Raw genomic sequence first — 72,089 nt, 5'->3', positions numbered from 1 at the left:
CACCTTCCAGAAAGGCACTCTGTCAAATAAAATTGAAATTTTTTTGTGGCAAATTTAAGAATGTAAAAATAGTAGTGATTGTTAGAAGTACAAGTATTAGCTCTTTGAAAAATAAACAAGAACACCATTAGTCATTAAATACTGTAACTCTTTTGTATGTGTTTTACTACCCTAGAATGACAGCAACAAGAACATAAAAATACAATAATAAGACTACATTCTATGACAAGTTTAGGAGACAAACAAGCATGAACTTGAAAAAGAAGATCTCACTGATGTTAGCTCCAGTGCCCCTGATGGAGAACCAGTGGCTAACACACCTGGTATGAGGTAAAAAAGTAAGTAAAGCTGGTATCTTCTGTGGAGATCTTGGATGTACTCTAACAGATGAAGACAACTGAAAAGTGCAAAGAAGCAAAAAACACCCTAAATCCAACCCACAGAGGAAATGGTGAGGCATATCTCAATGGCTTTCACTTCATTTTGCTCTGTTCACCTAGGTTTGTTGCATACACATTAATTGTTATTGTATTGCATACTAAGTTCTTTGTCCTGTGTTATGGTTTGGATGTGAGGTGTCCCCCAAAAGCTCATATGTAAGACAATGCAAGGTTCAGAAGGGAAATTATTGGGTTGTAGGAGCCTTGACCTAATCAGGGCATTAACCCCCTGATAAGATTAACTGGACGGTAACTAGAGGTAAGTAGGTGTGGAGGAGGTGGGTCATTGGGGGTGTGCCTTTGGGATATATATTTTGTATCTGGTGGGTGGAGTCTCTTTCTCTCTGCTTTCTGATCATCCTATGAGCTGCTTCCCCCTGCCACACTCTTCCACCATGATGTTCAGCCTTACCTCAAGCCCTGATGATTGGAGCCTGCTGTTTACGGATTAAGACCTCTGAATCCATGAGTCTCCAAATAAACGTTTCCTCTTCTACATTTGTGCTGGTTGGGTCTTTTAGTCAGAGCAGCAAGAAAACCAACTAATACATTCTGTTTCATATACTAAAATTATTCCATAACAATTTTCTCATGTCATTAAAAACTGTTCATAAATATAGTTTATCTGACAGTTACAAAATGATCCATACCATTCATTATATAGCATAACATTTGTAATAATTTCTTTATTAGTAAGCTTTGGGTTGTCTAATTTTCCTTATCATAAATAACAATGTGAGGAGTCATCTCTACATTAATATACAGAAGTATACATATATTAGATACTCCACATTTCTGATCACACTGTCATGATAGATTCCTAGAAATAGAATACCTGAACAGGGCTATTACTTTAAGTCTCTTAGACTTAGTGCTTTTGAAGTGGGAAAAATTCTCATTTTAATTTTAATTTCCTTCACTATACATGAGTTTGTATTTTTCCCATATGTTCATTAGGTTGCCCTTTTAAAAGTATTCTATGTTTAGTAATATTTTTAGGTGTGGTAAAATACATAAGTTTTAATGCCTTTACACTGTATGTATAGACAATTCTTTTGCCTATCCACTAATCTGTTGATGTTGCTTAGATTGCTTCCAACTTTGGCTAATAATGCTGTTTTGACCATGTGTATACAAATTCCTCTTAGAGACTGTGCTTTCAGTTCTTTGGAATTGGAGATATATATGCGGAAGAAGTTGAATTGTTGGGTCATGTAATATTTCCATTTTTAATTTTTTGATGTACCTACATTCTGTTCTCTATAAAGAGTGCACCACTTTACATCTGCACCAACAATACATAAGGGTTTCAATTTCTGTACAGCCTTGCTAACATGTTTTTTGTTTTCAGTTCTTTTAGTAGTAACTATTCTATGAGGTAATACCTCATAATATGAATATGAGGTAATATCTCCTTGTGGTTTTGATTCGCATTTCTTGAGTACCTTTTCATATGTCAATCATTTATATATCTTCTTTGGAGAATTTTCAGTTCAAGTCCTTTGCCCTTTTTTATGTTGTCCAGGCTTGTCTTGAACATCTCAGCCTCTTGAATGCTGGAACTTCAGTCATGTGCTACCATACCTGGTTTCTTGCCCGTATTTAAATTAGGTTATTTATTTTTGTTTTTGTTGTTGTTCATTATAGAAATTCCTTAAATTTTCTGGCTATCAACCCCTTATTAGATATGTGATTTGTAAATATTTTCTCCTGTTCTGTTCTGTAGGTTGCCTCTTCATTTTGTTGACTGTTTCCTTTGATATATGGGAGAGTTTAAGTTTGCCAAAGTCCCATTTGTCTACTTTTGCTTTTGTTGCCTATGCTTTGGGTGTCACATCCAAGAAACCATGGCCAAGTCCAATGTTATAAAACTTTTCCCTTATTTCTTTTATAGAAGTATATAGTTTTAGGTGCTAGTTTCAGGTGTTGAATCTAGTTTGAATTGATATTTAATATAGTGTAAGGTAAGGATCCAGTTTTTTTTTCTCACATGGATAACTAGTTTCCCCAACACTACTTGTTGAAAGGATAATCCTTTCCCTAGTAAACAACACCCTTGTCAAAATCCTTCGTTGGCGAATGTGAGGGTTTATTTCTGGGTACTCTTTTCTATTCCCTGGTCTTTATATCTATCATTATATTGGGTATTACACTCTTTTGATGACTGTAGCTTTGTAATTAAATTTTGAGATCAGAAAGTGGGGAGCTTTCAACTTTATTTTTCAAGATGATTTTAGATATTTGGGGTCCCTTGAGATTTCATGTGTAGTTCAAGATACGTCTTTCTGCTTGTTTCTGAAAACATGTCATTGGGATTTTGGTAGGGATTACATTAAATCTATAGATTTCTTTGAGAGGTAATGACATCTTAGCAATATTAAGTCTTCTAATCCATGAACATGAGAAATCTGTCCAGTTATTACCTATTTTATGAATAGTTTTTTTCATATCTTTGCTTTTTCTAGGCAGCTTTACTATCTTTAATTTTCAATGTTTATGAACTTTTTACCCACTATGGATATTAAACTTTTGTTATATTGTATTAAATATTTTTTCAAGCTAGTTATTCATTTTTAATTTTTTTTCTCGCTTTCTCTTTTTTTTTTTTTAAGTAGGAAAATACCAAGGCTTTAATTTTTTATTATAAAGATAGTTCTGCTTGTTGGGTAAGTGGAAAATTGTACACAGTTCTTATGAACAAGATTTACCTGCTTTGGGCTGCATACCATAATGCCAAAGAAGTGACATGAAAGGGGTTAAGGTGTAATGCTTTTATCTTGACAGCAATAAAATGCTAAATACAAATTAAATGGACTCAATTAATGCTGGGCATTCCCACAGGGAAAAAGCAAAAGGATTTCAAATCTATCAGTAGCAGTATTGTATACAATAAACAAACCCATTATGATGAGCCCCTGCTCCTCCCTGGCTCTGTTCCATGTGAGGTATACCAGTACAAAACCCACAGAGCTGGTAGTTGGCAACATGTACTCTAATCCACTGAAATGAGCAGCGGGCAAAGTCCTGGAAGGCCAGATAACCTGGCTGTGGTCACGCACCTATGTGCAGCAGTGTCGCATATGGAAGTTGACAACATACTCAGCATTAGTCCTCTGCACAGAAATAGCAAAAGGCTCAAAAGGGTGAAAGGTGAAGGCAATGAGGCGTCTCACTGTGTGGTTGATGGGGCGGCCCAGTAAGCCTGCCTGGATCTCAAACTTAAGCAGGCCAGAGTCCCGGGCATAGAACCTGATGGGGTGATCTCCACAAGTCTTGGGTCGCTCCATGACTGACACCCATTTGTCATCGTAGCTGAAGACAGACAAATCCAGGTAGGGGCTGCCACTGTAGGACTGTGCACTGATGGGGAGCTGACCCAGCAGCCGGCGCACAGCCTCTGTGTGCCCTCCGTACTGGGCATTTATAATCGTGTCTTTGAACCGGCACTGGATCTGCCTTGCAAAATTGTTGCTGGAGGCTGAGCAGGGAAATTGGACTTCACTGTGCAAGGTAGCCTTACGGAAGAGAGCACAGAAGTTCTCAAAGAGTTCCAAAAGCTCATCCGATGTATTCTCAAACACAGCAATCACTTCAGTTGTCACCATATTGTACACTACAAAGAAAGATGCCTTGCCTGAACTGATCCGCCGCCGTTCCAATCGGTGAATGACATTTTGGTTTTGGATTCTTCGAGGTTTAATAGTGGAAACATGATGATCCATTATCACATCTCTGTTGGCTTCTGGTTCAAGGGGCCGGGGCAAGGAACGCCACAGCCAGATCCGTGCGCACCTCCCCCGGCCCCGCCCCCGCCATGCCTATGGGTCCCCCCCCCCCCCCAGGCCACCCGCTTTCTCTTTTTTTTTTCCCATTATTTAAGACAGGTCTCAGTAAATTTCCTAAGCTGTTCTCAGACTTGCAATTTTTCTGCCTTAGCCTCCCCAAAGTTTGTGTGTGACCAAGCCCAGTCAGTCATCTTTCCATTTTCTTGGTGATGTTTTGCTATAAATTTTGTATCAAGTTAAAATTCATAGTCATCTGCTGATCTTTTTCTCATCTAAATTTTTAAAACTCCACTCAGCTAGAATAGCTAACATTTGTTAAGTCCTTCCTATTCTATAGATACTACCATAAGTATTTGATATGTACTAGTTCTCCCAACCTCACAAGTTTTCTAATCCATGAACATGGGATGTCTGTCCAATCTTTCCCTTTTTTAGAATTAGTGCCTAACTCAATGAGATAGGCACTATAATTTTCATTCCACTTTATGTAAGAGAAAACTGAAGTATAAAAATTTACAAACTGGGCTGGGGACTTAGCTCAGTGGTAGAGAATTTCCTAATATACATGAGGCCCTGTGTTCAATCCCCAGTACTGCAAGAAAAGAAGGGTGGGGGGGTGGGAAAGAAGTTCTATACCTTTCCCAAGGTCACAAAGTTAAAGCCAATCAGTCAAATGTCAGAGACTCCATTCTTTGATCTCTCTGTTCTTGTTGCCTCCTCCCCTTGCTTATGCCTTTTTCTGTCCCTTCATGATCAGTCAAACTTCTTGTCAAATTATCAACAAAAATGCACAAGATGCAAGGACTCTTTGCAAGCTGCAGGTAGGATCTCTGCCAACCAGGAAAGATTGTATCAGGTATCATGAAGACAAGGCCACCCTTATATTAGGGGAGCAAGGCCAGGGAGTTTGATAAAACTAAGCCTGTCAATAGCGCAACAGCCTCTTGAAGCTCAGTAACCAAGAGGGAAAAACATATTGGGAAAAATAAGAACATTAAGCTATTTATTTAAGATTTGGTGTGGAACTGTTTCAATAACTACCAGGTCAATGACTTCTTAGGATGGGTATGTTCAGAAGTGCTCAAGACATCTTGAAATTCACATGAGACACTGTTCGTGAGTAATGTTGATAATAGCAAACATTCACGTTGCTAATAGCAACTTTTTCTTACAAGTGGCTTTTTTGAGACAGAAAAGGAGGTGTTTTTCCTGAGTTTTGATTTTGTTTTTGTTTTTAAGTTTAGCAGTGTGCTAAACTTGTTTCTTCTCCACTCATCAAAGAGAATGTACCGGAGGCTCCCTAGACCAAACTCAGACATGCTATATTCAAAGGAGAAAACAGTTAAAAGACTTTGAATACCACCATGGTAACCACAGTTACCAAAACAAACCTGGATCTTATCTCATATCTTGCTTATTTTTCAGAAAGAATCTTATTTACACATAGTCCTTTAGTTTTGAAAAAAGGCGGCTCCTCTTTGTTCTTTGATTGTGTAAGGGATGCCTTTTTAGCCTTTACCTCATAGCGAATCCCTGTAATACTTGGGTATGTTCCCTGTGGCTGTTTCGCATACTCACAAGCAAGTCTGTCACCTTTCACATTTGTCTGTCTTTGGCAGCCAAACTGTAGAGCCCAAGGAAGAATTTACCTGAAAAGTGACAGTGATGGCAATTGGATCCGGAACCCTTAAAGGGGAAAGCTAGTTGAGATTCAGCTTCAAATGGATAAGATCATCCTTTACTAGTGGGTTTCCTTTTAAAAAAGTAATAGAGATACTGGTGCCCCCCTATTCTAAAGGGCTTGGAGGAAAGAGCTCTCCTACATTCTCCATAGAACTTGGACATGAATTCAGGGGGATTGGACTGTGAAAGACATTTGAGTTATAAGCTCTTTAGGACATTTGGTGGATACTCACAAGAATGCAGAATTTAGAAAAAAGTTTTTTTTTTTTTTTTTGGTTGTTCTTAAAAAATAATGCAGCAGTTGAAAAACCTGGAGGATAATACTCTCCTTCCCTAGACGAGGGAGCTGAAAACCTGTACCACCTCATAGCCACTTCAATATCCTTCACAAGACAGCAGACAAAGACAATTACCAGGATGTTTATGAAACAATGCCCAGGGCTGCTGCAGTCTCTGCCACCACATTCTTTCTCAGCTAGACCTGATCTTCTCCACACCCCTCGGTGTAGATTGCCTTCAGATGGAAATCAGTTGTCCATAGTGTTGTACAGCAGGAGTCAGGAACTCCACCCATGGCTAAGGTAGGACTGTTCTCTATTCTATGGAGTTAGCCATCCACAGCAGTTAAAATCTTCCTGCATCCTCTCCAATAGTGGCAGTATCTCCACTCGCATGATAAGAGACAGGAAGATGGAAAACATGATCATAAGAGTAGTTATTCTTGCAGGTCCCACAGCAGCCCATGAAGGCCACCAGAAAGTGGAAAGTACCCACTGCAGTGACAACCATAGATAACAGGGGACTCAGAGTTGCCCTGTGGATTATGGTCTGACTCAGGACAATCTGGGCCCTTGTACTCATGCTGATCAGTACCACTGCACAGGCACCAAAGGCCAACAGAAGAATGCAGAACAAGAACCTGACACATTTTATTTCTCTTTCTACTGTCATTGCGGCTAGGCCTGAGACAGCGAAAAGGGTGGCCAATTAGAATGGGCCAAGGAGGATTTTATTTCTGGGCTCTAGGCTGGCCCAGATATAGAATAATTGAGTGCAGAAAGTGTCTTGGTCACCCTGCATTTGCAGTTCAACGTCCTTGGAAATGAGTGGACTCTCAGGAGACATTTGTTTGCTACCAGATACAACATGTCATTACCTTGTCTATGCTTTCTCAGTACTAGGGCAGTGAGGACTTCAGTAGCCTCCCAACATTTCCAAGGAAGCTTCTCTAAGTCAGAGCAGGCAGTTTAATGCCCCATTTATAATGAGGTGATTTAGACACTCCAAAGGCCACTCTAAAAAAAAAAAAATGCTCACTTTGGGTGGATAGAACTCCATGAACAGAGCTTTTTTTTTTTTTTTTTCTTTCTGTCAATCATCCTGAATTCTTTGAAAATGCTGAGAGAAGGAGTATCCACAGAGGGCCCTCATGCCCTTTATGACTTTGAGTGGATCTGTGAATATTTTCTCCACAAGTAAGACCACTAAGGGGAGGGGACAGCTGACCAGTTATTGCTGCCCTGCCCCAATATTTCCAAGAAAGCGGGCTCAATGGTCCCTGTAAACTTTCCCACTAAACCCTCACCACTGCCTTAAAATATAGGGGTTGCATTCCTTCTTTGAGGAAATGGGCCTTGGTCTTGTAGTTCACAAGCCTGTTCTCTAGGAGCAGTGATCCACAGTATCCCATCACCCCCATAGGCTCCAAACAGAACTCATTCCCTTCTAAAGAGCCATTATTATTATGGCTGTCTCTTTTTCTTTACAGTAATGATGTATCTTCTGTTTTGAAAGATTCCCACGATCTCTATATGACTTATATTTGAGAGCAGCCAAAGAGCCTGCTCATAAGGCATTGCGGAAGCTGACGTTTATTGAGTATCTGCCATGCTCTGGGCACCCCGCCAGATGGACACTTCCTGTTCGAAGTGACTTCGTTAGGCAGATGTTATCATTTCCATGTTTACCGAGAACAAAGCTGAGGCTCTGAGAGGAAAAATAAGAACGTTCATGGGGTCACAAACCTGGACCGAATTCCAGGGATCCTGTTCTCTTCCTATTGCAAGGAAGATTCTATGGGTGGTGGGAACAGTCAAAAACTTTTTTTTTATACCTCTACTGAACTTTTAACAGGAGCCTGAAGTCTGTGACATGAAATGCATGTAACAGAATGGGCACAAAATAAGCTTAAACAAAAATGTGATTTTGCGGGGAGGGATACTGGTCCTCCCCCACCGTATGAGAAAAGGTGAACCATCAAGTCCCAGCAGGAGGAGTCTGCAGGCTTTCTCTCTAGGGCTCTACCCTCGCCTGAACACAGTGGCCTGCATGCACTCTGTCTCGTAGTTGGAGTCCTGGAGGGAGAGAACCTCACTGGCTTCCAGTTGGCCAATGGATGGATTACCTCCTTCCATATGAGGTGTTCACTTCTAGTCCAATCAGCTGCGACCAAGAATCAAGAGGTTACAACCAGACCCCTGTAGGCTAATTCTGTGGGTGGATTGGACAGTTCTCCATATGAATAAACAAACAAACCAATCCGGTGCTGGGTGTCTATTGTACTTGGACCAAAGGTATTTACTACAGTTGGATGTAGCTCAAGAAGTGCTTATGGCCTGGTGTTTTTATTAGTTTCCACCAAGCTCTTGAGAACATGGTTGAATCATCTGTTTTTCATTCCGTTCCTAGGCAGGGGTTCATAAGGCCATAAGTGTTCAAGGAAAATATGTGATATTTCTTTATGCCAGTTGTCCCTTTGTTTACCCCCATTGGAGCAAGTCAAGAAAAGAGAAATGAACTGTTTATTCTCAAATGCCTGGTTTCAAGGGGACAGAGGAAATGGCAAAAACACTAGTGGATAGGGCTATTGTGTTTGCGCTGGACGACTACCAAGGACAGTTAGTAGATGGGTGGGCAGCAACAAGTAGGTGCTTTGTTTTCCCCTGTAGGAAGTTGTTTCCTCTGTTTTGCAAGTTTGTTGAATTTCTTTTGTTCCTGGGCTCAGTGAACTAAATGCCCAACTCTTGTTCTCCCTTCAGAGTTCCCTCATTTTTCATTTTACCTAACTCCAGAGCTGACTGAAAGCTGATTCCTTGAGAAGCTTGCTGCTTGCAGGTTAGCTGGTTGGCTCTGAGGACTGCAAGGACATGGATTAGTCTTACATCGCCACCATGAGGAGGCTGCTGGAATTCCAAGGTGCTTTTAGCTAAATGGCTTGTTATGTCAATTTTCAGAAAAGGGAGTGAACAAGTTAACTTCATACTATTTTACTTTAGATTAAATTATTATTTTTATAAATTTATAAAAACTTATAACAGAAAGTCCACCTCCTAAAATGTGACCTTCTAGAAGGCTTAAATGGATAGACAACATTGCCAGGTTTCTGAGTCAGATAGTAAAGCTTTTGAGACCTGCCTCCACCTATGACTACTAGGGATTATCTTTGACTCAGTGTTTAAGTCTGCTAAGCCACAAGTATAAAGAACATCTGACAGAACCCATGTCATAGGGTTTTGTATTGATTAATGAAGGGTCTGTGTCACTCATTAACACTTAGAAAACATTCAATAAATGACTATAATGGCTATTACCTGAAATTGGCCTTGCCTGAAGACCTTAGAGGAGTCTTCTGGTGAGGGTCTGGGGGTGGGGGAAGAAGGCACCAGTCACCTAATGAAACGGAGCACCAAGTCCACTACTGGAGTGGATGCTCAGTGAACACCTGAATGGTTCAGGAAAAGGATGATGTCATCAGAGATAGCTCTTCCAAGATGGAGATGAAAAACATTCTTTTTTTCACTGATCATTTTAGAGATAAGGAATCATAAAAGTATAAGTGGTATGGATTCTAGAAATGTAGTCCATTCTCTTTTTAACTGGAGCAACCAAGTGATTGAATCACTTCTCAAGTGAAAATGGAAATTAGTAGTAGAGTGGGGCTAGAACATAAAACTTTTGATAAATAATCTGGTGTTTTTTATACAGTACTGGAATATCACTCAAGATAGGCCAAATCAGGATTACCCTAGATTTAAAAAAAAAAAAAAAAACAACCCTGGGAATGTGGCTTAGTGGTAGAGCGCTTGCCTAGCATGACCAAGGTCCTGGGTTCAATCCCCAGCACTAGAAGAGGGGAAAAAAAAAGACAGGTGATTTATTTAACTTGATTATCTTGATTGTGCTTGTTTTTTCACTGGCAAAATGACAATGATAATAATGTCCTCCTGCAGAGGGTTATAGTAAAGATCAAATGAGATGTTATGTGTACAGCATTTAGAATTGTGTTATGCATGTTAACTAGTGTGATTATATAACAATACAGTTCATCTGTTATCTGTTAAACTGTTTCCTGGATGTGATCAGTGGGCTTTGCTGTCTCTAAAGCCAGACTTCTGTCTCCATGATATAAGCTCTTTAATGATGGGAAATTTGTCACTTCTTTATTCCTTCTGGCATCTGTACAATTACATTTTTTTTAAACTTAAATTTTGAGGCAATTAGAGATTCATACAAAGTTATAAGAAATAATACAGTGAAAATCCCATGTACCATTTACCCAGTTTTCTTTCAGGAAACAGTTTTCAGAACTATAATACAGTATCACAACCCCAATCTACCAATCCTGTTCAGATTTCCCCAGTTTTACCCTTACTCAAGTGAGTTTGTGTGCTTAGTACAGGTTCAAGTCTCTACTATCACAATCAAGACACTAAACAGTTCCATCATCCTCTAGGATCCCCTACACTGACAGGTCTTAACCACAGTAACCTCCTCCTTCTGCCCACCTCTTGTCCCTGAACTCTAGAAGCCCAATTGATATTGGACTTTTCCCACTCGGCATAATTCACTAGACTTTCATCCAGATTGTTGCTTGTATCAATAGTCTGTTTCTTTTTATTGCTGAGCAGTTGTGGATGATGCAGAAGTAGTACTGTTTGCTCAACCATTCACTGCTTGAAGGGCTTTTGGGTTATTTCTTGTGTTTAGCTACTACAAATAAAACTGCTCTGAGAGAATTTATGTACAGGGTTTTTTTTTTTTTGCATAAACATAAGTTTTTATTTTCCTGGGATATATTTCCAGGAGTACAACTGTTGTATCCAATGGTAATTACATCCTTAGTTTTATAAAATGCCAAATCATTTCCCCGAGTGGCTATACTATTTTACATCCCACAAACAATGTATGAATGATACAGTTTCTCTGTGTCCTTGCCAACATTTGGGATTATCACTGTTTTCTATTTTAGATTTTCAAATAGGTATGTGGTGATATTCATTGTGGTTTTAATTTGTACTTTTCTAATGGCTATTGATGGTCAACATCTTTTCATACTCTGCCCCTCTTCTTTGATAAAGCACCTTTTCATGTCTTTGCCCATTTGATAGTTGAATTGATTGCTTTACACTGTTGGGTTTTGAAAGTTCTTTACATATTTTAGACACAAAGCTAAACATAATGTTTGGAGTAGTAAAATATATGACAACACTGTCACAAAGAAAGTGAGGTGGCCAGTGGTTGTACTGTGGCATGGTTCTTCATTCATATATGAACGGATATTGTGAGCCCATGCTTAACTGTGATACATTAGAGATGTGTATCATGTATCATACTAATTTGGAAAATACACAAAGAAGAACCATTAAGAAAACACCAGAGAAATATAACTGAGTCAAAAGAGAAGTTAAAATGGAATACCAAAAGGTGGGGAAAATGTGAATTAAACAAACAGAGAATAGCAGAAACAAAGATGAAAGAAGAGGAAGGACTTAAACCTAACCATACCAAATATTACAGTAAATGTTAATGACTAAGTACTCAAACTAAAAAGGATTTAAAATTGGGACCCAACTATGAGCTGTTTGTTATGATACATTTTAATTATAAAATCAGATTGCAAGTAAAAGAATGGAAAATATTTATTATATAAGCACTAATTGTAAATTAGTGTGGCTATACTAATATCAGATAAAATGAAGTTCAAAGCAAGAGTATTGCTAGAGAGAAAAAGGATGCTTTCTTATGACAACTTATAGCATACTTTATCAAGAATATATACCAGGGCTGGGTTGTGGCTCAGTGGTAGAGTGCTTGCCTAGCATGTGCGAGGCACTGGATTTGATTCTCAGCACCGTATATAAATAAGTAAATAAATAAATGTCCTCAACCACTTAAAATTTTAAAAAAAGAAGAATAAGATATACCAATCATATTGTGAATTGTGCTGCTTTAAACATTGATATGGCTGTGTCTCTGTAGTATGCTGTTTTTAAGTCCTTTGGGCATAGACCAAGGAGAGGGATAGCTGGGTCAAATGGTGGTTCCATTCCCAATTTTCCAAGAAATCTCCATACTGCTTTCCATATTGGCTGCACCAATTTGCAGTCCCACCAGCAGTGTATGAGTATTCCTTTTCCCCCATATCCTCGCCAACACTTATTATTGTTTGTATGCATAATAGTTAACATTCTGACTAGAGTGAGATGAAATCTTAGAGTAGTTTTGATTTGCATTTCCCTAATTGCTAGAGATGATAAACATTTTTTCATATATTTGTTGATTGATTGTATATCATCTTCTGAGAAGTGTCTGTTCAGGTCCTTGGCCCATTTATTGATTAGGTTATTTTGTGTGTGTGTGGGTGTGTGTGTGCGCGCGCTTAGCTTTTTGAATTCTTTATATACCCTAGATATTAGTGCTCTATCTGATGTTCTAGGGTTAAAGATTTGCTCCCAAGATGTAGGCTTTCTATTCACCTCACAGATTGTTTCTTTTGCTGGGGAAAAACTTTTTAGTTTGAATACATCCCATTTATTGATTATTGATTTTAATTCTTGTGCTATAGGAGTCATTAAGGAAGTTGGGGGAGATCCTAAATGTAAAGGTTCCTATCCATGCAACTTCAAATTATATGAGGCAAAAGCAGACAAAACTAAATGGAGAAATAAACAGATCCATAATCACATTTTGGGGTTTTAACACTCTACTCTCAGTAATTGAAAGAAGAGCAAGGAGAAGTAGTAAGAATACAGAAGATTTGAACAACATAGTACAAAATTCACACTAGTAAAGAAAGATACTAAAGATGCCAAATGCATGTTATTTTGCAGTGCTTAAAAAACATTCATCAAGAAAGGCCACGTGTTGGGCTATTAAAATGTCACAAATTTAAAGCACTGAAGTCATAGAGAATATTTGTGCTAGATAGAAATTGAAATTGTGCTAGATATCCATAATACAAAAAATATCTAGAAAATCCCCAAGGATTTTGAAATGAAGCCACACTACAAAATAACCCCTGGCCAAACAGGAAACCACAGGGACTATTAGAAAATACTTATGACTGAATAACAGTAACAAAATGATGGGGATGCAGCTAGGACAGTAATGAAAATGAAACCGATAGCTTTAACAGCTTATGTTAGAGAAAAGCCCTTTTATATGCAAAAATTAGAATAGAAATAAAACATTTTAGTATGGAATTTTATTTTACAACAAATTTTCCTTGGAATATGTCTCTGAATTAGGGGATATTTGTACAACAAATCCTAAATAAATAACAAGGTACCAACTGACGAGAACACTAGAGGGCACTAATATCTCACTTCCAGAGGAAAAACATTTAGTGTGGAAACTTCAGAAATATTAGCTGTGGCACAGAACCAAGGTAGCAGAGATTTTATCCATTTTGCAAATGAGATGATTGAAGTCCAGAGGGAGCAAATGACTTGCTGAGTGTTACAGAAAGACTAGTCATAGTCAGAACTATGACTCAGTATCCTGACTCTAACTCATGTTTTTTTTGCAGATTCACTGACCGACTTTCCTATGCACTTAGGGCCAATGACCCTCTTATCCAGTGGGGTTGCCCAGCTACTGTGATGAACAACTGGAGTTGCTGAAGCTGTTGAGGGGTTGGAGGACACAGGGTCAGGAAGAATGTTCCATGGATGAAGACTGTCTCGGAATAAAAACATTTTAAATAGAAAGTGCAGGCCAAAGATGGAGAGTCAAGGACTTGGCACTTGGGCTACAATAACTTATGCTTGCAGCTAGTGCCACCTTTTGGACATTTTGGCTATGCAAGCAGAAAGATTTCTTTTTTATCTAAAATGGGTTGGTATGGGAGTGGTCTGTCATTTATATCCAAGTGTCCTGAATTTGCCAGGTATCTCTAATCTCTACTTCATCAGAAGGTTAATAGTATTCAAAACACATTTTGGACTAAGTCAATTTTATTTTTTTAGGAAACTCATCAGGACCAGGTTTGAGAGGTCATGTGACAGAAAAAAAAACACTCACATAAGAAGCTTCTCAAGTTTCATGTTTGCCTCCAGATATCTTAGTTCTCAAATTATCAGTATAATTGATTTTTTTTCTATCTCTCTTGCATGGTTGGAAGGGTAAACTATTTTAAAGAAAACTGTTAAGACAATGTTATGTTGGGGGACTGATGTTATAGCTCAGCGGTAGAGTGCTCACCTAAACGTGTGAGGCCCTGGGTTCGTTCCTTGGCACCACATAAAAATAAATAAAATAAAGGTATTGTGTCCAACTACAACTAAAAGGTAAATATTAAAATACAAAAGTTCTGTTGATAGAAAGTTGATACAGGTTGTTTCATCATTAATACCAGTGTCCTCAGACTCTTAGAGGTAAAAAGCTTGCCTGAGATAGTCTATGTACTTGACTTTGACGTGGTCACTCATTCCCTCCTCATTGCAACTCTGCACGGTATTCTCAGATCTTTTACAGATGAAATGGAGACAGAGGTTAGTTCTGTAAATTGCGTGAAGTCACACAGCTACTACGTGAAAATATTAGGATTTGAACTACATTTTGGTTCTCTATTCTTACTTACTTGCCAGAAATACTTTTGTCCTATCTGAACCCAGTCCTGAAAAGCTTCCTGAGAACTTCAGAATCCGACAATTTTGATGGAGATGCTTAGCTCTTCAACTGCTTTCACCAAAGATACTATAATAAATGCATAATATATTCAAGGAGTGTAAAAAAAGCACTTATTCAACACACAACCCACAGGCAGAGAACAAGTTTTCTCTCATTTTCTTTTTTGCTTTTCTCCTTTTTGGGGGGTTGGGGTAACTGGGGATTAACTCAGGGGTACTTGACTACTGAGCACATCCCCAGCCCTATTTTGTATTTTATTTAGAGACAGAGTCTCAGTGAGTTGCTTAGCACTTGCTTTTGCTGAGGCTGGCTTTGAACTTGCAATCCTCCTGTCTCAGCCTCCCGAGCAGAGCCACTGAGCCTGGCTTTCACGTCCTTTCTTTTTACTTTTTTTGTTTGAGGTGTAGCGAACTTATAAAAATGTGTCAAGTGCCCCATCTTAAGTGAACAGCTCAGTGATTTTGAAGCCTACCATGACTCATCACTGAGATTAAGACATAAAACATGTCTAGCAGCCCAGTTTCTGCCTCTAGTCAGTACTTGCTCACTGCTGTTCAGAGGTGATCACTAGTAGGACTTGCACTTGGCATTCTCTTCATGAACTTGTTAATGCAGCACACAGCACACATTCCTCTGCCTCTGGCTTCTTTCACTCAACACATTTGTGGTTCATCCCTGCCTGGCAGTTCCTTTGTATCACTGTTCTGTCCTTCATTGTTCTTTTTCAATCTATCTTGCGTAGTTAGCTTTGTTTCATTTTACGGACTGTTTAGTGTTAAAAGTGTTAAAAAGAGGGCCTGGGGATTATCCAGTCTATTTTAGCCTCTGCTTACTGAGAAAGCAACAATCCAAGGAGTGTATCTTTTCCAGCCAAAGGTCACCCACCAAAGTCTCAATTTTAGCTCACTTCTTACCAATTCATTTGGTTTGTGTATCCCTAAAGTTCCTAGGTTGAAGCCTGCTTTAGTCAGCTTTTGCATTGCTGTGACCAAAAAGACCTGAGGAAAAGCTTATTGGGGTTTATAGTTTTGGAGATCTCAGTCCATAGATGGCTGTCGCCACTGCTCTGGGCCCAAAGTGAGGCAGCACATCATGGGGGAAGGCCCCCGATGGAGGGAAGCTGCTCAGCTCATGGCAGGGCCATGACGCAGAAAGAAAAGGGGAAAGAAAGCAGTACAGGGAAGATGCATCTTTCCAGAGCATGCACCCAGTTATGCACCTCCTCCAGCCATGCCTTGCCTGTCCTCAGTTGCCACCCAGTCAGCCCAATCAAACTAGAATGGACTAATTAGGTTACTGCTCCCATAATCTAACCAATTTGCCTTGGAATATTCCTGCATTAACATGTTCAAAAGACAACAAAGCCTAACTTCAATGTGAAGGCATTTGGAGTGGGGGAGGGCCTTTGGGAGGTGATTAGTTCATGTGGGTGGAGCCCTCAAGAACGGGATTAGTTCCTTTATCAGAGACACAGAGATGACCAGGATACTGTACAAAGGCAGCAATCTACAAATCAGGAAGAGTCCTTACCAGGAACAAATTTGGTCATTACTGATCTTGGACTTCCAGCCTTCAAAACAATGGGAAATATATGTCTGTTGTTTAAGTCACTCAGTCCACAGAATTCTGTTCGAGCAGTCTGAGATATTCTTCCCACTTGTACTTTTCCAAGTATTACTTGGCATATATTCCCAAAGTGTTTATAGGGAAAATTAAATATTTACATAAAAGCAATTTAGAGAGAGCAATTGGTAGAACTCATGGCTCATCTTCATGGAGTGTGGGAGCCTTAACCTCAATGGAAAAACTCATCAGGATCTCTGAAAACAGGCAACTAAGGGTCTCTCATCTAACTGTACCTTGAAAGGCTCTAACATCACAGACCACTTCCCTCCTGCTTCCTTCCCTCATGTCATTGCGACAAGAAGCTTGAAAGCTAATTCTACCTTTTCTGTTTGCAAGGTTTCAGGTCCTAGAGAAAGCTCCCAAATCCTCAGAGACATGGCCTAACCTGCACCATGTTCCAGACTTCTCCATCTCTTGGTTTTTATATCAGCTCCATTTATGAACAGAAGGGCTTACAAGCAGTCTCAGAGATGGGGCTGGATGACAGAAGCATCAAGGATCAGGGGGAACCTCTTACCAATGCAGGAGAGTGAGCAGCAGGAAGCCAAATTTTGGGTTGTTAGAAGCAGTCTTATGTAACAGTGTGTTCAAAGTGAGGGTCTGAGAGTCTGGGCTCAGCAACGGGTATCTCTACCAAGGGGAAAATACCTTTTATTTCAACATTCATAATTCTGAGTCCTCAGCTATGTTCATATGGCAAAGTTCATAAAAGTTGGAGGGCTTGGTTGACTTTCTCTTGGGGAAAGAGCAGTATTCCGTGGTTTAAAATTTAGTAAGAAAGAGAAAAATCTAGACATATCCCATTAGAATTAAAGGCAATTATAGGAGATGTTAAATACATCTGTCTAAGAACTTTGGTACAAAAAGTACCAAATCCTTGTTATTCTTGAGGCCCACAGACAGACCAGCAGCTGTCAGTATTACCGGAAGCTTGTTAGAAATGCAGAGATGAGAAACACAGGCCCCTCCCCAGACTCATTGAGCAGAGTAAGACCCCCAAGAGCTTCACAGGCAGATTAATTGATAAGCACTGCCCTAGGATCCTTCAGATAAAGAAGTTCAGAGCTCTGGGAAGTGTACTGCCTTAGGGGAAGCACATTATTCCATGAACTGTGTGTGTGAATGGTGGCAGGATGGCTGGAGATATTGATTCAAAGACATGGGCTGGGAACAGCTCTCTGTAGCACTTGCTGATTCTCAGTCTGTCTCCAGTTTCAATTAGCAAGTGCATACAACATCCTGAGCACTCAATGTTCCCCATGTCACCATGGACCCAGTGCAGTGGTGAAAGAAAAGTTCACTTCAGTGTGTCAGCCACACTTCAAGGCGTTTTCCTCTCAGCAGCGGTGGGCATCTGCCTGTCTTTATTATTATGTTTCCTTCTAAATCATCTGAAAATTGCTATGATGAAAAAACAATTTCATGGAATCTGGGCTAATTAAAGAAAACAAAAATCTCTACTGCTATCTATAGTTGTACAACTCACATACATTCAAGAGTTCTTCTGAATGCTAATTCCATTCTTTTATTTCCTCATACCACAAACATTTTAGTTTATCAGCCTTTTTACAACTTGATTTATACAAGTGAATAGCAAAGGAAAAACATTCTTTCATCCTCTAAAATACATGTATGAAATATATAACAGACCCTAGTATTTAAACATAAAGTTTTAGCTGAAGCAGCTTTATTGCAATCTCTTAAAATTAGCTTTACACTTTAAATATCTGTGCCTGTAAGGTTTTGCATAATCTATAATTTAACAGTTATTTCTGAAGCTGTTCAGACTTTTAATAAACTGGGGGAAAAACACCAACAAAACTTTAACAAAAAGCTATAACAAAAATTATCAGAAACTTAAATTATTTACAATTAAACATTTAGGGTCCTGATTCACAAAACTTAGTGCATTTCATGATTTATTTATGAGTTTTATAAAGATAAGCAATATGTATTTACCCTAACCCCAGGTAAATTCTGGAGCAATCAGCTTTTAGAAGAAAACTCATCACTATGCTTACTGAAAACCAGAGAAAGAATAACAAAACCAAACTTCACCAACTGCAACTGATTTGAAATTTAAGCAAAGAGCAGCTATCAGAACATCAGGCCAACAAACAGAAGAGCTGATGCTGCTTTTGACAGACTGCCTGTGTACAGGATGACAAATGAGCCCCTCCCCTTTTTAGTTCAAAAACAAACAAACAAAAAACACCACCCAAAATCTACATAGGAACTCTGGGCAACAGTCTCCCTTCCTCCAACAGCATTGTCTCTCAACTTAATGCCTGAGTCAGCAAATTTAAAACAACAAAGGAGGAAAGTTTCTTTAAATAGCCTCCAGAGTTCAATGGATCCTATCAGTGGGGAAAGCCTGGGGTAAGGTGGTCAGCTGCATCATAAATGAGGTGCCAGGAATCCAAGATTACCACTGGGTGCCTTAATGAATTCCAGCAATTTTATGTACATACAAAGAAGACTTTAAAAAAAGAAAAGTGTAAAGTTAAGTTATGAATCTTAACCTGGTGAATCAGGTCCCAGGTAGTCTTTAAAGGAACATTTACAGTAAACATTTTAAACTCTGGAATGCTAGGTATTGTACAATTATCAGCACATTACATTTAGAAAACGGCTTAGACAGTATTTGCTCCAGAGTAAGAATTCAAAAATGTACAAGCCAATTCACAATGACTTTAGATACAATGTTATTAAAATACATTGTTAATCATAAAAATACTTTACTATGTACATGTACACTGTATAAACTCTATATTTACCTACTGAAGGAAGTCTCTAAATCAATTTCTGGCCCAGGCAACACTGCAGTTTTATCATTTGGTCTTCATACCATACACATGGGCTGAGAGTCAGTGTCCCTGCAGTCAGTCCTTCAATCAAACAGTAATGCATTTCTCTTTCTGCAGGAAGTTTAGTTGGAAGAGTCAGTTTTACTTCCACTGTATTTTACTTTCCTAAATGCTGGTCCTAGTAACTCTGGGCATTCACATAATTCATTTGCAATTTGGTTACACTTCAAAATAAGGCTATAGTTCATGTCATCAGTTATTACGCTATCTTGCTTGTAGTCAGGATGGTGTGCTATAAATTCTCTCATCCATCTAGCAACCGTCATCAGTTCACCTGGAAAAAAATTTAGGACAACATAAAACACATATTTTAAAAAATATGTTGATATTTAGTGGCCAGCATAAACATGATTCTGTAAAAATAGGACCTGTCAGTATAGCCACCTGGCAGGGGCTGGGAAGAACATGTATGTCATAGTGTTTAAATAATTCCTCCAGGGGAAGAATTTTAGGGTGCAGACGGCAATGAGAACATCTACATCAAGTTTCTATGGTACCTGTTAGATGTTACCCACATGCCGACATTGCCAGCTATTAAGGGACAGGAGCCAGCACAAGACCATGTGTCCTCCCACTTGGCCAGAGGGTTAAGACTACATATGCTGCTGTCATGAGATGCCTCAGAGGACTGAAGGGTCCCTAGAGTAAACTTTGATCAAAGAGGTGGAGAGAATAAAAGACTAGTAAGCACAGTGAATGAAGAGGGAAACTGACAGATACACCATTTGGGGGAGGGCTGATACCGGCTTCTACAGATGATCCTTTCTTGTGACCACAGAAGTAAAACACACATGCCATTATAAGTACTACTGTTACTTTCATGAACAGCTGGAGGCTCTCCAGTATCAGGCATTGCAAATGCGATCTCCTTGAAGCTAACCAGCATCCTGAGGATGCTTATTGTACAGAAGAAGGCTGAAGAACATCTTAGCTGTGCAGCTCATTTAACCTACAAAGTTACTTAGTCCTACAGAAGAGCCCGAGACGATACACAACGCACACAGTTGGACATAAATGACAAACAGGCAGTCCAGATAATGTATCTTCAGATACTCTGCTATTTTTACAAGCAGTAAGGAGGGAAAAAACGCCCCAAAACCAAAAAACAACAACCAACTCTGCTCATTTAAACTATTAATTGCCAGAGATTATAAGGCATATCCAATTGCAGAGTTGTTAAAATGTGAAAAAGTGTGCATGGATAAGATGTAGTCTACTTTAAAGGGTACTTTCAGGAATCTAATAATGTAAGAGTCTGTTCTGTCTACATTATGAGATTAAGAAAAAGAAAAGGAAGTTACTATACCAGACGCTCTCTTCTTAATTAGCTTTAAGTAGTTCAGAATACTACATCTGGTATCCACATCCACTTCCATGTTTTCAAGATAAGAGTTCAGAATCGGTATGAGTCCAGGAAACACACCTTCCTACAAGAAGCAGGACACATTATGAATGCCCAGCCAGCTGGTAACATAGCAAGGGGCACTGAGGGAACCTTACCTTCCCATTGATGATGGTGTCTATGCTCATGAGGGTGTACTCCTCTGTAGCCGGCTCCGAGCTGCTCTGGGCTTTGCCACACCCATCCACTACAGCATTACCACCTGTGGAGGACAGGGCAGAGGAGCTTTAGTGGCTTGAAACAGCATTAACTGACCTCAGAAATCTGAGAAAACGTAATACCTTTGCAAATATCTTTCCTGAAATAAAACATTCCCTGCAGAACAGCATCTCGTTTCTGTGCTACTTTCATGTTTTCATCAACCTAAGGGAGAAAAGAATCATGACTAAGTCAAGACACTCTTGAGAGGTTGTAGAACCTTGCTCCTCCCCATGAGAACTCTACTCTCTGGCCCTTGAGAATACATCTCTCATCTATATGGGTCATGTCACTCACCACCATGCAACAGGTTTGTGCTTTTTAATACAATGGGAGATAACATAGTCACACAGGAAACCTGCATTTTAAAACATCTTTGTGAATGATCATGCCATAAATCTACAGTGCTGAAAGGGCAGGTGGTTGGTTCCCTTTACACAACAGCTCTCCTAAGGTCCAGTGCAATGAAGGCAGAACAGGGCTAGAGTCCAGTTCCCCTGACCTCCAATGCAATGCTCTCTATTCTCTGCCCTGGGGTTTTGTTGCTTCACTTGAGTAAGGAGAGTGAAAGGGTCAACAGGCTGTCAGACTTGGGATAAGTTTATGGCCCTCCAAGGGCAGAGGGTCACTGGGCTATTTGCCAACCTGGTGGCTCTAACCACACAGACTCATTCATGAGGCTGAAAATATCCTATTTATTTGTGAATTCTAAATTTCTCCAGTGACTTTTTAAGACCCTTCAAGCAGACCTTCTAAAGCTTCTTAGTGTTTCCCTTATTTTCTATAATGCTATCTTATATGAAACCTTAATATAAAAATAGACACAAGTTAGAGGGCCAGGGTGAAGCAGGATGGTTGGTACAATCTGTATTGATTCTTTGCATTCTCCCATGTTAACTATGGGAGAGGGGACCTGTTACTGTCTTGTTATTTTTAAGTCACACAGCACCTTTCGAATAAACTAGACACTTCTAGGAGCAATGTTCACATGTCTCAAATTCCACTATAGCTCCCTCTAAGGTTTTCATTTCTAATGATACTTTTTTTTTCCTTAGTCTTGACAAAAGTTCATATGGACCACTGGTTTTAATTTGTTTTCATAAATTCCTGTTTAAAAGTATATTTTGCAATTGCTCAGCAAGCTAGTCCTGTCCATCAGTGAGGACACAGTGACAAGATGCAAGCTAAGAAGCAGAGTGAACTCTCACCAGACACTGAATCGCCTGGTGATCTTAAACTTCCTGGCCCTGAGAACAGTGAAAAATAAATTTCTATTTTTTATGGTTGTAGCAGCCCTAACAGACTAAGACTCAATAAGACTTCTGGTATGCTTTTAGTCTTAAATTAACCCATGAAGTTTTGCTAAAATCCCCTGGAATACAAAGAAAATTTGGGTGGGAGAGAATTCAATAGTCATAATTCTTTACTGCTCAAGATTCTGGACTTCTTTCCATCTCTTCTAGCATTTAATGCTAAAAGGAGAAGTCATTTCTGTTATTTTTCCTCCTTGGCAGGTATCCTAATTTTCTCTTCTGTCTGGACAGATGATATTCTCCTTGAGATCCAGAAATTCCCATATTTGGGTTCTTCTTTAAATATCTCTGTCCCACTGATGCAGTGGTTCATGTCTATAATCCAAGCTATTTAAGAGACCAAGGAAGGAGGATCTCAAGTTTGAGGCCAGCATGGAAATTTAGCAAGACCCCGTCTTGAAATAAGATAAAAAGGGGCTAGGGCTATGGATATACCTCAGAGGTAGAATGCTCCTGGGTTTAACCTCAAGTACCACCCCCCACCCCCAAATCTTTTATCTCATTCTTATGGACTCCTATATTAAGGGAAAGCTCTGTCCATTATTTCCTTGATTACTGTTATCTCACATCTCTTCTATATAAACCATTCTCGTCTTCTAAATTATTAGACAAAACGCTGATACTTTCTAGTGCAATTCTCCATGATTCAGTTATTCCACAATTTCAAGAATTTGGTCTCTGAAGTCATTAACTGTCCCTAGCAACCCACCTGCTTTACTGGAGAGCACACTGAGTTTTAAAAGTGTTTGTGTGGAACTTTTATGGTTCAAATACTCTTTGGTCCATAGATCTTATTTATTTTATGGATTTCATCTGTGTTCAGAAATCAACCCTTTCCATAGAATTTTCTGAATACAATAACCAGAATTTCCTTATGAACTCTTTCCAGTTTCTTAAATTAACTGTTTCATTGAGGACAGTACCACTGCAGGCCTGGCTGGACCTTCTCATTAGGATGCTGATGGTTCTCAACTTTCTCTTGGCTTTCAGACATCTACTCATATTAACAAACAGCTTAGGCTAGTAGCTGACATGGACTCTCCCTTGGAGGACTCTTGACTTCCCCAACACATACACCAATAAGGGCAACATGGGCACACAGAACTCTAGAGGGTACCTCTTGCCTGGGCATGATGCACAGGTACAGACAGGCTAACAGCCAGAGTGCATGTGAGAGGGGACAGGTGTAAGCTGGCAAGCCCCTTATGGGAGGACCAGAGAGCAAGGGTTTCCTGGGGCAAAGGCTGGAGCTGAATAGCCTCATGCTTTTCCTCTATGTCTGTGGTGACAGGCATCGTTGCTGTTTCTGGGCATGGGCCCAGAAACACAAGACCTCAACTTCCTTAGCGGCTGCCCCCAGACACATGGCTTTCCTGCCTCACAGCTTCCAAAGCTCTGCTAGAAAACTTCCTCCAAGAAGCTCTTTCTTTGGTCATAGCTGTCTTGGGGCTGATTAACTCCAGTTTATTTTTCTGATAGTCCAATGCCATCTACATACTCCAGACAAGTTTGATTCAATTGAGGAAAACCTTTCCTGCATTCTAACAGCTATTCTTTCCCTTCCTATTCTAATTTTAACATTGTCATACAAATGGGGTTCTTGGGTAGATAAAACCAATTTCTAGAGCTGCCTCCAGTCATTGTCATGAATGGAAACCTCTAGAAATAAGGCTTAAGAATTGTAATGCAAAAAAAAAAAGCTCATGTATAATGGCATAATTTGGCATGAACATACTTTATTTATTTATTTTTTTTTTAAAGAGAGAGTGAGAGAGAGAGGAGGACAGAGAGAGAGAGAGAGAGAGAGAATTTTTTAATATTTATTTATTTTTTCTTAGTTCTCGGCGGACACAACATCTTTGTTGGTATGTGGTGCTGAGGATCGAACCCGGGCGGCACGCATGCCAGGCGAGCGCGCTACTGCTTGAGCCACATCCCCAGCCCATGAACATACTTTATATACAGAGTTACGAAAAATTGTGCTGTGAATGGATAATTATGAATGTAATGCATTCCACTATTGTCATGTATGTAAGAAATTTAAAAAAAGATAAAGAAAAGAAATAAGGCTTAGGTTTAAAAGGAAATGAAAAGGGCATTTTATCCTGAAGAGTAAGGCTGGAAATACATGGTATAAATAAATGAGTAAATACAAGTGCAAGTATCTACATCCAGGACTATAATAAACTACATCCTTACCTTTGACAGTGGAATTAGAAAATCCAATTTGTATGATAGGATCACCCTGGTGAGCAGGACCACAAACACCACATAGGCAGAGTTCTCAAAGTCTGTTAACTGCACCTAGACAAGCAGAAGCCCAGAGATGTTAAGAGACCAACAACCCAGCTCTGGTCTTCCTTCTCTCTAGTACCTCTTCAGACTACAATATTCCCAAGCCACCCATCCCTCCCCATCTAGGGCTAGAAACTCCTTGCCCACATCTATGCTCAGAAATCAACCTTCCTTAGCATTTTGACTGACTTTTAACAGACACATTCTCAATTTCTATTGCCTTATAAGAAACTTAAGAGCCTATGGCAAGAGTACCAGAAGAGTGAAAAGCAGTCAGAAGAGAGCTTAGGGTCAGTTCCTGCCGATGCATGTGTCTCACCTCCATGGGTCGGAATTCTACTCTCCATCCAATGTCTGAGTTTGGAGGAGGGGGCTTAAATCTCATTGTCTGCCAATTTGTGGACTGAATATTCTAAAATTAAAAAAGTAGAGGATAAAATCAACTTTCTGCAGTCAGGGGAACATTATAATAATTTGGTATTTAAATAGGGAAGAAAATTATTCATTGTCTATGTCAAATACTTTCAATTTACAAATACAAAAACGACAATTTAAGATTTTACTGAGTGTGACCTGTTAGGAAACCAAACAGCAGGTGTATAGTAAAAGTCAGTGATGTCTGCAGCACTGAAGTAACGGACCAGGTTACTTTTTGTGGAGTATGTTTGAATTTTTTTATCACTAGGCAAAAAAGAGAAAATACCAAACAAAAATGTATGATCACAGGATAACTGTGATTGATTTTATTTTCATAAAGTAAGAATACTTAAAACCAATTAATTTTTCTTGGTTGTTCACTATGCTAGGTAACAAAAGGCATATGAGATTTCTATTGTCACCAATTTCTCATAGTTAAGAAAACTGCCTCTTGAAGGGAAATACATTTAAAAAAGAGGTGATACCTCAAAATGGTCAGACTCATTGGCATCATCCAGATGTATTTTCTCCTCAAACAGAGTCAGTGGGTCTCTAATAAAGAGATGGGCAACATGTTGGGCCAGGAGATGATCAATGCCTGCAAAGACAGAGCACACAGGGCTAACTGCAAAGCATGAGACACCACTTGTTCTAAGTCCACAGTATGAAGAAGGGGTGCTAGAAGTTTAGGAAATGGCTGGATTGTTCAGAATTCTCACCTGGCCCAGGATTTTATCCTATGGACACTGGGGAAGAGTCAGAGATTTATTCATTACTTACACAATGCCTGCTGGGGCACTGGTGTGGACCTAGATACAGAGCTCCAAAGTAAGTTCCTTTTGCTAAAAGTCAAGAAGATCTCACAAGTATTTGGAACTTGAAACTTTAGGAACAAGCAGCCTCATAAGAAAAGTTAGAGACTTCACACTAAAAATAGAAACCAGACCACGAGTCAGAAAAGAAGTTTAAAAGTGCTTTGAAGACAAAAGGCGTACAATCAAACCTAGAAAAACAGAAGGAACACTCACCTTCCTGAAGCAGTTGCTGGTAGATTTCTTTATCTATGGTCAAGTCGATATCATTGTACTTCTCACCACACTTAGATAAGTAGCTGTCTATTGAATCATATCGGGATTTACTAATCCTATAATTATTCTTCTTCAGTGGCTAAAATATAAAAAGTATGAATGAATGCCACAAAAAATTAACATCAAATTAATAATATAAAAATATACTTTATACATAACAAAATATAAAATGTTTACTTCTATTTAGACAGCATATTTAATAATTTGTGATAATTATATAAAGACCACAGCAGAACAGCCTGGTTGAAAACATCAAAATCATTGGGGCAGGGCAGGGGTGGGTAGGGGCTTCTTTGAAAACACCCTTGTTCTCATCCCAGGTCCCAGTCCTGGAGATTCCCATTTACTCAGTCGAAGAGGAACCTGAGTACCTATTTTTAAAGATCTTCATAGGTGTTTGTGGAGCACACTCTTGTTTGGAGTGATACAGTGTTACAGTTCAACATGCAAACAAGAAGTACTAACCTATGTTTACCAGGAAATGTCTCACCCTGTACATGGAAAAACCATCTCTGACAGCAAACTACTCTTCCACAGAGGAGAGCATCTTATATGAAGCACTCCAAAGCCTTTTGGTAAAAGTAGTCGCCGATCAGCAATGACTTCCAAAATGTACTATTTTTTTTAAGTCAAAACAAACCCAGATTTCAACAAATGATAAAAGCTGACTCCCCAAACCAAATCACTTCCCCATATATTTACCCCAAAACAAAGATGGTATATTTCTTCCTATGTGTGACCCTAATCCACTCAAGATAAAAATGTAAGAGAGATTTCAAAATTGCAAGTGGTTACAATAACCCATTTTACCTGCTTGATTTAAAAGAGCTATGAAGGAAAAATCATTCCCACCTCCAGTCCTCTCTCCTCTCGAGTTCTATCATCTACAGATGCAGAAATCACTCCCCATCGACAATCAATGTCTGACACATAGCCTCGGTAAAAAGGAGATGCAGCACTCAAAGCCATCTAAAAACAAACAAAAGTCAGCTCCTGCAGGTTCAATGTATCATTTACATTGAAAAAAGCCCCATGCACTCATTTTCTGATCAAAAAGACCAGTTTATGTAATCCACAGTGAGTTCTACCATATGCATCTAAGCCTGCTTTTTCAAAATAAGTGAAAATACCAGGAACAACCCAAGTCTTTGGATTCATTTAAATTATCCTCTATATAACATGAGGGCACAATGGGAGAGAGAGAATGGCCACCCTCAAACTTGACATTTATTTAACAAACACATGTTTTACTAGGAAAAGGAAGAGTCTACAATTTAGACTATCCATTAGCTTTACATCTACATACTATTTAAATTAGTTCATTTCTCAATGAAGTCTTAACTGGACTTAAATAGTATGCTATCAGCAAATTCTGCACATGTGGTCTTATTTTATACAAAGTTACATTTAAAATAAGATATACTTTCTACTTACAACAATTGGACAGATAGTGGCCAACTGATCATAAAGGTATCTTGCCTCAGATATGCTGCAGGCTTGGAATGTCACCTGTGAAGAATGCAAGTTATTAACAACAATTAAAAAATCCCCAGCGTTCTTCCCAAGCAGTAAAGTCTGAGAAGGAAGATGGCTGGAGAAAATGACAATGTTTAATGCAGGAGTTTTGTTTCAATGCTGTCTTGGGTGAATTTAACTAGAAAATGGTATTAATTCATCTTCTGTTGTATATGGACAACTCATAAACAACCATGTTCCTAAGTGAAACAGACTAAGAAGTTAGGAAGAGAAATCAGACACAGGCAGCATGGTGAAGTTCAGCAAGGCATTTCCTCTTCTGGATTGTTTCCTTCTATAGGTTTCCCATCACTGCAGTTAGCAGAGGGCTTATTGAAATTTTGATATAAAAGGGATTTGAAGATGCTAAAGAATATTTTCAAAAGTACACAGGTAGCAGGAAAAGGAAGGTTTGAAAGTGGGCAAGACTAGAAAGAAGGGAAAGCAGTTAAAACCCTAGAGCTGACACGGAAGAATCAGTAGGGCTGGGGGAAGGTTGGCAAAGGAGTGACAAATCAAAGCAGCAGGCTCTGGTAACCATGGTACAGGGATGGGAAGACTCAGGTTTTCGTTGAGGTGTTTTTAGGACATATAAGAAAAGTTTACAGAGAAGGGGGTGCGTAATGACATGATTAGCTTATAGAGGCCCTATGAGGGGCTAGGTCTCCAGGAATGTTGTCCAGGGGAGAAATCAGAGCTGAAGAAATACTTGGGGAGCAGAGTCAGACCATGTCCTGAAGATAGGGAGACCCATGGGAAGGATAAGCAGGACACTGAAAAGTTAGAGAAAAAGATCACACAATTGGTGAGCACAAATCCTCTAAAATAATCACCCAAAGGAAGCCAAAACATGTCCTGCCTTCTTCCATGGGGAAGGGTGGTGGTCATGGAAGAAGGGGCAGGAACACGAATTGTGTTTCTATTAATATATTTTTCATTGCAAATTTGGAACTGCTTTATTTTTTTTCCACTACTGTTATTAAGTAATGACAGCTTAAGTTCAGTGTTGGTGCAGAAAATAACTTAGATGCTTAAGAGCTGAAATACAGCAGCTAAATGGTTTATGTTTACAATCTCAATCCATTAATTCCAACAATTTCAGCTATGTCCCAACTTTGCATTATAAGAGCAGAAAACTTTTGTGGGAGACTCACAAGTATACCTGCTAAATTATAATTGAATTTTATGTCAGTATGGTAACTACAAAAATAATTTAAAACAATTTATATTTCTTGACTTTCCTATAATTCCTATGTCAATGCTCAAATTGGTACATTAGTTCCATTAAAAGGCAATGATAATTAACCAGCTGTTACAGATTAATTCAACATGGATTAGTGCTGTGTTAATGACATCAAGGAGTTTCAAAGGTTAAAATAAAGATAAAGGGGGACTGGCAGTTGGGTCACTGACAACCAGAGCAAGGAAAGTTTCTGCAAAGTAGAAACTGAGAAATTAACTTGTGTGTGGTGAGCATTAAACATGAAGAAAATGATGATAAAGTATTCGTGTATTTGTTTGTTGTGACCACATCACTTAAATATAAGCACCAGGAGGGATCTGTCTTGCCCTAATAGTCCAAGTATGTTGGGATACCAAGTATGTTGGGACAGTATCTGACACCTACTTACTGCTTTAAAAATATTTATTAAATTAACAAAAGTACTGAGAAGGAAAGAGCTGCTAAAGAGAAGACAGGGGCAAAGATAATGTTGAGACACGGAAAACCATGATCCTAAAGGGCCAAATTTACAAGGGATTGAGATTTTTTCAATACCTAAATCTTGAAGTATTTTGGCTAAAGAATTCTGTTGAATATACATCTTTTAGTTTTCTTAGGTCCTTTTCATGATATTTTAGAATGTGTTAGTTACTCTTCTTGATTTTTCAAAGACACTATGATAAACACTTTTCCTTTCCCGTGTTTTGATTGACTACTCTGAGATGGCCTAGGACACATTAGTAAATCCCTAGGCAAATCTTGAAAAAGCCAACCCTAGAAAAGTCTACTTAAGCATCAAATGGAATTTGATAGTTCAGTTTACAACCGTGCCATGACTAAGTTATTTTGGTCACTTAAAATACATTTATAATGACCTTTCTTACTCTAGAACTGATACAACAAGTTTATCAAATTAACAGAGCATCATCATAATGATGGTTTTAATGGGGAAAGAAAAAAAGCTCTTATAACTTAAAAAGGTATGAATATATAAACAGTTTTGGCTTCTGGTATCTTTTTTTTTTTTTGGTACCAGGGGTGCTTAATCACTGAACCAAATCCTTTTTATATTTTATTTAAAGACATGATCTCACTAATTGCTTAGGACCTCACTATGTTTCTGAGGCTGGCTTTTAAATTTGTGATCTTCCTGTCTCTTTCTTCCTGAGACTACAGGTATGTGCACTACAACTGGCCTTTTGGTGTCCTTGCATCATATAAAGAAGAAACACAATGTCACTAGGAAACTGACAAGAGGGGTGACTAAGGAAGAACTGTGAAAAGTGGATGTCAGAAACCTTTTCTAAAATTTTTGAAGCCACATGATTTTCTGAGGCAGAAAAAAAAAAACTATCATAACATGTCAGGAACTTATTAAATGTTTCATAAAAAGCCCAGGAAGTATTAAAAATTTTGTAGTTAAAATGCTTTTTTTTGTCTTGTACAGTAAGTCTTCCATTAACCTTAAAAAATTATGGTAAGGCTGGGTGTGGTGCAGCATGCCTGCATTCCCAGTGACTTAGGAGGCTGAGGCAAGAAGACTGCAAGTTTGAGGCCAGCCTCAGCAACTTACTGAGGCTCTTCCCAAAATAAAAAAATAAATAGCATGAGTTCAATCCCTAGTAAAAAAAAAAAAAAAAAAAAAAAAGAATTAACTTTGAAATTATTTTTTTTTTGCTGCTTTACTATAATAAACAATTTTTCTTGTTTCACTTAAGATACAAAAGCAGCAATTTCTGTGGCTATTTGTGGAATCCACCTCACTTGGCACATACTAAACATTATCTGTGTTAATCATTTTTTTGAATGGAGTATTGAAACTGGACATGTCACTGGAAAAAGGAAAGCTTAATACTAAACTCATGACAAAGCTTAAATTGGATAGACAGCTATATCTTCTCACAATGAAAATGTTTATATCACCTACCATTAAAGCACATTTATTTGTACAAATACAGTGTTTCAAGGGAAAGAATACACCTTTGGAACTATATCAGAGCAATTGTGCTGTCCTTGGTGGAACACCCTGGTTTATTATTAAACCAAGAAAAGGTAATGGTACTTAGAGAGCACTCACACAATTTTAAAGCCACACACTATAAGTGCCTGAGCTTAATGGCTCTCTTTAGAAATATTTGTAATTAAGATAGGAAAGCAGATATGCAGTTAAAAGTCAAAGGGTCTCTTTTTAAATTAGGTATAACCATTTGTAAGGAAACTTACTGGCCCTTGTTTGTTTAAAAGCTTATGCCACAAATCCTATGCCTTATATGTCAGGAAAAAAGAGAAGGAAAAAAGAAAAAGAAAAAACCTTATGCTTGTCCATGTTAACTATAATCAGCCTGGAGAAAAATGACCTGCACATTCAAGTTGTGTTATACAGTTTTAAAAATAAACAAGCTGGAGGTATTTGGGCAAGAAGACAAGAGATGTGCTGAGGTAAGAAGAAAGCTGGGTTTCTTGATCTCTGTGCTGACAGCCATTAGGTTTTGCACTACTGCAGACTCCTAAAGACTCTCTAATCAGCTGAAGTAATTACAACTGGAGAAAAATCTGCTTGGGCAACAAACACTGAATGAAATTTGAGATTCTCAATTTGAAAATTCATGCTTTATACAACTTTTTACTCTTGCTGTAATATGATTTTAGTCAAATTAAAGCTAAAATCAAGTTTTTATTAATAAAACAATGAAATAAAACAAGAGTGAGACCAAAAGGGCCTTAACATAAACCCTTCTTTCAACTGAAAACAAAAAAACTGAGGAGAAATGAAGGGAGTCACCCAGATACCTGCACAGCAAGAGCCAACAAGTGACTGCAAACCCATGTGTGACAGGCCCTGTGCTCTCCCTCCCTGGGTCCAGAGTGACTTGAGCACAATCACTGCCAGGAGCATCAGTGACTCAATCAGATCCAGGAAAATTTTTAAATGAAGAAGGGCTATTTTACCTCCTGTGTAACTTAGCCAGGGCAAGGCAAACACAGGTTGATAAATAGTTATTCATTTATACTACTGGGTGGCTTTGTATGAATACAAAAATTTCAAGTTCAAACAGTCTTTCCCTTGGATCACAAATTCACTGGAGTAGTTATATCCCAGCTCATTTTCAGAAATAATAGATTTGAGGTTAACAACCTCACCACTCTGCCATTAGGTGGCAGTAAAAATCAGACATATAAAGAGAATGCAGACAATGATCAGAGATGCTCTGCGTTTTAACACTATATACCTTTGTGGTGAACTGTAGACTCCGGAATTCTTGGTCAAAAATTTAAATGAATTTAATAAAACAATCTCAATACTTTCTAGAAAGGCATACCAGCTGCTATTTCAATCTAGTTAAAATGTGATTTTTAAAACAGGAAGACATGCATATATAAAGAAAATAAGTAAATAAGTAATGGGTGAGGACACTTTGCCTCTCCATAGATTTGAAACAATACCTGAAGACAGCAATTTCCCATCCCAAATCCCATGGCATCCATGTAAATATGATCTGGCTTGGAAGCCTTTGCTGCCTCATCATCTGGAAATGTTTCTATGAATGGAGATGGTGTGTTCTTGTCCTTAAATACTGTATTATTAATAAGGGGAGAAAAAAAGGAAATGGTGAGAATCAAGGATTAAAGAGGTCTCTTTCCCACACCACCTCCTCTCTGTAGACTTACTTGGTACATTGATGACAACCTTTTCTCCTCTCCTATGCCGGATATTTCTTGTTAAGGTACTAAAACAGACAACCAAATGTCATAAATTGGTTACGTAAGCTCCATCATATATAAGAAGAATTTGACCACTAACAACTTGAAAATGGAATAAAATCCTACTTCAAACTAATATTCTAAGATAATCCTACAGAAAATGCATGTGTCAAGATAGTCTAAGGGGACTTTCTGAAAGAAGGTTTTGCATTATATTAACTCCTTGGTTCTTACTTGAGAATGCCATTTTCTCCCCTGCTCAACCCTGTACTTTCAAGGCTTCCAGTTATTCACCAAATCAAGATCAGCTGTTGAAGGTCTGCATGGGCTGATTCACTCTGTTTCTAACACTTACCACATTAATTACAAAGATTATAGTCAAATTTAAATATTCATTTCCCAAGACATGTCTGGAGCCCCAATGCCTACTCTTCCCTTACCCCAACCTTGAGACCCATGCTGGCTGTCTAATCCAGAAGCCACCAGACGCATTAGGGCCACTGAGTACTTAAAATATGACCAGACCTAATTGAACTCACTATGAGAGTAATACACACCAGAGTCTGAACATCTGGTTAAAAAAAAAAAAAAAAAGTAAAAACTCTTCTTAATAATTGAAAAATACCCAATACATGTTGAAATAAGTTTGGATACACTGGTTTAAATAAAATATTTTATAAAATCATGTTCAGTTCTTTTTAATTTTAACATAACTATTAGAAAATCTACAATTACATTTGCAGCTCGCAGTATATGCTTCTACTGGAGGTGTTGACTGACTCAGCTAAAACCACCTCTTCCATGAATCCTGCTTTAATCCCCTCAGTCAGAAGCACCCTCTTTTCTCCAAGGAGAATCTCTGGTGCTGCCATCTTTCAACACCTGTCATAATCTATTTTTTTTGCAGATTAATATTTTTATGTTCCTTTAAACACATGACAACACTTGAAATTGGAAACTATGTTTATAAAACCTGTCTCCCACAAAAGATTCTGCATGTAGCAGATATGGATGCCTGTTAACGGAATGAGCACAGCATCCATGGATCAGTAAACTTTCCTCAGGATACTATCAAGTACTCAAAGATACAAAGCCAAGCTGGCGTAGTCCCTGAAGCAATTTAAAAACCTAAGAATTAAACTCCCAAAGGCAGGATGCTGCTCATTGGTAGAATATGTGCTCAACATGTGTGAGGCCCTAGGTTCAATTCCCAGTACCACCCCCACCCCCACCCCCACACAGAGTGAAAAATTCAACTACAATATAACAGAGCTAGAAGTTAGCAGAACCGAAGGAGAAGTGTGACTCACATATGCCAGGTGGTGTACAGGTTTTGCCTTATTGTCATGGGATACAGAATGAGATAAGTAGATCACAGCTCCTGGTGATCACTTAGAGATGGGAAAGATAGGAATAACTGAAGGAAATATGTCCCCAAATCAGTTTGTTTATAGAACTAGGACTGGAAACAATCTGCTCACTAAAAGAGGACAGTAGCTAAACTTATGCATTTTAAGATGACTTGGAAAATGAACAAATCAAACCTGGATGCAAGAAGCAACACTTATTGGCTTTGAGGTGTGAGCAGAAGCATATCTGCTGCCTTCTGTGTGACTCAGGAAACAGCTCAAAGCAGATTCCCAGGCTAATACTCAGAGGGGCATTTCAACACAGACATACTCACCTGAAGCGGGGGTGCTTGTTTATTGCTTCATCTGGAAAGAAGAGGGACTTGGAAGCTCCTCCTTCAACTGGGTTGGGTTTGTACTCAGGCAGGGTGAACCCCGGACAGCCTAATCTACAACAAATTGAAAACTAATCAGATGAGAATTAACTGCCTATAGTCTTGCTATAATTTGCATCTGTTAAAAATACTCATTTCTATTATTTTCCTTTATAGGGTCTAGCACAGGTTTTGTGATCCCCAGAGCAATGCCTTAACTACCACTCCCTGTTCTTCATCACCTTGCTTTAGAACCTGCTTTTGTGATTCCAGCCCGTCAGTGACTTTGAGTCTCTACTCACTCAACATCTATATAATATTTATTTAGGTTTTTCTGAGGACTGATAGCATGGAAGTTACTCTCCTTGGTGATGTTGTTTCTGGTTACAGGTACCCATACCCACCTTCCATGGTGGCCTTCATCAGCTAAACTCACGTTATCTTTTGAGCCTGTACAACACCTGTCCCAACCTCCTGATAGGCTTCATCTGAATCTGGAGGTGATCTCCAGGTTTTCGCTTCTACAGTCTACTCAGGAACCCTTCTAGTTTAGCCAGTGTCTCTGGTGTCCCCATCTACCATCAAGAGTTCACTCTGAAGTCACCCAACATATTATCTTACTTGACCTTAAGAACAACTCTAATTTCAATGTAGAAAAATGAAGCTCCAAATTTGTACCTAAATGTAAAGCTCAAATTCCACCTCACTTGTATTAAGGCTACCAGTTCTTCCCAGTTTGGAACTATAAGGTCAATGTTAAGTGCTATGAGGAAAAAGACTAACAAGATTAGTGAAAGCAAAACAAGGCAGGCTCTTGTCTAGGTTTTAGATCAGTGTAGGAAACTTTTAACTTGAGGGCCAAGACTAGCCCACACCGTATCTTTAACTCCTACCTTTCCTAAGGTACCTGCTGAAGTGGCTGATCTTATCTGGAAAACAGTTTCCAGTTGTAAGGGATCCTGAGAATTGTGTGTATCACTTGCTGTGAGCCTGCAACTTTAGGAAAAGTCCTTTAGAAGAATAAAATGACAATCTGGAGGATTTCTTACTAAGAAAATCAGGCAGGGGAAGGCAGAATTGCAATAGGATCCTCAGGCACCAACAGTATTGCCTTCTAGACCAGAGTCTGCCTACAGAATTGTCTGCAATGATGGAAATGTTTAATGCCTGTGCTGTCCAAACCACGGTGGAGATTGCTAGCCATGAGTGCTACTGAGCATTTGAAATGAGGCCAGCATGACATGCCAGTCAGAATTTCATTTTATTTAATTCATTTAAATAGTCATGTGTCTGTTGTTTTGGATTACTGGTCCACACTACAGAGCTTTGCTTCTTTACAGAGAAAAATCACATTGCTTACATTTAAACAAAGCATCCTTTCTCTTTTGCGGCTGTAACTTTATCATTCACTATCAATATGAAGTGAGGTTTCTAAGAACTAAATGATTAATAATTTTTCTTATTTTGTTTACAAATCCCCAAACACCCTCCATTCTAATGGCTATTTTTTTTTAATTACAAATTTTTACAACAAAATCTATTCCTGTCTCAATTCTCCCTTCACAATGGCTCAAGAAGCCAAAACCTTTTTTAAAAGAACATCAATGAGCTACTCTCAGTTAAGCTAATAGATACAGTGGGACTTAACCAAATATTTTATGGCCCAGAAAAAACCACCCATCAATACTATACCCATTAAAAGCATCACCTATCAATACTACACATTCTGGCTGGTGTGGTAAAAGCATTCTGGTAATCTCAGCTACTCAGGAGGCTGAGGCAGGAGGATTGCAAGTTGAAGCCAGCCTGCGCAACTTAGCAAGACCCTGTCTCAAAATTTAAAAAAGGATTGGGGAAGTAGCTCAGTGGCAGAGCAGAGCACCACTGGGTTCAATCCCCAGTGCTATGAAACAAATAAAAACCTACATATTCTTAAATTTTAAAATATAAAACATTTCTGGATTGTGTTACAACCCCTTGTTGCTATTAATTTTAGCAGGGAAAAAGAAAAAATGTAAGATCCTGAATTCTCAAATTCACTAAGTTGTCAAATAACATCCAGCCTGCTTCTAGGCCACAACTCTATTATTCTAAGGCTTTCACAATAATTATCTACAACAACAGCCCTGACATCTCTTCTCTTCCAGTCAATTGGCTGACTTTGCCAAGTTTTGAACCATCCACTGTTTTCATCTCCTCCAGCCACACTTATCCAAGCCACCAGGGTGTTCCCTCAGCCCTCTTAGACGCCTCCTCGTAAGCCCAGGCTCCTGTCCACAGCCATTCTCGTGCTATAGTCCATAGGAGGGTGAGAAGCAAAAATGTGATACTGTATACCCAATCCCACCTTCCTGGGCCTCCTACTGCTTTCAGGATAATAACTAAAATTCTTAGTTAATCTGATCTGGCCACGAACTACCTACCCACCCAGCCTCACCCTACCACACCTGCACTTCATTCTCAGCTTCCTGGTCACAACCAGCTCACTTGCTTTCTTCTAATTTCCAGCTTGCCTGGCTTCTCCCAGGACTTGTGTGTATGTCATTCCCCTTCCCCAGGACACTCCTCTGCTCTCCACTCCAGTGAAACTCTTCTTAAGGCTTTGGACATCACTTCAATCATCTTTCCTCAGAGAAACATTCTCCTATCCCAGAGTTCATCAGTAGCCATGTCACACTTTCTGGGCTTCGCATCTCTCTCTCACAGCCCTCCCTAATTTATACTCATCAAATGTGTGGGTATTCATTAATCTTTGTCTTTCCCCAATTCCACAGAGCAAAGCCTGTCTGATCTGTTCATGGTGGTGTGTCCACACAGCTTGGATCTGATGTGGAGCAGGCTCTCAGGGCCTAGGATGTTGCATTAGGATGAAGGAATGTGCCAACTGCTATCAAAACAAACCTGTCTACCCTTGCTAAACTCAGGGCTTTTTGGGGGGGACGGGGGTGTGGGGGGCAGGAAAACAGCAGTTGCAAGTAGAATGAAGGAATCACATAAAATAAGAGATACTTCTTGAAGTGTTACTTGCTGAAAGAGTTTTGCTAGGTTGCCCCGGCTGGCCTTGAACTTCAGAGCCTTCCAAGTAGTGGGATTACAGGTGTTTTGCTGATTTACTTATGGTTTCACTTCTGTATTTAGATCTTAAAAAAATAAAATTCCTGGCTGGGTATGGTGGCATTTGCCTGTAGTCTCAGCTACTCAGAAGGCTGAGATGGGAGGATCACAAGTTGGAGACCAACCTGAATAATATAGTGAGACCCCACCTCAAAAACTAACAAACAAAATTAATTAATAAAAAAGTTCCCATTTAAATGTCTCTCTAAAATCACCTGTATGACTCTGAAGGTCTGTGTTCATTACAGACATTTGTCAGAAGAAAGAGGTATTAAAATAGCTCAAAGTGTTCTTGGCCATGGAAACCACGTCCCAAAGCTCTTCTGAACTCTTGAGTAGGTGAGTGTACTCTCATAATCTGACATATCTCTAGCACAAACACATCAGGTTTATGTTCAGTTACAACTGCATTCTTACACAGAGGTACTGTGTTTAATAGACAGGATATTCATGCACCTCATTCTAGGATGAAAACATGATTTCACTACTATATTTCCTTTCAGGTACTTTCAGTTATAACTAGATCTGATCACAAATCCTGATTCAGTTGACTTCCCAGCACCATATCCAAAAGTGATTCATCTTGCTCACAGTGAAGACATACCCACAGTACACTGAGGGCACAGGTGACCCTCTGATGTCCTCCAGTACTGCTCTGGCATGTTCTCAGCTTAGAATGAGGTGCATGAATAGCCTACCTATTAAACACAGCACCTCTGTGTAAGAATGCAGTTCTGCCCGATCGTAAATCTGATCTGTGCTAGAGATCTATCAGATTGTGAAAGAATGCTCACCTCCTCAAAGTTCAGATGAGCTTTGAGAGGTTGGTTTCCATGGCCAAGAATGCTCTGATACATAATAGAGGGCAAATGATCCTTTTTGAATGTGCCCGAGGGGCTGACCGCTATAGTCCAGTGAGAAGAGCACCTGACAGTCACCCAGAGACTTAGCTCGTCAGAAGCGCTCAGCAGACATGCGCTCCCTCCACTCTGCCAGTCAGTCATCATAGTCACACCACATCTCCCACTGGTCAAGATAGCGCTCTCATCACAGCATCCTGTGAGGCTGCCACCCAGTGACCAAAACTAATGTAACTTTTGCTGCAGCTCTAATGTGAAAGCCTACCCCCAAATGGTGGTATATAAAGTCTCAACTGTCTATAAAGAATGAGAATTGAAGGGTGACATATTTTAGGGTCACAATTTGCTTTCCTAATAACCTACAGTTTTAAAACACCTGCTCAGACATGTTAACATGGGAACTAACCTGGGAAATGAAGTTATAGTGCAAAGAGCCTGATTTTCTTCTAGTACAGAAGTAGCCTCCTTCCGGCGTTTTCTCATGTTGTCCTCAACTGTGTTGAACTCAGACATCGTTCCTCCATAGGGCTGCCCGGGTGTTCCTTCAATCATGTAACTCCCATACTCTGGTCTCCAAAGGGTAGGATGACTACGGAGGAGAAACAGTTTTAATTTCATCTTATCCTTTTGCTGAAGTCTAGTTAATTTTTATAAGTTTTTAAAGATGCTTTAAAAATTTGAAAGCTGTTAGGTACAAACAAAGCCAAGAACTCCTTTATAAGGCTATTAATTTTTCTATAGCTTTTCAAAAGGGGTTCAAAGTATTTATAAGTAACTGAAAACACACTCAGGGTACTCATTCACTACATAGGACAAAGCTAATCTATTCTGCAGGAATAAAACTGTGGCCTTAAGGGCTTTCAATTTTAAACTTGGGAGTCTAAACTTTTTTTTTTTTTTTTAACAGCTTCTCAAAAACTATGGAGAAGAAAATGAACTAGAGAGTATACACTTTCTCACCTTCTTTATGCTTTTAAATAAATGTTTTAAAAACACCATGCCACAAAATCCATTTGCAAGTTTTATCTGGCACTATGGTGTGTGATCCCAATTATGTTTCAGCAATGCATTTCTTAAAAAACATTTAATAGCAGTGAATAGAATGTTTAGCTTAATGTGTAAGTATTTTGAAATATTAATGAATTTAATCTCAACATTTCAGATGTAGGAATTATCTCTACAGATGAGGAAACTAAGGCACAGAGAGGTTAAATAACTCTCTGGTAAAAGGTTATTCAGCTATTGAGCAGAGGAACCAGTATTTTGAAACCCAGGCAACATAGAAATAGGGCTTGTGCTCTTAACTCCTGTGCCATCTGCCTTTTATAAATCTGAGAAAAGATGCTAAGTCTTAGTAGTTCTACAGTCTCAGAAACACTAAGCCTTCAGCACATCAACTTACTTTGGGTTTGTTCTTTCCCCCTTCTCTTGTAAAGTTTCAAGAACATCTTCTCCAGACAGGACCAACTGGACTTTTTTATTTTCATGATCAAAAGACACCAACATGTATTCCACCTATTGAAAATAATAAAGGTGAGAAAGACTAACATTTTTCCAGACTCAAGCTCAGATGATCTATAAAAATAAGGGCAGGGAAATATAAAGGTTGGAAAGGATTCACAATAACGTGAGATAGTCACACTTGCTTTACTCCCAGCGTATAATAAGTCTAATTTGCATAATATGAAAACCTGCAAAAGATGGTAAGTCAATAGAGGCTTTGTCTGAGGACAAAGACTCATTCTTTGAGCCCTGCTTTTCCCTATTCCTTTCTTCTATTCCCTATAACATCTCATAGAAAGTTCAAGATGTTCCCTTTTGACAAATTTTACTTTAAAACATATTTTTAAGCTAAGATGCTGTAAACTGAGGTTGTAAAGAAGTTGAATTTTAAAATTTGAGGGAGATGTCACTTACCAGCAAATTCTTTAATAACCCTGCTACAAATCCCACTTCTAGACCTGTACCCCAAGTGGACTCCACCAAATGGACTCCAAAAAATTGAACTTAAAAAAAGTGGACTCCATCAATTTGGATATTTTAGGGATTCTAACAATTTGGTCTTGGCATATAACAAATAAGACAACTTTTCTAGTCTGAAATGGTAAAAAAAATTCCAGTGTAGGACATGCTATTGCATTTACAACAATGCCTGGTGGAATTCTGATAAAAACTGAGAGTTACGTATCAGTGAAAACTTCTGGACAGAGTACAACTATCACCTGCTTTTGTTTTCCCTGAAATAGTGCTTTAAACCATGATAGCCAACATGAACAGTGATGATTATGAATTCCTACCCGGGATGTAGATAAAACATCCATTATCCACAAGGAAGTAAAAAAGAATAGAGCTGGGATATTCAAACACTTAAAAGTACCCTTTGTACAAGGCACCAAGACAGTGACTATAGAGGAGAGATGGCAAAGTGGGACCCCACAGGCACACCAGCCCTAGATTCATAAGATAATAGGAAGTAATATATACACTATTTTCCTGACACATCTTATGTAAACCCAGATTCCTTCCATAAAGACATGGACCTGGAGGCCAGCACTCAGCTGCAGGCTGGGACTGGTTGCTCTCTTCTGGGGATGCACACTGCAGTGTGCAGTGCCTGTTCCCTTACTTATGTATACTTGCCAAGTCTTGAAGGCATCTGAGTCAGCAGTCCCCATCAGAGGAATGGTAATGCTTAATTGTTAAGAGACTGTTCTGGCTTGCAGCCAAGAGGGAGAAATACTGGTGACCACAGGAAATAACGAGGCAGGTTTAAACAGCAGCCAAACAACAATAAAATAAAATTTATATTTACTCGTCATCTTATTGATGAGTTTAGGTTCCTGATAGGATTTTTTAGTTCAAAAAATGAGTAAGAATGTTTGATTCCAGTATGTGAAGCAGAAAGCAGATCTGCGCCAGCACAAATGCTGTCAACTGCTGAAAACTGCAAGTTGAGGCCTCTGTAAGGGCTTCCTATAGCGCATAGAGCCAACAGAGAGCATCTAGAGATGAACCACTCCTGGACAACTAAAACCTGACAGAAAAGGAAGCTTTGTTAAAGCTCAGGATGGGTATATGAAAAGATCCTATGTGTGTGTGGGTGTGTGTGGAATTGAGTTTGTCTTTAAATGAGCATAATGGGAAAGGGTGTGCCTTGAACTCAGAAATGGATACTAATCTTTAAAGGTATCATGCAAAAGTAGATTTGATTACAGATTAGAACCTGCCCCAGTCTGACTTCAAGATCCACTAGATCTTACTGCTAAGACTACAGAGGATGCCAATCTTGATAAACGACAACAGGCTTTCTATGAAATTATTGTAAGCAATGAGGCAGCAAAGAGTTATCGCACTGGCTAAAATCTCTCAAATGGATCATGCCCATTTTATCAACTGGGTCTAACATTATGTCAGAGAAGCAGACATGTAACTAATAGTTACACTCATTGATTTAAATGGATGCATCAGTCCATCTTGTTAGGTCAAGAATGGAGCCTGCTTGCCCATTCCCCCCACCCTTATTTCAGTGATCTTTCGGTCTACCCCCAGTACTAGAGATAGAACCCAGGGTTCTTGCCTGCTTGCTCTTTCTATGGATAATTGCTCTATCTATGGATCATTCCTAACTCTCTCAGTTGCAATGAACCTTCCTCCCATAGTATCTCCTTCTTCACCCACTGTCTGCAACACATCTCCTGGCATCATCTGTTTACAGAAGTTATCTTCTTAGCCAGATAACATGCTTCCTGAAAGAAAGATAAAGAGATACCTACTCCTAGCTTCTAGGTTTCTATCTCTGGAAGTTATCCATTTCCAAAATGAGCAAAAACTTTCGTATTCATTACAAACAGGCTAACTTACAATAACTTTGATTAATTTCCTAGTTTAAAAAAAATAAAATTCTTAGCTTTCAAAATCATTCTTAGTCCAAGTTTAAAGCATGAATAGGGTAAAAGCATGAGAGGACAAAAAGCTCAAGCTCCAAGCCTTAGTATCAGCTGAGTGGATGACATTTAAAATGTTAACAAGCCAGACTCTCCTTAATTAAACAATAATCATCCCATGAACTTGGCAAGAAAGTGAAACAAAAAAATCAGCGTATTTCCCAAAGGAGAAAGAAATAAGACTTACTTGTTGATAAGGTCTAAGTTCTGATGGAAGCCTCAAGAATTTCCTGAACATTTTTCAGACACAAATTTCAGGCCTTCTGAAATACTCCAGTCACACTGATTCTCTGCATCTGTCCTCAAAATGGTTCTTTAATCTCTTACTTTTTCTTATTTTATCCCATTTGCCTCTTCAACACATTGTTTATTTCTAATTCAACATTATACAAGAACTTAAATAATTAACCAGATCTTTTTTTTTTTTTTGGGGGGGGGTACCAGGGATTGAATCTGGGGTGGGGAGAGGGGTACTTAACCACCGAGCCACATCCCCAGCCCTTTTAAAATTTATTAAAATATTTTTTTGGGATGGAAGGGGTTCACTAAGTTGCTAAGGATGGCTTTTAACTTGTGATCCTTCTGCTTCAGCCTCCCAAATTGCTGGGATTACAGTTGTGTGCTGCCATACCTGGCTAACTAACTGCATTTTTAAAAAAGATAAATGAGAATTGAAATGGAGTTTGGTTCAATAATATAGATAGTGAGTGATAACAAAAAGTGACACAGTCAGATAAGACAATGCTTTCCACATATAAAACACCTAAAGCAAAAAACAAAACAGAAACACCTAAAGCCACAATGATTTATTTTATATTCGGATTTTGGTCCTGTCCTAAAGTTCCTTTTTGTATCCAACAGAGAGGAACAGACAAAATCAAAGAGAAAATAATGAAAAAGGATATAGAGACCCTTCTGTATACCACACATCATGGTATAGAAATGGATTAAAACAAAAAGTAGTTCTCCTTAGAGGTTTTGCTTTCTGTGGTTTCAGTTTCTCAAAGTCCCCAAATATTAATATTTTTGTCTTGACTCTTTTGAGACTGACAAGCCACATGACTTTTATTTCAGAATATTATAATGTATTTTATTATTATTAGTTGTTGTCAATTTCTTATTGTGCCCAATTTATAAATTAAACTTTCTTATAGATATATCTGTATAGGAAAAAAAAAAAAAAAAGCATAGGTAGGGTTTGGCACTATCCATGGTTTCAGGCCTCCATGTGGGGTCTTGGCATGTTTTCCTCAAAGATAAGGGGGGTACTACTACATCAGCTTCCTAACTCTGAACAGATTCATAATTCCAGCAACATCTCTTATGTACATTGTACACATACATAATTTTGAAAGCAAATACCTAAAGAGCAATATAAATGGGGTAGACAGCACCTATCTCAACTTCATATAATTAAACCATTAAGTTTTCAATTCTGTGAACATTTCAATGAAAAAGGCACAGATGAATTAAAATAAGTTGGAAATCATAATCTAGAGCTTATGTATCCTTTATTACTACTAACAATTAAAATATTATATTATCCCAGTGTCCTATTTTTTGAACAACCTTGTACTTTTACATTATAAGCCACCCTATAACATACTACATTGAGAACTAAAATTCCTTATATTTCTGTTTCTAAAAGGTGATTCCTAGAATAAAAATCATTAACATTAATCTGAGCTGTTGAATCAAGGACAAAAACATGTATAAAACTACCATTTCTTTGCCTTATGTGCTACACAATGTTGTTAGGAACAGCCTCAACACAATAATCCTCAAGTCATTTAATGTAGGAATTAACTTATGTTTATCTGAAATTAGGCCAATAAAACCAAAACATCTTAACTGAGGGTGATGTAAGTATGCAGAATAATAGTGAATATACAGAATAGACACAAAGCAAAATATTTGTGGTATTAAAGTTTAAAATAATAGTTAATATGAATATTCAAATTTTTAGGATTTATAAAGTCTTTTAGTGACATTCACCACTAGGGCAAAATAAAAATTTTCCTTTCTCCTTAGTTTTATACAATTTGATTATCTTCCCTGAAGGTAGGAACTTCTAGGAGTTTAGAATTTTAGGTATGGCTAGACATTTTATATAAAATACTAATTTTTGCTTCATTTTTTTTTTTTCCTGTTTGAAGCAGTAGGAATTACATTCAAGGCCTTGCACATGTTAGATTAGCACTCTACAACTGAGGTACATTCCCAACCCTTTCTTGAGCTGGGTCTCACTAAGTTGTCCAGGCTGGTCTCCATCTTTTAATTCTCTTGCTTCGGTCTCCCAGGTAGCTGGTATTATAGGTATGCACCACCACAAATTTTTTATGGGTGCATCATAATTAAACATAATAGTGCAATGTTATATATCCATACATGCACATAACATAATTTGGTTAATTTCACTCCCTAGTATTTTCCCTCCTCTCCTCCTTCCCTGATCCTCTTCCTCTATTCTATTGGTCTTCCTTCTATTTAATTTCTTAATTTCTGCTCCCTAGAGATGAAAACATTGCTTAATTAGGAAATAATAAAATTTCATTAAGGTCAATTAAAGTCCTAATTTTATTAGGAAATAAAATTATTTATTTCCTAAATAATTTTAGGAAAATTATTCTTTGACAAAGTTCCTTTGTCAGTCTGCATATAAATTAGAACTAAGGCTTAAAAGTATTTAACCCATCACATACCTGACCTCTAAAGAGAAGGAATTTACCACCAAATCCTTGCTGGTCAATGAGTCAAAAGGCACTACATTCTTTGGGGACAGTGGGGCAAGATTCCTCATAACCCTGGGGCGGGAGTGTGTGAGATGATCAGGTCTAGGAGGGCAAGATAGTGAAAAAGGCTCCACAAACTTAGCTAGGAAGAGAGTAGGCATGGATGGCAGGGTCTCCAGCCATTCTACTGAAGTTGAGGGCTCAGGGGCATCTCCTCCATTCCCCTGTTGGCTCTCTCCCACTGGTCTATGCAAAAAGACCTAGTTTTCTCCTATACTAATTCCTAAAAAAAACAACTCACTTTGATGGTAAAGTCTCTAGCAGATGACTCATCAGTGCCAAAGCACACCTTGCTGCCCTTCTTTCAGTACTGTGTCTTTTCATCCTTCAGCGAAGTCCCGTGCTAGGCAGGTGCTGGGAATATTGTGAAAAACCAGGTAGATGTAGTTCCTGCTCTGAAAATTCTTAAGTAGGTGAAAAGACAACCAATAATACAAGATAGCTTAATTACTTGAGTGAGGATTCAAAATGTCAAACAGTTGTGCACTTGTAATAGCAGAGTCCAATTTGGTTTAGAAAATCAGAAGGCTTCCCAAAGGAGGTGGCATTTAAATTTAAGCTGATTCCTGGGGTGGGGACTAACCAGGCAAGGTGAGGGCCTATAGATCCTTTAACATAAATACACCTTCCTACAGCAGGCCCAGCATACCCATTCCCCTGGGGAGCTGCTGTTGGGCGTGTCAGGGATGCAGATAAAGTGAGCCCATCCTTGAGAGATCATGCCACAATAGTTCCCCACCACATTACAAGTTCTTTTAAAGTCCAGAACCACGCCTTTGGTCCAGGAGACTGTTTCCTCAGCCAGCAAATAGTAACAATCACATTTTTAAAATTAATTAATTTATTTTAATTAGGTATATATGACAACAGAATGCATTTTGATTCACTGTACAAATGCAACAGAACTTTTCATTTCTCTGGTTGTACATGATGTAGTGTCGCACCATATGTGCAGTCAGTCATACATGTACCTAGGGTAATGATGTCCATCTCATTCCACCATCTTTCCTACCCCCATGCTGTCCTCCTCTTTGCCCAAAGTTCCTCCATTTTTCCCATGACACCCCCCCAAGGCAAATTATGGATCAGCATCCACTTATCAGAGAGAACATTTGACCTTTTTTTTGAGCACTCTCAACCATCAAGTTGGATGGCTCCATTTCCTGATGTAGCATGACACCCAAACTTGTAATACCCAAAGGTACTAACCAAAAGGATACTACTTAATTTTTAATCAACCATAGGAAAGACTTAGATGGCAAGACTGAAAGAAAAATTGTTTGGCCAGGTACAGTGGCACACGCCTATAATCCCAACAGCACGGAAGGCTGAGGCAGGAGGATGACAAGTTCAAAGCTAGCTTCAGCAACAGCGAGGTGCTAAACAACTCAGTGAGACTCTGTCTCTAAATAAAATACAAAATAGGACTGGGGATGTGGCTCAATGTCTGAGGGTCCCCCCGAGTACAATCCCTAGTAGCCACCACCCATCCCACCCCCCCAAAAAAAACTGTTTAAAATAGCACAAAAAATAATGCTAAGTGAAGTTAGCCAATCCCCAAAAAAACAAATGCCAAATGTTTTCTCTGATATAAGGAGGCTGATTCATAGTGGGATGGGAAGGGGGGACATGGGAGGAATAGACGAACTCTAGATAGGGCAGAGGGGTGGGAGGGAAAGGAAAGGGGCAGGGGGTTAGAAATGATGGTGGAATGTGATAGCGACATCATTATCCAAAGTACATGTATGAAGACACAAATTGGTATCAACATACTTTATATACAACCGGAGATATTAAAAATTGTGGTATATATGTGTAATAAGAATTGTAATGGGGGGCTGGGGATGTGGCTCAAGCGGTAGTGCGCTCGCCTGGCATGCGTGCGGCCCGGGTTCGATCCTCAGCACCACATACCAACAAAGATGTTGTGTCCGCCGAGAACTAAAAAATAAATATTAAAAATAAAATTCTCTCTCTTCTCTCTCTTTAAAAAAAATGATGATTTATACCACAGAACTGCACATGATACACTTCAGGGGAACTTTAAATTTCTAGAAACTAAAATAAACATGGCCTCACCCTGACCTGGGCTTCTGCTGGCATGCTAGACTAAAACTTTAGCTTACAGAGTAGGCTGCTTTTTATTTACAACATATTAATCTCAATTTTAACACTGCATAAAAATCAATGATTTTCTCATATGATTAGCATATATGATATGGTGTAACTTCCTTGAAGCAGTATGTTGGCCCACACAGAGAAGACATTCTTCACATGCCTAGATTAGTAATATAAGGCTGATGTGAAAAATTTCAAAACTTTTAAAAGAGTCAAAGAAAATAGTTGCAAGGAAGATTGTGGTGAATCTCACAGAGAGCAGAAAATAGCACCCTTCACTAACGAAACAAATTGTGCTGTCCATTATGTTAGCCACTAGGCATATGTGGTGAGATTTTAGAATAATTAACATAAACCAAAAGTAAGAATTCAATTCTCTAGTTCCTATTGGACAGTGCAGAGTAAAACATTTCTATTGCTGCAGAAAACTGTACTGGACAGCACTGGACTAAAACTCAAGAGAAACCACAACTCTGGGATTAATTTTATCTGGACACACTAATGCAATTGGCTTGGACATACTGATGTTGGCACAGAGGAAATTCTTGAATGTAGATCTGCTCTTTCGTGCTTTACAGATGGCACGAGACATTTATTTTCTGTGCTTCTTTGGATAATTTAATTGTTAAGACTATACCTCTAACATATGTCTGTTTTGATTTTCTGATACATAAAACTGCAGTATTCCTACCTTATTTTGAACCTAACCAGTCTTCTCACAGAAACCGACCTCAGAAAAGGCAGGACATCGAATTAACAATGTGATAAGATGCTTGTTGTGGTCACCAGCATGATGTAGGCACTCTGCAATTTAGAAACTTAATTAAAACCTTCTATCACATCTTACAAAGGCAGCATCAGGGCCCCATTCAGGAACTGTATCTGGAGTTTATAGCAGATTCTACAAAAAGAGTAATTCTAACTTGCTTCAAACAGGATTTAGAAGATTTAGGTTTGTTAATTAAATTCCTTCCCCACCATATATGTATGGAATCATGCTATGGGATGAAAAATCTTGAAGAGGTAGTCGGAGCTCCTGGCTTGGGGCTGATTTTGACTGGCTACCTGCTGCCTGGGAAGAGGTCAGCACAGGCTGCATAGCTTTCAAGTGAGGTCAGCCTGATTTTCTTATAAAGGGCTCATCCTGCATCTGCCTTTTCACAGGGCTCGCCTGCCAGCAGAAGATTAGCTGGGAAGGCTGCAGTCACATTACTAAACTTGTTAGCATTTGTCCTGTGGACCGAGAAATTTACCAAGTACATTCAATAGTCTCATTTTGAGAGTGCTGGCATTTCACTGAGAATTACTAGCCATCTGGTAATGAAAAATGCTGAGGTTCCAAGACACATTCACAGTATCATTAAAAAAAGAAAAAATAGAAAGAAAAGAAAGAAAAAGGTCACTTCCTGCATTACCACCATCACTTCCTCTATACTTTCCACCCTCAACCTCATCTCTGGTTGGAACCTATTAAAACAGTCACAGAGCTCTTCTCCTTACTATCTGGGAAGCCATGTGTGAGGGAGCAGTAAAAGTGCAGCAATCCATTTGAACCCTGGTACCTTCTCAGTGCTTCAGTTTTTTCTTTTATAAAATAAAAACAATACCTCCCCTGGAGAGTAATACATAAAACACACATTTGCCAGTGGTTATTATTTACTAGCTCTAGTGCAGTGACACTGATGGAGGCAAAATACTGTCTTGGAAGTGTTTTTCAAAAGCTAGTTATAATGCCTTAGTCGACCACAGTGGACTGTGATCAATATTGGGAAAAAAAAAATGCGTAGAATAGAAATATCAGAATGTCACTCATGGCAAAGGAAGTACTATTTCAAAAAAAAAATCTGTTTCACACAGCATTTGTTTTAGGTGCACTGACTGTTCTTAGTAAAAAAATGAAAGTTACTAGAGTGAAATACTGAAAGTTACTAACTTGGAAACTAACTGCAGTCAGCCAGTCTCAGGGTCCTTCACTGCAGATAAGTCATGCCCCTCCTGACACTCTTAAATGGCCAACAGTAGACCAAAATAAACCCCAGCAATTCTCTCTGACAGCGTAGGGCCAACCTCCTCAGCCTCCTTTTCAACCCCCTCCTCACCCAGCTGCAGCACATTGGCCTTTTTGTTTCTCTAGCAAACACTCCAGGGCCTCTGAAGCACTGCTGTTCCCTCTGCCAGAAAGATTTTACCTTAGCCCTTCAGAGAGCTGGCTGCTCAAATGCCACTTCAGAGAGACCTTTGCTGACTTCACAACACTGTGATTCCTACCCCCGAGGAGAGCCACCAACACTAGTACCAAATGGATTACCTACTCTGAATTGCCAGGAAGGTCATTTTATTCAAGTGCACTGTCTTGTCACCCAAGGTTAATCTTCTCAGAAGTATGATTTTCTAAAAAATTTTATGTATATGGGTGGAAAACTTTCTAAAACTGATTACATTCCCTTCTGCTATCAATAAGAAGATACTAAACATACTTTCACTTTTTATTAGGACTTCAGACTTCATTGGCAATTTCATTTCTTTTTTTTTTTCTTCAAGTTTTAGACAATACCCTTATTTATTTATTTTTATGTGGTGCTGAGGATCAAAGCCAGGGCCTTGCACTGCACTAGGCAAGCATGCTCCTGCTGAGCCACAACCCCAGCCCTATTTCTTTAACTAGAGTTTAAACACCACAAAACCCTTGCAGCAGCCACAGCTACTCAGTTTTTTGCAGCTGTTCTCAGAATTGGTTCCTTTCATTTTTGTCTCAATCTTGAGCTGAGGAACTAGATGACCAAGCCTGCAAGAACTGTGTATAAAGTATCTGGGTAAGGGCTGTAGATATGCAGGAACATTACAGGACTTATGTTTACTTCCTAGTTCTTGCTTTATTGGAGTAGGAGAGTCAACAGATCATAACCCCTATACCTAACACCACCATGGCAGGCCAGAGTGTTTCCATGCTCAGCATGGGGAGAATGGTTAAAAAGTGTACTGGATAGCAATACAGCTTCTAAGCACCTGATTTGGGTGAACACATGAATATTTAGAGAGGGATATGAATGAAGCTCATCCATAGAACCACTTTAGCTTACAGTTCTCAGAGAACACACTTACTGAGATTTTTTTTTTTTAATGTTAACTTTCTAGTTTTTAAGGCGAGCTGCAATCCCTAACTCTTTCAAACACTTCAGAGAGGTACTAACCAGCTTTCACAGGTATTCCAAAGACCTTTCCTATCTTTGTAAAATCCAAGCTCCTAACACCTGTGGTTAATCCAAATGGGGCAGAATCACTTCCCAGATTCTTAATAATTTCGAGGAAAGACCATGGAGTCTCACACCTTACGGTTTTGCTTTAATTCTGCTAAATCATCATTGGTTCAGAATCTAAGGAATTAACTGAATCCAAAGAACAACAAAGATCTGGCAGGATTCAGTCCCTATGAACAGTTATGTAATCAGGAACATCTGGTTGGGGGGGTTGGAGTTGTAATCTTATTGTGGAAATCAGTTCAACGACTAAATCCTGACCATAACAGTCACAAATACCTAAGAACATAAAAAGTTCTCTGAAGAACATACAACAGAGTAGAACCATGGCCACATGAACTCTCTACGAATAGACGAATCCAGATGACCAATTTTCTGGTTACCTATGAAACTATATCAAAATCAAACACTTAGGGCTGAGGATATAGCTCCATGGTAGAGGGCAATCCCCAGCACCACAAAACACACACACACACACACACACACACACACACACACACAAAACCAAAAATAATTAAATAACCCCCCCCCCCCAAAAAAAAAAAACCCAGAACAAACCCCTCTTAACTAGAGGGTTAAGGCTTAATATCTTCTTAATGTCTGGGAAATAACCTTTAAGTGGAGATTCAGGAGTATCATTCTAACTAAGTTTTGCTCCATCCCAAGTCATTAATAACTGGCAACTGGCAACTCCAGGGGCTACATTTCAGTTCTCATTCTACCCATCCTCTTGAAAGTGCCACCATTCTTCCAGTACATGGCGTCCTAAAGATCCCATGCTATATTCCAGTTCCTTAAGTGTATAGTCACTAGGGTTCTGAGGCACTCTGTATGGGTTACCTCACCCTCACCCTCCTTCTTGCTAGTTATTTATTTATTCACTACTAGGAATTGAACCCAGAGGCACTTTTTAACCACTATCTTCAAGTTTGTGGCTGCCAAACCCACACAGTTAACTCAGATGTGCTCTAGCTCCCTTTCCTCATTGTGCACCTGGTATTTCTACTGCATAAAAGAAAGGCTCCAAGGGCTTTAAACCAGCATGTGCACTCTAGTTCCCCCAGGAACTATTCCTACAGGTATTCCTGTGATCATCTACACTAGAAACCTGGATGAGAGGACCCACTCCAGTGCTGGGTCCTCCCCAGCAGTTTTTTTAACATGCAAAATTATTTCTCTGGAGCCTTGGGCCAGACTCTTTTTTTCTCTGCTAGCAAAGATTACAAGCTGCATTGTGGGCTTCTTATCTCTAGTGTCTCCTAAACCATTTTTTACTACCAAAATGAACTACAAGAAACATCTTTCTACCATTTGGGGATTTAGAATACTGTGTCTCTTAATATGGCCTATTATAAAGTACCTTAACTAGCCTGGATTCAATGTGCCTTTCTTGCCTCAACCTCTAGCCATTTTCTATTCTCTGCTTTGGCCCTATATCAAAGCAATACTAATTGACACTCCATCAACTCCAGGCACCTTCACAGTCACACATTCGGTAGATTCTTTCCTGACCTTCTTAACCTTCCTTTCAGATTCCAACAGAAGGGCCTCTCCATGTACAAATCTTAGGATCTCTACCTACAGAGCAAATTCCTCCTTTCTTCCCTCCCTTTTGTCCCCATTTGTCTTCCCCCCACCCCAGCCACTGAATTTTTCAAGGGCAGAGAGCTTCTCTCTTCAATCTTATGATCTAGCACAGGAAGTATTCAATATATAGGAAGTACTCAATAAATACTTCTTAATTTAAAAGTTATCCATCATAAGAATAAACCCTTTAGTACTTTGCCATACATGAATAAAGCTTAAGTATCAGCTTCTGGAGGAAACAGTTTACACCATTTTGCTTGTTACAAAAAAGCTGTGAGACTCAAATAGGTTTATTTAGAAAGATAAGAAAAAAAATTCTAGAAATTTAACCTATATAGCTTTCTATTTAAGATTACTTTTTCAATTGTCATTAAAGTATATTATTTCAAGAGAAATACTAACATCCAATAGGTGATGGGCAAAAAATTCTACCAGTTCACATATGCATTTCCTGATATTTTATAATTTATATGGAGTTTAGAGCATTCTGAAGCAGCTACAATGCTAAAAGCATTTGCCTAGCATGTGCAAGGCTCTGAGTTCAATTCCCAGCATTGGAAAAAAAATATTTTTTTAAAGAACTATAAAATTGTCAAAAGACAAAAATGTATGTGTAAGCATGCAATTCAAAATCAAATGATAGGCATTTTAAAAATCAGTCTTACAGATGAGGAAATTGTAGCCCAAAGAATTTTAGTTTTAGCCAAGCAGTGGTGTATGCCTGTAATCCCAGTGACTCAGAAGGCTGAGGCAGGAGGATTGCAAATTCAAGGTCAGCCTTAGCAACCTCACCCTCACCCTCCTCCTTGTTATTTATTTATTTACTTACTACTAGGGATTGAACCCAGAGGCACTTTTTAACCACCACCTTCAAGTTTATGGCTGCCAAACCCACATAGGCAACTCAGATGTTGCTCTAGTCCCTCTCCTCACTTGGTGAGACCCTGTCTCAAAATAACACAAAACAAAAGGGTGGGGATATGGCTCAGTGGTAAAGTGAAAAAAAAAATAGTTTTGTATCTAAGATCTCACGGTTATTTGGGAACTATTTGGGGGACACCCAGGACTTTGACTCTCATTTCAGACTAAAGCCATTCAAAAAATATATACAAACTTATTTATAATAGTGCTCTTACCAAATAGTCATACAACAAATGATAACAGTAATACTAAATACCAAACATTAATAGCACAAAAGCAAATAAAATCTGACTAGGAAAACTTGACTAAACCTTGGTTGTTGGCAGGTGTCTTATAACAACAGGACTATTAGCTTTTGGGGAAAGACAAAGGAGAACAGAGATGAAAAGATAATAGAAAAAGTGAGAAAAACATCCTCTTCCAATCAAGATGGAATAAGGGGAACCAAAATTTACTCTCCCACCTGAAATAACAACAAAAGAAAGAAGAGGGAGAAAGAGATAAAATATAAAATAATTGTTTTAAAGACACTGAAAATCAGATAACAAAGGACAGAGATCCTTGGGTTAGGGTGAAAAAAATTAAGTGAGCCCTACAAATGCCCCAACTCACTGCTTGAAAAGAGACTCTAGGTCATGGACAGGGAGGTAGGCAGAGTCTAGTGGACTCCCTAAAATTGAAAAGATAAAGCTGGAAGTATGGGGAAATTGAGTCAACTATAGTTCATGGGAAAGACTACTGGAAAGAAGAGAATGATACAGAGAACTCCAGAGATAAGCAGAATTTCTCCAGAAGGATTCAGTAGTAAATCAACTACTGAAATGGGACCTTAGTACCCCATATCAGGGCAAGGTATGTCCTCACCAGCAAGTACTCAGAAACAGCCTTAAACCTAGACTTCTCTGAATCTGCATAATAAACTGTAAATGCAACTCCTGAAAGGAACAAAGTTTAAGAATACTTACAGAATAAACAAATATCAAGTATACAACAAGGTAAAATTCACAATGTCTAGCATCCAATCAGTGATTGAATGCATGCATACCATTTGTTCAAAGATGCAGAGAAACATCCTTGAAATGAAGAGAAAAATCAACCAATTGCACCTGACCTGAAATGACAAAGATGACAGAATGAGCAGCCAATGCCATTAAACACAGCTGAGAACTGTACATGTTTAAGTAAGTGAGTTTAGGGTCACTGGGTAGAAGACAAATACACAAAGTCAATATTATTCTAACAGACTAGCAAAGAAATTAATCAGAAATTGAAATTTTTAAAAAATAATTTACAAACATTTATGATAGAATCAAAAACATGAAACACTCAGGGAGAAATATGACAAAAAAGATGTTAAAGACCTACCCCTGAAAACTACAAATCACTGCTGAGAGAAATTAAAGGAGATAAGTGGAGAGACTTACTTGTTAATAGGAAGACTCAATATTATTAAGATATTAATCTATAAATTCAAGGCAATCCCATCAGGGTTTGTGGATTTTTTTGTTGTTGTTGCTGTTTTTGGTAGAAATTGTCAATCTGGTTCTAAAATTCATGTAGAAATGCTCAAAGTGTCTAAAAAAAATCAAACCAGTTGGAAAAAGAACAAAGTTGGAGAGTTGACACTCTCTGATCTCATGACTTCTTATAAAGATATAGTGATTAAAAGAGTGTGCTACTGGCATAAAGACAGACAATTAGGTCAATGGAATAGTACAGAGTCCCAAAATAAATCCATACATATACAGACAACCAATACTGAACAAAGGTGTAAAGGTAATACACCTTTGAAAGTGAGGAAAGACTAGACTTTTAAACAGAAAATTCTGGAGCAACATGCAAACAAAACCTTTAGCACACCATTTTGCATCAGGAACCATATATACATATATAAAATATACATATACATACATAGAGTTTATATATGTATATAAACTATATCTTAAAATGGACTAGAGAACTAATGTAAAATCTGAAGTTATAATACTTCTTGAAGAAAGCACAGGAGAACATCTTTGTAAACTTAGATTAGGCAAAGATTAATCTTTAGATACCATACCAACAGTATAACCCACAAAGAACAAATGGGTGAACTGGAATTCAACAAAATAAACTTCTATTCTTCAAAATATACTATTAAGAGAATGAAAACAGACTGGGAAAAAAAATTTGTAAAGCATGTATCTGAAACCGCATCCAGAACATACACAGAACTCTTAAAATGGAATAGTTTGAAAAGAACTCAAATAGACAAATGTTTTTAACATGTTCCACAAGACAGAAGGCATTAACTACATGAAAAGATAATCAACATCATTGGTCTTTAGGGAAATGCATATTCAAAATACAACGGGGCTGGGGTTGTGGCTCAGTGGTAGAGTGCTCACTTTGCACCGGTGCGGCCCTGGGTTCAATCCTCAGCACCATATAAAAATAAATAAATAAAAGTACTATGTCCAACTACAACTAAAAAAATAAATATTTTTAAAAATACAATGAAATACTACACACAACTAATGGAATGTCTAAAATTAATGAGACTGCCTATACCAAGGATGTAAATGAACTGGATCTGGCATACCTTGCTGTTAAGAATGCAAAATGGTACAACCACTTTAGAGAAGTTCAGTAATTTCCTTAAAAAGTTAAAATACACCTCTTGTAGGTAATAATCAAAACAAGGAAAGAATACGTCCATACAAAGACTTATAAGCTAATGTTCAAAGTTTTGTTCGTAATAGCTAAAAATTGGATCCAACACAAATGGCAAATAAACAAATGGTGGTATATCCACAGAACAGAATATTACTCAGCAAATAAAAGAAATAAACTACTGAACAATACAACACGGATAAATTTCAAAATATACAGAGTTAAAAGCCAGACCATACAGGCTGTCATATGCCTGTAGTCCTAGCTACTTGGGAAACTCGAAACAGGAAGATTGCTTAATCCCAGAAATTTGGAGCTGGCTTGGGCAATATAGTAAGACTGTTTCTAAAAAAGAAAAAGTAAAGAAAAGTCAGATTGAAAGTATATACTGTAAGAGTTCCTAGATAAAAAATTCTAGGAAATGCAAACCAAGCTACAGTGATTGAGAGCAGATATGAGGTTGCCAGAGGGTAGGGAGAGGGAAGAATTAAAAAGGGGCAAAGACATATTTGAAGATAATGGATATGTTCATCTTGACACATACACACTTGTGTATCAAAACTTACTGATGTTGGAGATATGGTTCAGTGGTAGAGCACATGTTTAGCATGTGTAAGGCCCTGGGTTCAATCCCCCCCCACCACCAAAAACCAGAAACTTATCAGATAGTTCATTTAAATAAAGGTAGTTTATTTTATGTTAATTATACCTTAATAATGCTGTTAAGATTTTTTTTAAAAAAACAACTTGGTTATATTAAATGTCAAACAGAGTACTAATTAGCAAACTCATTAGGATGCCAGCAATATCAGTAATGCCCATATAGTTTTCTATCTTTAATAATACTTTCAGATGCCTTATATACACAAATTCTGATATTAGAGGTTCAGTTAATATTGTGACATCTTTTCTAAAAATATACGGTCTTAATGAAGCAAGTTTATGTTTGAAAATGGTGAGTCAGAGTACTGATAAATGAATACAGTGCTAAAACTTCTTCCTTCTTTTTCCTTTCTTTCTTTCCTTCCTTTCTTCCTTTGTGGTGGTGCTGCAAACAAACCCAAAGCCTTGTACATGCTAGGCAGGCAGACACTCTGCACTGAGCTACACTCTGTTCTTACCTCTTCTAGACAGTAGGGACTTCACATGGAGAAATTCAACAGGGATATGGTGGAGTATGAACCCGCTACTTACCCTGGGGATTGAACATAAGGCCTCCAGAACACAAGGCAAGTGCTCTACCACTGAGCTACATCACCTCTACAAACTTGCCATACCTGTTCATCACATTTACACCACCAAAATGCACAGAGAGCTTCACACAATTAATGAATACAAGTTTTTCAAGGCACTTTCTAAAAGTGGCACTGAAAGAAGACTCACAGGGCTGGGACTGTGACTCAGCGGTAGAACGCTAACCTGACACATGTGAGGCCCTGGATTCGATCCTCAGCATCACATATAAATAAATAAAATAAAGGTATAGTGTCCACCTACAACTAAAAAAAAAAAAAAAAAAAGGCTCACAATCACCTGAAATGAGCTCCTTTAGCCTTTCTCTCTCTCAAGCACACATACATGCACACATCTGCCATGGACATAGGAATTTCTGGGATGCTATGGAAAAGCTTAGTGCCTCAGAGACTTAGTGAAGGACTAAGTAACTCAGTGAGACCATGTTTCTAAATAAAATATAAAAAAGGGCTGGGGATGTGCTCAGTGGTCAAGTACCTCTGGGTTCAACCGCAGTACCAAAAAAAAAAAAAAAAAATGAACTGTATGTTTTAAATGGATGTACATTAATTTCATACTCAATAAAATTGGGTTTAAAAAGAAAATACAAAATTTATAAAACACAAAAAGAACACTAAAGCAACAACAAAATTGAGATGAATACCAAAACTCATAGTCAAGGTCACATCTAAGTCAAGTTTAAAATTTCAACCTTAGGGGTGGATGTAGTTCAGTGGGACAGCACTTGCCTAGTGTTCTAGAGGCCCTGAGTTTGATCCCCAGCATGGGGGTAGGGGCAGGGAAGGAACAGGAGATCTGTTATGGTTTATATATGAGGTGTCTCCCAAATGCTCTTTCGTGAGACAATGCAAGAAAGTTCAGAAGCAAAATGATTATTTTATGAAAGCCTTAATCTAGGCAGGTAGGGTGTGGCTGGAGGAGGTAGGTCATTGAGAACATGCCTTTGGGGTATATACTTTGTTCAAGGTGAGCAGAACACTCTGCTTCTTGATTGGCATGTCCAGAGAGGCTTTCCTCTTCCTTCTGCCATAGTGTTCTGCCTCACCTTGGGCCCACAGCAATGGAGACAGAGGTCAATAAACTGAGACCTCTGAAATTTTAAGTGCCAAATAAACTTTTCCTCCTCTAAAATTGTTCTTATCCAGTTTTTTGGTCACAGAGACAAAAACAGCCAACTAAAAAAGACCTTAGCTTCAATTCCTTATATATACACAAAGGATCAGTTATATGGTTTTCTAACTTTAAAAAAGGAACCTCTTGTTGCTGGTTGCTATGGCAATTTAGTGAGACCCAGTCTCAAAATAAAAAAGGGCTAAAGATATAGCACAGTGATAGAGCACTCCTGGGTTCAATCCACAATACCACCACCACCAAAAAAAAAAAAACACCAGAAGGCTCCAAACAATGTCTGACTTTTTTTCCCCTAGAGGTCAATAAATGCTGTTGAATCCAGGTCCTGTGATGGCCAAAGGAGACATAAAGATGAAACAATTTTCTTTTTGTGCTACAGAATATACAATGAAAATACAGAAGAAACCTAAATCTTTGTGATGCTTAACAAATAATTCATATCCAATATCTTATTCTAAGAAGTCAATCTAGGGGGTTGGGGCTGTAGCTCAGTGGCAGAGTGCCTGCCCAGCACATATAAAGCACTGGGTTTGATCTTTTGGAGCACCACATAAAAATGAAATAAATAAAGTAAATATATACATAAAAAGTCACTCTAGATTTTGAAATGCAATTTAGAAATTCCATAAAAAATTACTAATGAAAAAATAATTAGGGCTGGGATTGTAAATGCTTGCCTGGCACATGTGGGGCACTGGGTTCAATCCTTAGCACCACATAAAAATCAAATAAATAAAATAAAGGTATTGTGTCTATCTACAACTAAAAATATTTTTAAAAAAATATTATACCTGCTGTGCAAAAATTCAGTTAAATTGGGAAAAAAAAGCCCATAAACATGAAAAGCTTCATTCCCCAATGACCATGGCTATTTAAGTGAGATACACTAGGGCTGGGAATATAGCCTTGAATGAACAAGTTTCTAGGTTCAATCCCCAGCACCACAAAAAAGAAAAAAAAAAAAAAAAAAGAAGAAGAAGCAAATGAGATACACAGGTTATACTGAAATTCCTAAGTAACTATACACTGTATTTTCATCTCCAGATCAGTATGGACTTTCCTGTCAACTAGAAGACAGTTTACCTTCTTGCCTTTGAGAACCATTACATTTGGCTTAAAAACTAGAAAAATAACATTCAATTGTACATGCCATCTTCTGATACCTTTACAACGTTATACTTTATAAACTCTGTAAAAGATTTTATAAAAATCTCATATATTCTAAAACCTGGTATAAAGTGTTTAAGAAATGGACGTGGAATCAGACAATTTCAATTCTGATGTCTCTTCTACTAGGTAGTTGAAAGGCCTGGGAGGCAGCTAACACCTACTACCAGTGTGATTAGGAACAATAGAGAGACAGATTTATTACCATATTTATATCACAGATCTCCTAGCTCAGTCTTTCAATATTCCCATACCAAGTTATGAATAAAATATCTGAAAATTGTGTGTGAGCTATGCAAAAACAAGTGTTTATTTTTTGCATTAAAAAAAAAAAAAACAAAGAAAAATCAGTGGCCTAAATACCCTTTCCATCATCAGCTATCCTGGAGTAATACAAGGTATCTTGTATTGGAGTTAGGACTTTTATTTCCCACTGTAAGAGCATAATACATAATAAGGTTCTGACCTATAATATTAAAGGTAAAACAGGCATCAGTATGCTGATTTGGGAATCTATGGACTTATAAGGTTCCCCTAGGAAAATACTTTAGAGTTCCCATAAACCAGCATATATGGGTCTTCACAACACAATCCACTTTACCAGTGACTGGTTGTTGGCACCTTCAGGTGAATCTCAGAGTTAACATATTAGGGCTTAAAATATGTACATTATTAAAAACCTTTTCAAAATGTAATTAATTAAACTATAAAAGCTGGAAGGGGTAAGAGAGTACAACCCTCTCCTTTTCCAAATAAGGAAACTGAAGGTCTAGATTACACAGGGCATTTGGCAGACCTTGGACTAGAACACAAATGAACCCTAAATCCAGGGTTCTTTCTGGTATGAAGATGTAAATAATGCTCTGGTAGGTAGGGCTCAGCATTTCTAAAGCTGAAGGCGCTCTTCCAACCATACCTACATTAAGTTTTAAGAGTTTTTGTTTGATTCTTTCCTTTTAAAAGAAAAAAGCAAGCATGGTCCTATAAATAAATGCAACAACAAACCATGAAAAGCAGTATTTGGTGTCAAGCCCATACACTACAACTTATCACATCCAAAACACTACTTTCTGTCTAGCAGGACCATCCCTCATCTCCAGGGGCCACACCACTCACCACACCTTTCTCTACTTTTATCTGCTCAGCCTATTTCTCAGGAACTTCCCAAGGCTTCTAACCCAGTCTTCAGAATTGTAGTCAGTACAGGCAATAGTGAGTTCCTGCTCTGTGCAAGGACTCATGCCAACCTCCAGCTTTTCCCATAGCGCTCACTTCAACAAGAAAGGCTTTCAAACTCCTTCACCTGTGAACCACAGTAAGAATTTACCTGCAACTTACCCTGTTTACACACTCTCAAAAAAGTAACTCAAAAGTTTGACATACTCTTTCAATATATGATAAATTATTTTGTGTGTGTGGGTTTGGGTTTTTTCGTTTTGTTTTTTTGGCAGTACTGGAGACTAAACCCCAGGGTTGCTCTACCACACTGTACTATATTCCCAGCCCTTTTTATTTTTGAGGCAGGACCTAGCTAAGTCTGTGATCCTCTTGAGATAGCCTTGAACCTGTGATCCTCTTCCCTTAGCCTCCCCAGTAACTTGTAATAGAAAGGCATGGGCAGCAATATTCTCCATACTATTCAATTTCATTTTCAAAATGTTTTGGTTGACAGAGATATTATCGCTTCAGGGTTCACTGCAGCACTGTTCACAATGGCCAAGATGTGGGAACAATCTAAATATTCATCCTCAGAAGAATGGATAAAGAAAATGTGGTATATATGAACAATGGAATGTTATTTAGCCTTAAAAAAGGAACTCCTTCATTATGTGACAACTTGGATGACTGACCATTGAGAATATTATGCTAAGTAAAATAAATCTGTCACAGGACAAATAATGTATTATTTCACTTATATAAGATAGCTAAAATACCTAAACTCCTAGAATCGGAGAGTAGAATAGTGGTTGCCAAGGGCTAAGATGAGGGGAAAATGAAGAGTTGAAAATCCACAAGGATGATGTCTCCATTATGCAAGATAAACAAATTCTGCAGATTTGTAGGACATTGTTCCTGTAGTTAACAACACTTTACTGCATACTTAAAAATTGTTAAGAAGGTAGATTGCATGATAAGTGTTCCTATACAAAAATAAACAGTCTTGGTTGAAGTTTTCAAAATTTCTCAACCCACTATGGATCATGGCCTCAGTGTGAAAAATAATCCTCTAACTCATAAGAGGTGATTACTTTGGTAAGAAGACGGAGGAATAGTTAGAGGTCGACAAATCCTTAGACATGAGATCCCCTAGGGAATGTCACACTTTCTCCCTGTCCATAAGATGGGAGTTGAAGGATATGGGGCATCACTAAAGTGACATTTCAGAAATAAAAAGTAGAGTGGAGCATTTTTTCTAACCATCCAGGCAAATTTCACAACTGTAATCCTTTCCCTGTGACAGGCTACCCATTTCCAACAGACAGAACACTAGTCTTGAAAAATTTTATACTCCAACCAGAGAGATGACAGAAAAATCTAATATAATAATAAGTGAGCAGATTTTTTTTTTTTCATTTAAGATAACTTTTCAACCTCAAGTTTCTGTTAAACAGTCAACTCTCCACTCTGAAGGATGCTGATTTGTTAGTGGGGAGGGGTCAAAGGATTTTTTTTTTAGGAAAAAATCTAAGGGATAGAAAAGATCATGAAATAAACAGAAAAATACTAGTTAAAGGAGAAGCAGTTCAAGTTTTTAAAAAGCAATCTGTAGCTTTGTATTTCATTTACAATATATAACAGATATCTGGAACATGAAATTTGAAGATAAAGTTTCAACAGTCACTAATGAAAGTTTTCATAGATCTTTGGCACATTCTAATGTAAGAGCAGGGTATTCAGTCAGCTTATTAATCATGACAAACCTGAAGTCTTAATCATTCAATATATGTGCACATCATCATCTTTTCAAGAAGTTTGTTACCTGGCTAAAATGCTGTGCCCAATTTTCTCCCCTTTATAAAAGCAAAATACAAGTACACATTACTGCCACTCTTTTTTGCTTCTCTTCATCTTTTGGGGTAAGAAGGAGAAGCAAATCTCTCCATGAGTCTTTTGAAGTAGAGACATATGTATGTTATCACATGTCAAGGCCCACACTTCACTCTTCTCACACCAGTTCATTCAACCACTAAAGTCACTTACAGTAGGTAGTTTTAAATGTTCTTTCTGGCAACAGGAGAAATACATTTCAAAACTTCTCCATGAATGGAGATAAGTAGCGAAGAGGGTTCTCCAGAGTGAGCTCCTGTGCTCCAACTGTGTTGAAAGTCTGTTGATATACAGTTTTATCTGGGACAGTGACTATAAAGGTAGTCCTAATTTGATGTGAAACAGGCACAAGTAAAATTCTAACTAGTTGCACAAGTACCTGATACCAACCATACCAGGCACAAGGTTAAATCCTAGAAAAACAGGTAAGCAAGAAGCATGGTGTCCCTCCTAAATATCAGTCCCTCCTCCCAGGGCTGATATTTTCCTGTGATATGGAATACACAAATAAATGTATAAATGCAGATGTTATAAAGAAATACTGAATTTTAGATTAAAACTTAAGAACTACCAAACACATTTTATGTATCCTTTTTCTGTCCAAAGTGTGAGAGAACATTTCGTAGAAACAGGAATTACTAGTCATTATTACTTTTCTAATTTAAATCAGCAGAGTTATCTACCAATCTTAGAAACAGGAAAAACCAACTTTTTGCAATTAGGTACTCTGCATTGGTATGGCAGCACTTCCACACTTGGACCAAGAGTGATAACAACACTGACCAGAAGATAAATTACAGGAGTAGCAAAACATCTACAGCAAGTGCCCAAACCATGCAAAACAGACACAGACTTCTCAAGAAGTCTTTTAATAATATGTACTGCATAGTAATGTTTTTTAAAAACAGGAAGGGCACAAAAAACTTTGGAAGAAAAGACTAAATGTAACAATTTTTAACATTGCTGCTTTCCAGATCATTCCAATAAATAATGTTTCAACACTGAAAATCTAAAGATTTCATCTCCAGGCAGAACACATGCTAAAGCGCTGAATGGTGAAGTTTAGGTGCAGGACTCAGATCATCCTAGGAAAGCACTGAAGAATCATAACTTTGAAGACTTAAAACATTCCCACTTATGCTTAAACAGGAACCGAAGGTTCCTTCCTCCTTTAGGAAAACTGAGCTGTAACTTGTTCCAATTTATAGCTATAAAAGTTGGCGGTTAAAGACAGAGAAGTTTAACAAAAACACCTAGATGAGTAGGTAGGGCTGTATGATGTAAGGATGTACATCCTTTAGACCTGACTTCTAAAAGCAAGAGGCCTCCTAGAACAATTTAGTCCCGTTCACATTAATCGCAAAGATGAATTTTGAGATGGGACAGTGGGTGGCGGTAGCCTTCAGTCAGCAGCTACACAAAACTTTTTTGTATACGTATGTATACACACACATGTATATACACACTTTTTCATGCTCACATCCTCCCAGCACCCAATCCGCGTTTCTTGAATGAAGGGGAAGGCTTAAATGAATGAATGAATGAATGAATAAACGAACAAACGAGAGCTGGGGAGAGATGGGAGTCTGGCTAAGGGGCTCAGGCAGGGCCCCCAGGGCCTGTGGCCCTGCACACCGATCCGTAAGGGCAGAGACAGCGCCGGGGCGCAGGGCAGGGGACCGACAGAGATGAGCCGGGGATGAGGGTGCGGGTCCTGCCTGGCGGAACAAAGGAGCGCGGTGACCTGGCAGGGGCACCGGTCGCAGCGCTCACCTCGTCGCCCCACTTGAGCACGTCCTTGTGCCGGTCCTTGACGGCGTGGTAGATGTGCAGGAACTGGAGGATCCCGTGCCGCCGCACGTGGTCGGCGTAGCGCTTGGTCTCCTCCCAGCTCAGAGGCGAGCCCTGGGACAGCAGCCCCATGGCCGCCCCCTCCTCCTCGAGCTGACGGTGGCAGTCGCTAGCTCCGGGCGCCGGGCGCGAGCCGGACACTCAGCGGTCCGCAGAAGGCGGCGGCTGCTCCACTCAGGGGGGCGCCCTCCGGCCGCAGCAGACAGAAGGAGGGTCCTATCCGTTCTGGCTCCCGGCGCGGGGATCCCTGCCGCCCAGGTGACAGACCCCGGGTCCGAAGCACCGCGCAGACAAAGGCAAAAGGCGGCAGGACAGTCTCGGCGGATCTCAGACCGCTCCGACTCCCGCCTGCTTCGGCTTTAAGTCGCCGGTGGCGGCTCCCGATTCTCGGTGCCGGTGTCCTGCACTGGTTTCTTCCTACTTGTGTCCAAAACCTGCGCCGCTGCGGAGCATGCCCAGTCTCCGCGTCCGCTGGCTCGCCGCTCCCGGACGTGATCCGGCGTTCCGGATTTTATAGACTGCGGGCGGGGGCGGAGAAAAGAGGCGGTGCGAGAAAGGGGGGCGTGGCTGAGAACCCGAGGGGTCGCTAGGGGCTGCGGAGGAGGCGTGGCAGGCGTGGCTGGGACAGAGTCGTAGGGCGGTGCTCTCGGGAGGCGGGGCGGGGAGAAGGGGAGGGGTTCAGAGAAGGGGAGGGGAGAGGGCGGAGTGACCCAGGCCTCAATTAAACAAAACTTGATAGTTGAAGAAGAAGATTGGTTAAATGAATTAATGAAGAATACACCAGATTACTTTTTAGGTGGAAAAAGTCTCACACCTGTAAGAAGAGGGTGAGAGCAGCAGATATGTTGTGAAAGATATTAATTTGGGGAAGTTAGATGAAATACAAATACAAATCTAGGCTCCACCACTTACTGACAAAAAACTTTTACCTGTTTAAGATTGAATTAATCATAACTTTTATGGAATCTTTTAAGGATGTACATAGTGTAGATATGAATAGAGTTGATTGTCAATAAATCCACCTGGTTATCAGGAGGAATCAATTTGTCTACAAGGTTTTTGATACATATATATTTTTTCATTATTTGTGTATCCTCTATTTGATGACATATTTTCTAGATGGCACAGACACTATTCACTGCAGTAAAAGGGGTTTTGTGAACATTTCCAGATAGACCATAGGAAGGAACCATTTCCTAATTTATTCTCCGTCCAAACCTAAGATTTGTCCACCAAGTGATCACAGTGATGTTTACATGAGATTATCACAGATACGGAAACTACTAGGAACAACTGAAGTTGCCACCTTGCCCCTAAGTAATTTGTTCAATAAGTAGTGCTGACAGAAATTATATGACACGTCAGGGGGAAAGTGTCAGCAACTAGATCATACATGTACTGAGGCCAGAAAGTGTGTATTTATTAGGCCTCCTTCTCTTGAATATAGAGTTAACATTTAATAAACATTCAATTGCTGGGTAACTGTATAATAGGAGTCTTCTTGCAGAGGTGGGAGACAGAGATACTGAAGGTCTGGCTGTGATTTTCACAGTGGGATATGTGTATGTATGTGGGGGACTGTGAAAATAGGAAAGGTGATGTTTGAAATCAGGAGTTGATATTTCAATTCCTACTGTACAACTGGAATAAAAACCAAGGCTCCTTCTAAGTTTTCCTCAATCCATTCAACAACTACAGCTACTGTCCCAACTTATTGTAATGCCCTCTCCACCAACCTCACCAGACCTGTAGATGGTCTTGGCTTTCTTCCTGCTCAGAATTTTCCAGCCTCACATATTTCTGCTCACCCTTTGATCCCAGTTACCTCTCTCTTTATTTTAGTTGAATTGTGCATGCCTATATTTGTAATAATGATGAATAATTTTAAAAATATTTTAAAATAATTTTAAAATGTCTACACTAGGTAGTGACTTCCTTTGGGATAAAGATGACTTATGCTTGGACATTTAATTCTAGGAAAGTGTCTAGTATACAGCAGGTGCCTAATAAGTGTTAATTTTTTGTGGAATGTAGAAAGTTGGGCTGGAAGAGAAACATGTTTCACCCACAGATTGAGGCATCTAAAAGACTATCTGATCATTCTCATAATCTCATCCTACATTTTCATAGACCCACCTTTATCAACATGACAGCCATGGACCATAGGTGGTAACTGAGCATCTAATATGTGGATAACATGACTGAAAACTTAACTTTTAGTTAATTTAAGTGATCTAAATATACTTTGAAAATTGGTATTTCATTTGGTAATTGGAAAACTTCAAATTTGGAACAAGCTAGGAATGTGAGTTCACTGAATTTTCAGTGTAAATTTTATGAAATTTAAATGCAAATCAAGTATTTCCAAGGTAAATGTATGGCCCCGGAAATGCACTGAATGTAATACACACAGATTGAAAGACTTAATACAAAAAATGTAAACATTTCATTAAAAAGTTTATTTTGATGGCTACTGCAGCACAGGCCTACTGAACTGCAGCGCCTCCTCAGGCTGAGGCAGGAAGATCTCAAGTTAGGGGCCAGTCTCAGCACTTAAGGAGACCCTGTCTCAAAATTAAAAAAATAAAAGGACCGCAAAAAAATTTTTTACACTGATTACATGTTGATACGATAGTATTTAAGACATACCGAGTAACTAGGATAATTATTCATATTAATTCACCCGTTTCTTTTTTAGCTATTAAAGGTAGCTACTGAAAAATTTAAGGTTACATATGTGTTTTGCATGCCACTTCGTTGAAACAGCGCTGGCATAGACCTTTACATACACCTGCTGTTTCCTCACAGTGACCCAGTGCAGCCGGTCTCTTAGGAGACTGTGAACTTCATTTTAATGAGGAAATACGGAATTGCGTGGTTCAGTAAAAAGACCAAGTTCTAATACAGCGGAAGTCCTACGCTATACTAAACGAATTAACAGTTAACACTGTTGATTGAGCCTTAGATTCTGGTTCAAACTTACTTAAGGGGGCCTCTCCCAAATTGCCCCTGAATTACGAACCAAAGCCTATGGGCTCTGGACAACCCTAAATTGGGTCCGGCATTGAGTCATGTCAAATTTAAGTCATGGTCTTCTTAATACCTTTAGTTATTTCTGTTAAAAGAAAAAAAAGAAGAAGAAGAAGAAAGAAAGAAACACCACGGATCAAAGGGTCATATTTGACAGTGCTTTACATTTACAGGTCTACTTCTCGAATTCATTCTATAGATTACTCCGGGCTCCGTTTCGGACACTTGGGAGAGCGTTTTCAGCTGACAGGCGCATTAGGGATTTAACCATTGCTAAAGGGAGATGCAGAAACTCATATCTTGCAGAATCAGATCTTCCCTAGGCCACGATTAAAGGTCGATCCAAGGTCATTTCTTCCACGGGACAATACTGGAATCGGTCCACTGGAACCCACCCTGCCTAGTGGTGGTCTGCGTAGCTCATCCTCGCCAGCTAGCACCCAGCGCGGGCACAAGCCCCGCCTCCAGGGAAGCTGGAAAAACCCGGGCAGTGGAGCCAGACCGCTGGGGAACTGGGCGACCGCGCTGAGCATGCTCGGAGAGCGGGTCTGTCGCGGGAGGAAGCGGCGCAGGCTGCGGGCGCTGCACGCCTCGCCGTTGTTGTGATACAGCCTCCGCCACGTGACTGCGCGGGGCCCGCCTTCCCTGCGCGCGGTGCCTCCTCACGGTGACTCAGCACTTTGTGCGGGCTCGGAGCCGAAGGTCTATCCCGGGGAGGCTGATTTGGGGCAAAGTCTTGGTGGTTATTCCTGCCCCTGGGCTGCGGATGCCTCTATCGCTGTGGTCACACTTCAGCTACGCCAGGCCTCCAGGCAAGGAGGCTCTGTAGTCCCCTCGTTACCCATTTCCCCCTCATCTCGGTTTCTCAGAGATCAAATAAGAAAAGCATAGGGATAGTGCCCAGGGGTCTCTGAGGAGGGCATTCCTGGATTAAGTCACTTGAGGCCACCTACCCCTGCCTTACTGCACTCTTTGGCCTGAGTGTACCTTGTCCCTGAAGTTTTCTCAGGTCTCAACAAATTACTGTGCACAGCACACCAGCTTCATGCCGGACTCTTGGTTTCATCTGGAATCCAAAGAGCAGTGCTGGCTGTCCTGGATTGCTGCGTTTTCTGGATGAGGCCACCGAGATACTAATAATACTAAGCACAGGTAGTGACTACCCTGGGATCTGAACTCAACTGTAGTTTCAAAGCTTGTGTGCTTTCTTTTACTCCACAGAGCCTGGGTAAAGCTGATGGCCCTTTTCAGTGGAACTCTTACAGGTCTCCAGACCACCTCCAGCGTTTCAGATAGTGACTTTCTTTTAAATTCTTAGCTGGTAGAAAGTTATTTCTTAACAGTGCATGGTACTAAACTACAAAAGATATAAATTGAATTATACTTGGAATTTGATCATATTCAAGGAGGTTTCCAGGTCCTTTTAATAGAAGAGCAATAGATTTTTAAAAGGGGTTGGGGGGTCTTCTGCTCAGGTTTATCATAAGTATGGGCATCCCTCTCCTCACCTGTTCAAATGAGAATTTGGAAGAGACAAGGTTTGCCAATACTACTGAGGTGAAAATGTACAAGTATTTTTTGCATTGAGTAGTATTTCTAACACGTGTTACTGAGATGTGTTATTGTTATTTTAAGTCAGAAGTGCAAAAAAAAAGCTTTTATTTTTAAGTCAATTTTTAGTTTATGTGGGTTTTTGAAAAATATAAACATGCTTATTTTCATTTACTTAATAAAGGTCTGTATAGTTGAGTGAAGCCCTTTTAAAAAAATACAGTAAAAAATGAGTCAACAGGGTACAAGACTAAAGATGTGGGAGTAAGAAATGATGGTTTTAGAATCAAGATATTTAAGGAGACATGACTTGATGGGATTCAGAACTCATTGTCTTCCTATGAGATGCTAAGGAAGAAGATATGGGTGTCAAGATGATGGGATGGGTTGGGAAGGGTGAAAGCTTAGTTCAGTAGACTTACTCTTCTAAATCAATGGTTATGGAGTATGGTTAAAGAAAACAACTTTTTTATTATGTACATTTCCAATAACAAAAGCAGAGAGAACATAGTGGAATGACTCCTCATGTACCTATTACCCATCTTTGGAATCATCACATGACTCATCTTGTTTTAGTTATTTACCCTTGTCCCCTCCCCCATTAGTTAAAAGTAAATCTCACTGGGGTAGGAGCTCTGTTATTATTTCCAAAGGTTGAAGAAAGCAGAAAGTAAGAGATGGTTTCAGTAACAGAAATGGAGACCAGGAAAATGGAAAGGAATGACCGATAAGATAAGCTAATGCCTTAACAGAATTCAGTTTCCTTTATCCTTGTTATAGTTTGGGTCTGGAAAGACCCCCAAAGGCTCATGTGCTAAAGGTCTGCATGCAGCAGTGTTCTGAGGTGGGGTTCTCAGGAAGTGATTGCATCATGAGGGTTCTAACTTTATCAGTGGATTAATCCATTGCTAGATTGATTGCTGAGTAGAGGTGGTAGAAACTGTAGGAAGTGGGACCTAGTTGAAGGGAATGGGACTTTATCGTTTTCCTAGCCCCTTCCTTTCTTTCTCTTTGATTCCTGTCCACCATGAAGCAAGCAGCTGTGGTCTACCACATGCTTTCCTCCATGATGATCTATCCGCCTTATCATTGACCCAGAAGTAATGGAGCCAAGGTGATCACGAACTGAAAACATAAGCCCCAATACATTTTTTTCCTTTAAATTGTTTTTTTTTTTTCTTCAGGTATTTGGTCACATCAGCAGAAGACTGACCACCACAATCCTGAAAATGGAGACTGTAGACATTCCTTAGCCACTTGTCTTTTATTCCAAATTATCTAGCTATTCTAAATTATGGGACTTTGAATAGACAAATAAAACCCCAAAACCCATGCTTGTCACATGTAATAAAACTGTTTCACAATGATTGGCATGGACAATTATTTTTGTTAAAGTAGGTCAAGTGTTCAAAGGTAAAGTCATTAAGATATGTATTTACCCTTTTAAGGATTCCTAATCTAGTTCCACACTTTTGCTTTTATTTTACTTACCTAAATTCATATAATATATGTAAACTTCATTCTAGATAATACCAAATAATTGACAATTGGCCTGGTCTCATGCAGCAATATTCTGAGGTACATAGATTATCTATCTGTGCATAGATAATAAGATGTTTAAAAAATGTTTTAATGTAAACATAATTGCATCTGTGTAGAAAGGTAGTTGTACTTCATATTGGGCAATTTTACTCAGGTAAGACCAGTTCCTGAAAGAAAACAAAAGAATGATAACATAATTGTACTTCTGTAAGTTACTTTCCACACTTTACTCTCTTCCACTTATTTTAGCACTTGGGTTTAAATGTAGTAGGTACCTTAGGAAAAGAAATTTGACTTACCTAAAAAAAAATTTTCCTACAATGCACAGAACAGCCCCACAACAATAAATATCCTGCTCGCAATGTCAATACTATGAAGTATTGAGAAATCTAGGTCTGTTGTATCAGGATATAGTAAGTGTTCCATGGGTGCTTTTCCTTAAATATTTGCAAATATTTCTAAGGTCATCAAGATGGTTAGTTGAAAAGAACGGAACATACACAATGATTAGCATCATTTTATTTGCATCTCTCTCTCTCTCTCTCTCTCTCTCTCTCTCTCTCTCTCACACACACACACACACACACACACACACACACACACACATACACACTCACACTCACTCCACCCTTCAGAGGAGTATTCAGCAAAGGGGATGGGCACCAGGTAAGCTGGTTGCTCTATTTGTCTCTGATCTGGACATGGAGGAAGAATTAAGAAATTACTCAAAATTTGTTATGATCAGATTTATATTTATTCTTCCCTACAAACCAAAAAAGGCAGAATAGCTTCCCAGTATGCCCTAGGACAGTTTTGTGCCCTGACTAGTTACAGGATGCCAAAATGCTGTTTCCTCTTCACTTTTGTGATGGCAAAGCAAAAGTTAATTTGAGTGGTCTGGGCTCCTTGTTCACAGCTTACTATGCAAAGCAACATCCTTTGCAGTAAAAAATACTCTTACTTTTAAGGAGTACAATATTATGAAAAAGGTTAGAAAAGGCTATTATGAAGTATCAGCACAATTTACTGAGGAGGAAAACAAAACTACAGATCAGGAAATACAATAATAGAGCAAGTTTGTAAACAGAACCAGGTTTGATTCAGATCTGTTTGACTTAAAGTCTTAAGTTCATTTCCACTTTCCTCACATCTCTAAAATCAAAACTGAAATTAGAATAGGCCTGTCTTACAGAGAGTGCTTTGACAGAAAAGGGGGAAATTAAAAGTGAGGGAATAAACATGTCTTATATCTACAATATCCCTGGTGCTTTACATTAAGAATATTATTCAGTTTTCTTAATAGCTTTAACTTACACATAAACTAATAGTGGACAGCCTTGGGGTTTTTTATGAGTTTAATTTGCTCCTTTATAATGCTCTCTGTATGCCTCATTAATTCTAAGAACTGACTTAGTTCTTAGAAAACAGAGGATTCAGTTCTCAAGAGAAATGTTGATGATAGAAATTGCACTTAATCCCAAGCCTTTAGACTATGTGATGGTATAATTCATTCAGAATATGACTGTACAAAAGAAAATTATTAAATTTGATATTTTTATTTTTTATGTTTCACTTTTTCTATGTACCTTTTGAATTCTTTGTACACAATTCTAGGATTTGAGAACAATATCTACATCATGTGCTGATTAGAGAAGATAGAGGAAAGACCAAATGGCAGATCAGATGTTGAATCACTACTTTGAGAGATGAAAGTAACATGGGAGCTAGTATATCTCAGAGACCCACAGTGAGTTTTTTTTCTTTTTTAAAGGAAAATCTACTCTAAGTATGATCCTTATAGGAAATCTGTGGAAGTAAACCAGGCCACTGCATTTTAGTAATATTTCATAATATCAATCACTAAAATTCATGATACCAAAAATGAAAATTCTCTATCCAGAGATGTCTCTGAAGCACTCAGTAAAGCAACTTTTTCTTGTCCAGGAAAACCAAGTGTAACTTTTCTGAGAAATCATGAACCATTTCCACATACTGGGAACTAATCATTGTTTATACTGTCCTCAGTAAGGTCAAGGGCAACATCCTTTGGTTGCAGGCATGTGTGATGGGGAAATTCAGTTTTT

At 38.8% G+C, this 72,089-nt stretch overlaps 1 protein-coding gene across 1 annotated transcript; it reads right to left on the bottom strand.

Annotated features, from left to right (window-relative positions):
• Positions 1-17,981: 17,981 nt before the first annotated feature.
• Gclc (glutamate-cysteine ligase catalytic subunit) lies at positions 17,982-64,356 on the bottom strand. Its single transcript, XM_026411255.2, has 16 exons — positions 63,805-64,356; positions 39,563-39,675; positions 38,567-38,749; positions 34,148-34,261; positions 32,431-32,489; positions 32,206-32,336; positions 27,459-27,533; positions 26,877-26,993; positions 25,965-26,103; positions 25,422-25,534; positions 24,839-24,931; positions 24,424-24,528; positions 20,995-21,076; positions 20,812-20,915; positions 20,618-20,738; positions 17,982-19,585 (listed from the first exon to the last, which is right to left on the bottom strand). Exons 1-16 carry the CDS (start codon positions 63,952-63,954, stop codon positions 19,374-19,376), a joined length of 1,911 nt encoding a protein of 636 aa, XP_026267040.1. The 5' UTR covers positions 63,955-64,356; the 3' UTR covers positions 17,982-19,373.
• Positions 64,357-72,089: the final 7,733 nt, after the last annotated feature.

Source organism: Urocitellus parryii, chromosome 8, assembly GCF_045843805.1.
Source record: "Urocitellus parryii isolate mUroPar1 chromosome 8, mUroPar1.hap1, whole genome shotgun sequence".
Classification (NCBI taxonomy): Eukaryota; Metazoa; Chordata; class Mammalia; order Rodentia; family Sciuridae; genus Urocitellus; species Urocitellus parryii.
Note: the sequence above shows the minus strand (reverse complement) of the source record. Positions and strands in the feature narration are given on the sequence as shown.

Excerpts from the sequence above, each read along its gene's own strand:
- Gclc (XM_026411255.2), bottom strand. The coding sequence starts at position 63,954 with ATGGGGCTGCTGTCCCAGGGCTCGCCTCTGAGCTGGGAGGAGACCAAG. Across the intron at positions 38,750-39,562 it reads GGGGAAAGAACAAACCCAAA|TCATCCTACCCTTTGGAGAC; the intron begins GTAAGTTGATGT and ends TCTCCTCCGTAG. Across the intron at positions 20,916-20,994 it reads CAGGAAAGATATTTGCAAAG|GTGGTAATGCTGTAGTGGAT; the intron begins GTATTACGTTTT and ends TGTCCTCCACAG.